The sequence below is a fragment of the Rhinolophus ferrumequinum genome, chromosome X (assembly GCF_004115265.2).
Source record: "Rhinolophus ferrumequinum isolate MPI-CBG mRhiFer1 chromosome X, mRhiFer1_v1.p, whole genome shotgun sequence".
NCBI lineage: Eukaryota > Metazoa > Chordata > Mammalia > Chiroptera > Rhinolophidae > Rhinolophus > Rhinolophus ferrumequinum.
Window position 1 is genome coordinate 85,866,659 of NC_046284.1, and position 70,762 is coordinate 85,937,420.

The 70,762-nt window shown below is 47.0% G+C and overlaps 2 protein-coding genes across 4 annotated transcripts; both read right to left on the minus strand.

Moving 5' to 3' along the window:
• Positions 1-21,166: 21,166 nt before the first annotated feature.
• Positions 21,167-35,518, minus strand: SUV39H1 (SUV39H1 histone lysine methyltransferase). Of its 3 annotated transcripts, XR_004423968.1 has the most exons (7): positions 35,292-35,518; positions 32,571-32,716; positions 30,303-30,965; positions 23,571-23,717; positions 23,360-23,489; positions 22,922-23,036; positions 22,484-22,620 (listed from the first exon to the last, which is right to left on the minus strand). XR_004423968.1 is itself a non-coding variant. In XM_033115935.1 (6 exons), the coding sequence occupies exons 1-6, from the start codon at positions 35,398-35,400 to the stop codon at positions 22,487-22,489; spliced, it is 1,329 nt and encodes a 442-aa protein (XP_032971826.1). In that variant the 5' UTR covers positions 35,401-35,506; the 3' UTR covers positions 21,167-22,486. The 3 variants fall into 3 exon arrangements, 2 of the variants coding, with proteins under 2 accessions (XP_032971826.1, XP_032971835.1); XM_033115935.1 differs by lacking the exon at positions 22,922-23,036 and having other exon boundaries at positions 21,167-22,620; positions 35,292-35,506; XM_033115944.1 differs by lacking the exons at positions 22,922-23,036; positions 35,292-35,518 and adding an exon at positions 34,764-34,990 and having other exon boundaries at positions 21,167-22,620.
• A 3,672-nt stretch (positions 35,519-39,190) lies between these two features.
• WAS (WASP actin nucleation promoting factor) lies at positions 39,191-46,272 on the minus strand. Its single transcript, XM_033096098.1, has 12 exons — positions 45,935-46,272; positions 45,431-45,571; positions 44,359-44,445; positions 44,154-44,256; positions 44,001-44,042; positions 43,854-43,907; positions 42,975-43,149; positions 41,939-41,981; positions 41,585-41,738; positions 40,963-41,378; positions 40,592-40,706; positions 39,191-39,503 (listed from the first exon to the last, which is right to left on the minus strand). The coding sequence occupies exons 1-12, from the start codon at positions 46,064-46,066 to the stop codon at positions 39,448-39,450; spliced, it is 1,518 nt and encodes a 505-aa protein (XP_032951989.1). The 5' UTR covers positions 46,067-46,272; the 3' UTR covers positions 39,191-39,447.
• Positions 46,273-70,762: the final 24,490 nt, after the last annotated feature.

A 70,762-nucleotide genomic window follows, 5' to 3' on the forward strand; every position in this document is an offset into this window, starting at 1 on the left:
TAGTTACAAGACTGAGCTCTTCTATTTATTTCTGGGTATATTTCCAGAGTCTGAGCTCTCTAAGGTACTTTTATGCCTGTGTAGGCCATGGTGTGACATCTTTAAGGTGTTTCAGGGTCTGTGTCCTGACCTATGAGGTGTCTGAGCTGTTTGGGGTCTCTGTCCAGGTGTCAGTCCCAGAGCTGTTTCAGACTGTGTTCCAGGGTGTGAAGTAACTAAGCTCTGAATTCCGAATTCTATGAGGTGATATCCTTGAACTGTTTGGGATGTAAAATCTCTTTTCCTTTCAGAAATGTCAGTCCCAGGGTGTGGTGTTTCTGTCTTATTTAAAGGATTACTTTCTTGATTGGGATGATCTCTGCCTTATTTCCGGTGTTTCCAGAATTATTTATGAGGATGTGTCACAAGATATGACATCGCTATTTTCTTGGCGGTCTGTATCCCAGAGTATGAGCTCTTTGAAATGTTTTAGAGGTCTGTGTCTAGCGTATAAAGTCTGTGAGGTGTTGACTACTGTGTCTGGAGATCTGCGAGTGGTTTGAGATTCTTGGTCTTAGTGTGCAAGTTGTCTAAGCTCCTGTGGATCCTGAGTTTCATGATGTGAAGTCTTTGAGTAATTTGGGTTTTGTTTCTAGGCATGAAGTTTCTGATCTTTTTGCTGGTCTCAGTTTGAGAGTGATTATGTCTGATCTAGGACGGTCTGTTTCCCGCGAGGTCACGGAGCTGTATCAGCATCTCTTTTCCAAGGTGTGAGGTGTCTGTGTTTTTGAGTGTCTGTGTTCTGGAATATGAAGTCTCATATGCTATTTGGGGTTTCTTTCTAGGTTCTGAAATCTTTGATCTATTTATTTATTTAATCTGTGTGCCAAATTGTAAGGTCTCTGAAATGTGTCTAGGTCTGGGTCCAAGGTTCCAAATAGTCCAAGGTGTGAGGTCTTTATGTTGTTGTGAAGTCTGTGTCCCAGGTTTTGCGGTGTTTGAGATGTTTAGGGGCCTTTGTTACAGGGTATTAAGTCTCCACACTATTTGGAAACTTTCTTCCAGGGTGTAGGGTCTCCGAGTGTTTGAATGTCTATGTTCCTGAGTACAAAATCTTATAAGCTATTTAGAGATGTTTCCCAAATCTAAGGTCACTGTACTATTTTTGGTTCTGTGTCTTGTCCCAGGCTGTAGGTTCCTGGGATACTTATGCACAGGGTGTCACCTTTCTGAGCTGTTTGGGGTCAATATCCCAGGGAGTGGAGTCACCGAAGTGATTATGATTTGGGTCCCAAACTTTGTGTCACAGCTCTGTGAGTTGTTTGGGTGTGAGGTCTCAGAAACACTTTGCAGAGCTGGTGCTCACCTCATGTCTTTGTGCGTTTTTTCCTACTTGCTCCTCCCGCCCCATTAACAGCGTGTCTTTTCCACGGTCCTTCCAGCCGGTACATGTGTGTCGCCTTCATTCTGTCTGTGTCTAGCTTCTGTTTTGTGGTCGACAACAATAGTGCAAGGTCTTTGTCCAGATTTTTTATCTGGTGGTGGTGAAGTCTTCACCTGGTGGTGAAGTTTCTGAGCTGTTTTGGGGTCTGTGTCTATGGTATTAGATATGAGGTCTGACAATTAAGTTCGGGAACTCATCCTAGGAGAGAGCAATGAACATACCTCATTGCTGAATATCACTATGGTCACCTTCGAAGTGCTCCCCTTGGGAAGCTATGCACTGACGCCAGTGCCTAGTCCACCCTTCAAAGCAATTTAGGAACTCTTTTGCTGGAATGGCCGTCAGAGCTGTCTTCGTATTACCCTTGATGTCCTGAATGTCATCACAATGTCTTCCTTTCAATATTTCCTTTATCTTAGGGTAAAGAAAGAAGTCACTGGGGGCCAGATCAGGTGAGTAGGGAGGGTTTCCAATACAGTTACTTGTTTACTGGATACAAACTCCCTCATAGATAGTGCCGTGTGAGCTGGTGCATTGTCGTGATGCAAGAGCCATGAATTGTTGGTGAAAAGTTCAGGTCGTCTAACTTTTTCACGCAGCCTTTTCAGCACTTCCAAATATTAGGTTGGTGTAAAAGTAATTGTGGTTTAAAAGGTTAAAAATAATTGCAAAACCTGCAGTTATTTTTGCACCAACCTAACAGTAAACTTGATTAACTGTTTGTCTAGTTCGTACAAATTCATAACGAATAACCCTTTGATAACAAAAAAGGTTAGCAACATCATTGCAACAAGTTCGTGAACTTAATTGTCTGACCGCGTATGTAAGCTGTTTGGCGTTTGTGTATCAGTGTAGAATCCCTGAGGGTTTTTTGGTGTCCCAGGTTGTGAGATCTCTGAGATATTTGTAGGAATCTGTGACCAGAGGGTGAGATCTGTGAAATAACAGATTATCTATGTCTCATTATGTGAATTCTCTAAGCTTTATGCCAGCCTTTGACCAAAGTGTGAGGTCTCTAGGCTGTTTTGTGGTCCGTGTCCACATTGTGAGGTCTCCAAACTCTTTGTGCTCTGTGTTCAAGCATGTGACATTCCTGAGCCATCTGGGGTATATTTCCTGTGATGAGGTCTCATTCTGTTTCAGTGCCAGCCAGTACTCCATGGTATAACTTGAATCACCTTTTTTCATTTACCCTTTTCCTCCTAGGTGTTTGCTCCCCCCATTCTTGTCCACACAGACCTGTGCATGTGCATTTCCTTAGAACACATTTTTAGAAGTGGAATCACCAGGTCAAAGGAGGCATTTATTTAACAAACCCCTTTTTAAGCAGCTGTTGTGCGCAGGGCAGTTTTAGGGGCTATGGAGACATGGGGAAACTAGAAATCCAAATACACCCAGGTGGTACTGACATTCTAGTGGGGAGGGGTTCCTATTTTTTATTTTGATAGATGCTAATTAGGGGAATGAATACCTGTTAATGGACCAGGGCACTGCAGCAAGGGGTTGGACACCTTGACCTGGTTCTTGACGACCATCAGAGTATGGGGCTGGGATGGTACACTGGGGGACATGTAGAGGGGAGTCGGGGATGGAACGTGGCGGGGGGGGGGGGAGGAAGACATGAAAGAGTCCATTCAGTCGTGTTGAGGTGAACCGAAGATTGAATGATTCCTGGAACAGTGACATGAAACAGCCCTTCCTAGGTCGCACACACAAGGAGAGCGTGAGGGGTGGGGAAGAAGAGTTAATGGCCTTGCTCTCCAGGACATACCTTAGGGCGATGCAGAGATGGAACAGTCCACTCCGGGAGCTACCACGGGGGTGGGGGGGCGGGATCGTATATTTTGGAAGAAACCACTTTATGTGTGGGGACACAAAAAGTCTCATCCCGCGCGTGGATCGGTCCCCACCCCAGACGGAGGAGAGAATGGTGCTGCCTCGACCAACCCCACCCTTGGCTAAAAGCCGTCAACGTCATGATCCCGCCCGGTTGGTTGGCTCTGTTCACTGGCATCAACAGCGGAGTGGGTGGGGCGGAGGGCCGTGGAGCGTTGATTGGCTTCGGGATGGGTAGGGCGGGATTAAATCCTACACCGAGCTCTGATCGGTCGCCGCGAGATTGCCTGCCCAACCTCTTCCAGGGTAGCGAGAGTTTCCGTAATTACTTACAGGCGACCAGCCGGGTCCTCCAGCTCAGCGTTGCCATTGGCTGCTGGTTCGGCGCAGGCGCTATGGCTGCTGGGCTGGCGTTCGAGGTTGCAGAGGCAGGGCTTTGGCTACTGGAGACCACAGGTTCGAATCCTGTCTAGGAACTTCAGTTTGCACGCCTGTAAAAGAAGCTGGCATTATTAGCTGGCACAGAATGTGTCGGGTAATCTTTTCTATTATCTTCTACCTATTCTTTCTCTTTTTAAAGCAATGCTTATTGCATCCCATTATATTAATTTCATGACCCACTCACCGTTCACAACAGCACTGAGAAAAATTCTCCAGAGTTCCTGACAGCTGTATTTCAGGCAGCCTGCAGGTCTGAGTCCTGCAGAGATGGTTCAAGGTGATCTGATCTCATGATCCTTCTCCAAGCCATACCCACCTTCCCCTGGAGAGGATGACCTGGAGGTGTCCTGCCCACTCTGGACCAGGCCGGACTAGGGGTGTGTGGAGGTGTGTGTGTGGAGGAGTAAGGTGATGAGGTGGGCGGTAAATAACTAAAGAGAGATGCATGCTTTCATGCTTTGGGATTGGAGAGGGGTGGGTGGCAATGAAAAGGAGACTTTGGCCGGGGGAGTGGGGAGGGCAAGACTTAACTCAAAGGAGTAAACTTTCTAATGATGGGATTTTAAGCATCAGGCAGGGGAGGTGTTTGGCTGAGTGTATAGGTAAGTGGGAAGAAAGTGGTTCTCAAGTCAGTTAACTCCTAAGGTGGTTATTACACACTGGGTGCAGTTTGGAGGACTGTGTCCAGGATGTGAAATCTCAGAGTTGTTTCGGAATCTCAGTTCAGGGTATAACATCTCAGCTGTTTGGGGCCAGGGGTCTTTGTCCCTGGATGTGCAGGCTTTTTTTCTTTTTTTCTTTCTTTCATAAAGTTGAATTTCATTTTTGTTTTATTGGCATTTCTCTGACTACTAGAGTGGCTTAATACTGTTTTCTGAGCTTGTTGGCAAGATGTATTTAAGTTTTATAAATTCCCTTTTATGTCTTTTGATATTTTTTCCTTTTAAAAAATTTAAAATCATTTTAGACTTAGAGAAAAATTGCAAAAATTGTGCAGAGTTCTTGTACACCCTTTGTCCCGTTTCCCCTAGTGTAAAGAATTCACATACCCATAGTACAATTTGAAAACCAGGAAATGAATGATACTATTGTTCCTGAGCTGTCGTTTACCTGTTTGGTGTCTGTGTCCAAGGCTGTGGGGCCAGAACTCTTGTGGGTTCCATGTCACATACTGCAATGTCTCTGAGCATTGGTGTATGTTCCAGGATGCTCGGTCTTCCATCTTTTTGGTGGTCACTGTCACAGATTATGATGCCTTTGACCTATTAGGGGATCTCTTCAGGGCATGTCTTCTCTGAGCTGTTTGAGTTTCTATGTTCGGGGTATGAGGTCTCTGAGCACTTTGGGGGTCTATGTCCAAAGCTGTGTGTACTCTAAGTTTTTGTAGGTCTCTATCAGAGATTCTGAGGTCAGTAAGTACTTTTGGGTTCTGTGCCTAGGGCCGGGTTTCTCAGCCTCAGCACCACTGACATTTTGGGCCACAAAATTCTTTGTTCTGCAAGGCATTGTAGGTTGTTGTGTTATTTTGTTAGGGCTACATATCACAAACTAGGCAGCTCAAACAGTAGACATTTATTTTCTCACCATTCTGAAGGCTAGAAGTCCGAGGTCAAGGTGTCAGCAGGGTTGGTTCCTTCTGAGGGCTGAGGAGAATCTGTTTCATGCCTCTCTCTTAGCTTCTGGTGGTTTGCTGGCATCTGACGTTTCTTGCCTTCTGCTGCATCACCCCAATATCTGCCTTCATCTTCACTAGGCATTTTCCCTGTGTGTGTGTGGGTGTGTGTGTGTGTGTGTGTGTATCCAAATTTCCCCTTTTTATAAAGACATCATTCAGAGTGGATTAGGGGCCCACCCTACTCCAGTGTGATCTCATCTTATATCTTCAATGACCCTATTTCCAAATGAGGTCACATTCGGAGGGGTTAGGACTTCAACATATGAATTTTTGGGGGACACGCATTCAACCCATAATGTTTAGCATGAAAAAGAAAGGAAAGGAGGGCGAGAGGGAGGGAGCAGCCCCCAACATCCAGGAGCTGTCGTGGCACTCATAACTAGGCCATGTTATTCTCCTGTTAGACATAAACAATCTCACAGAACAGTAACCCCAGATGAGGTTACTCTGAGACCATGATAAAATGAGACAAAGCAAACCTACTTTATAATGTTGTCTAAGCACAGACAAAAACAAGGTCACCGTTCCACTCACAAGATACCAAATATCCACCTCTGTTGATTAAAATGAGTGACTGCTGCTTCTTTAGCAGTTATAGCTTTATCTTCACCGTCGTCTGCCGTCCCTGTAGGTAAGATTTATTGAGGCATCCAGTCATAATATTGCCCTCACTTTCTGATAGCATATAATCTAGAGTGAGCCCCCACTTCCTTAGACCCTCCCCCAAACCACTCAACTGAAGCCTAGGGCCTATAATCACTTCTAATACCCTCTCACTAAGACATGGCACGGTTCCCCACGGTGCGTGCGCTTCCTCACTGCAATGAATCATAAACCCACTTGTTCAACTACAGGTATGTTCTTGGGGGGTCTTTGGCTAAAGGGCACTGATAAGCAGCCTCTTTGATCTCTACTCACTAAATGCCAATAGCACCTTCCACCCCCCCACCAGCTGTGACAACCAAAGTTGTCCCTAGATATTGCCAGATGTCCCCTGGGGGCTAGGGTATGAGGCTGTTTGAGTCGTTTGGGGGTCTTTGAAGTTTGTGTTCTCTGAGAGGTGTTTGGGTCTGTGTCTCAGGATGGGAAGTCTCTGGTCTGCGTCCGGGTCTCTGTCCCAATGTTTGAAAGCTCTGAGCTCTTTGGATGCTGTATCAGGAATGAGTGACCTCATCATGTACCCATATCCCGACGTGAGGTGTGTGTGGCACCTGCCCCCGCCCTGGCCATATGCCGGTTCAGGAAGGCAGTGAGAAGTGCAAGTCACGTGACTGGATGTGACCCCCCTCCACACTGGTCACAGCAACCCTGGCTTCCGCGTCTAGACCATGAAGTATAGGGGGCCGCTTCCTTCAGAACCTCTTCTTGCCTTTTGTTCTGGAAATCACTGTCTCCTTGACTCTGTACTCTGTTCGCGGACATGGTATTGTCGAGAGGCACTTGTTAGGTCTTCTGACACCAGCCCTGGAGTGGAAACCCTGTATCGGGCTGTGGACGTTGGGAGTCCATCTCCTCTCGGGCTTCGTTCATACTCCGTGTGGTTCATACCTAGTGCACATGGGTTTTACAGCCTGATAGACCCTCTTTGAGAGCCCGGAACCCCCAAGTCCTGGTTGGATGGTAGGAGAGTCTAGCTTTTTGGATCATCTTTCGAAGCCTTTACTTGACCTGCTGAGGTTTTACGAGACTGCTCTGCGACAGGACACCATGCCATCCACACAGCTCCATGCCCCGAATTTCAGTCCCGTCCCCCTAATCACACATTCCTTCTGAAAACAGAATTCAGGGCTGGGGGAGGGGATGTGATCCAGATAAATGCCATCTCGGGCCAGGGGCCCGTGCGGGTCCGAGGCTGTCTCAGCTGAAATGTTGGAGTAACGTGGACATGTTGTTTCACAGAAATGTGTGTTGGGTTCAAGAGAGAGTGAACACTCTCCAGAATTGTGTCTCCATTTCTAGTAAACTTGCAATTTGACGTCAGCTGTTCTCTTGAGAACATATATAACAGGCTGTGCACCGTCAGGCAAGGGTGCACAGTGAGCAAAAACCTTTTTCCTCTTAGGAAAACTGTAAATCTGGTTTGAAGAGAGACAGGTTTGGACATTTATGCAAGAGGCAGGATCTGAGCTCTGGAGAGAGGCTTTGGGGGAGGTTGCAGGGTCTCAGTGGGTCAAAGAAGCCATAAGAGAAATTAAAAAATTGTTTGAACTAAATAAAAATGCAAACGAATCTTACCAAATCTGTGGGATACAGCAAAACAGTGCTTACTTAGAGGGAGATTTAAAAGGCATTTTGGCTTCCACCTTGCTCTTTCTTGGATCACTTGCTCTAGTGGAAGCCAGCGACCATGTTGTGAGGACACTCAACCAGCCCCATGGAGAGATCCATATCCCGCACGAGGGAGGCACCCCAGCCAAAAGCCAGCACTAACTCGCCAGCCACGGGACGGATCCAACAGGGAAGAGGGCCCAAGTCAGAACCACACAGCTAAGCGTCTCCTGAATTCCTGACTCCCCAGTACTGTGTAAGATAATGAATGTGCACTGTTGTTTTCAGCTGCTACCTTTTGGGGTAATCTGTGGTGGTCCTGAGGTCTTTGAGAGTCTCTGTCCAGGGTTCGAGATTTCTGAGCATTTTGTGACCTGTATTCATATTGGGGTGTTTTAGGTACTCTGTTTCACATTTTTCGATCTCTTTGAGTTCTCTCTCCAGGTTTTCATATCTTTGAACTATTTGGGGTTCTATACCCCTAAGTGTGGGGATGCTGGGCTGTTTTCTGTTTATATCCAGAATGTGATCATAACTGTTTGGGATCCTTCATCCCAGGGTCTGATGTCTCTAAGACGCTTTGTCCTTGTGGCCCGTCTTTGGAGTCGGGGAGCTCTCTGGCAGTCGGTGTCCTGGGGGTGAGGGCATTGAGGTATTTGGGAGTCTGTGTCTCAAGTTTCACAGCCATGAGCTCTTTGGAGGGCCCTGTCCAAGTTTGGTTTGTTCTTTGAGGTGTATGGATTTGTAAGTCCCAGGAAGAGATATCACCAAGATGACTGGAGTCTGCGTCCAGGGTGTTAGATGTCAGAGCAGTTTGGGCCACTGAGTCCCTGGATGTGACGTCTCTATGGCGTTTGAGAGTCTGTGTCAGATATTGATGTTATTGATTTTGAGGGCAGGGGGAATCTGTGTCCCAGGGTGTGAGCCCTCTGAACTGTTTCTGGGTGTATATCCCAGGATGGAAGTTTCCTGAGCGGTTTGGGGGTGTATGTCCCAAATGTATGGGGTCCCTGGCATGCTTGTGGCTGTCTGTTGTAGTATATGAGGTCTCTGTTCATGGGTGAATGCACAGGTAGGAGGTATCTGAGCTCTTTGAGTATGTCTGAGATTGTGAGGTCTCTGATCTGTTTGAGTGCTTGTTTCCCAGGATGAGAGATTTCTGATTTGGTTGTAGGTGTAGATTTCAGGATGTGAGTTCCCTGATCCAGGTGGATGTGTGTGTCCAGGGTGTGAGGTTTCCTCTCTGTTTGTGAATATGTGTCCCAAGGTATGAGGTCTCTGATCTGTTTGTCATTATATGCCCCAGGATGTGAGGTCTCTCTCTCCCTGGGTGCACGTCAAGGGTATGAGGTTTCTGATCTGTTTCTGATTTTGTGTCCCTGGATGTTAGATCTCTGATCTCTGGGTGTATGTGCCAATGTGTGAGCTCTCTGACCTGTTTGCGGGTATGCGTCCCAAGGTGTGAGGTCTCTGAGCTCTTTGTGGATATATTTCCGTGGTTGTTATACTTCTGAGCTTTTTTGCTGGTGTTTTCTGGGAGTGTGAGTACTCTGATCGGTTTGTTGTGCGTGTGTTACAGGAGATGAGGACTGTTTGGTCTGAGGGTATCTGTTCCAGAGTATGAAGTCTCTGCTGTGTTTGTGGGTGTATGTCTCTGGGTGTGAAATGTTGAAAACGTTTGTGAGTGGAGTTCGTCGGACGTACAAGTAAGTTCCCTGAACTCTTTGTGCGTGTATATCCCCGAATGTGAGCTCTCAGATCTCTCTATCCCTGTATACGTCCCAGGATGTGTGGTCTCTCTCCGTGTGTGTCAAGGGGATAAGCTCTTTGATACTTTTGTGCTGGTACGTCTCAGGGGCTGAGGTCTCTGATCTGTTGTTGTTTTTTCTGGGGGGGGGAGGCAAAGGGGGAATTTTGCATAATGTGAGTCCTCACGTTTCTTTCTGGTGATATGACCTAGGGTGTAGGTCTCTGGTCTGTTTGGGTGTGTATATCCCATGGTGTGAAGTCTCTGAGCTCTTTGTTGGTGTGAATCCCAAGGTGTGAGGTCCCTGGTCTGTTGGGTGGTACATTTCCTAGGATGTGACTTCTCTGCTCCATTTGTTGCTGTACACTAGTACGTGAGTCTGTCTTCATTGATATATGTGTCAAGGTCTGTTTGTGGGTATATTTCCCGGGGTAGGAGGTCTCTGATCTGTTTCTGGATGTGTGTCCCAGAGTAAGAAGTCCCTGATATGTCTCTGTATGTAAGTTGTCTGATCTTTTCCTAGCTGTAGCAAAAGTTTGAGTTCTTTCATCTCTTTGTGGTTGTAATTCCTGGGTGTGATGTCTGTGTTGTGTTTGTGGCCGTATGTCCTAGAATTTCAGGTACGTGGATTATTTCTGCAAGCATGTCCCAGGTTGTGAGGCCTCTGGTCTGCTTGTGGGTGTATTCACCATAGTGGGAGACCTCTGGTATGTTTGCGGGTATATATCCTGGAGTGTGAGGTCACTGATCTGTTTGGTACATAGGCCCCGGGATTTGAAGGCTGTGATCTGCTTGTGACTGGAATGATCAGTGTGTGATGAGAATGTAAGTTCTCTGATAGGTTTGTGATTGCATGAACCTGGCTGTGAGGTCTCTTGTTTGTTTGTGGGTGTGTGTCTCAGTGGGTGAGGACCACGAGGTCTTTTTGGGTGTGTGTCGCATGGTGTGAGGTCTCTGATTTGTTTGGGGGTTTATTTACCGGCATGTGAGGTTTATGACTTTTTTGTCATTGTATGTCCCAGGACGTGAGGTCTGTGACTGTTTGAGTGTATGAGGTCTCTTACATGGGTGCACATAAAACATCTGGGCATGAGGCCTCTGATCAGTTTATGGATTTATTTCCTAGAGTTTGACATCGGCATTGCCAATCTGTTGCAAGTATGGTGTCCCATGACGTGTTTCTCTGATCTTTTCGAGGGCGTCTCATCTAGTCCTCAGTGTATTTCCAAACATGGGAGGCCTCTCCACTGGGGGAGGGTGTATGTCCGATGAGGCAAGGCCTCTTATTTATTTGCAGGTGTATTTCTAGGATCTGCACTCTCTCCTCTCTGTGGAATGGTATGTCCCAATTTGAGAGGACACTGCTTCATTTCTGAGTGTGTTTCCTGGTATGTGAGGTCTCTGAGTTCGCGGCGGCGTCTACTGCAGGATTTGAGTTCTCTGGTCTATGTTGCAGGTATGTCTCAGGTTGGGAGGTTGCGAATCTGTTCATGGGTGTATATCACAAAATGGGAGTCTCTGATCTGTTTGTGTGTTTTTGTCAAGGGTGTAAGGTGTGATCTGGTTGTGTGTATATGTCCCAGGATGGAAAGACCCCAGCTGTTTGCTGATGTTTGTCCCAAGTTGTGTGAGCTGTTTATGGGTGTATGTCCCAGGATGTAGAGTCTCTGATCTGTTTGGGTGTTTGTCCAGGGAGTGAGATTTCTAATCTGTTTTGGGTAAGGACTCTGATGTCATCGTGAGTCAAATTCCCATGATTTAAGGTCTCTGATCATTTGTAGGGGTATGTCCCAGAATGTGTGTTTCTCTGCTTTTTATGGATCTTTGTCCCAGGTTGTGAGTTCTCTCATCTGTCAGGAGGGTTAATTTTCCAAGATTTGAGGTTTCTGATCTGTTTGTGTGTGTGTGTGTGTGTGTGTGTGTGTATATATATATATATATATATATATATATATATATATATATATGTTGCAGAGTTTGAAGTCTGTGGTCTTTTTGTGAGTTATGTGGTCTTTTTGCGCAGGTTGTGAGGTCTCTAATCTGTTTGTGGGTGCATATCCCAGAATTTCAGCTCCCTGATCTGTTTGATGGTATATGTCACATGGTGTGAGGGCTCTGAACTATCTGACATTTGAAGTTTCTGATCTGTTGGTGGCTACATGTCCAGGTTGTGAGGTCTGTAATCTCCTTATTAGTATATGTCCCAGAATGTCAATTCCCTGATCTGTTTGTAGGTAGTGTCTGATGGTGTGAACTGTCTGGTGTGTTCACTGCTCAGTGAATCAGAGTGTGAAGTATCTGACTGTGTGAGGGTGTCTGCCCAGGATGTGAGTTCTCTCATCTTTTTGCTTTCAGCAACCCTAGGAGTTGTTTGGTCTCTGGCTCTTGGTGGATGTACATCCCAGGATGTGAGTTCTCTGAGCTGTTAGGGCGTGCATGTTCCAGGCTGTCAGTTCTCTGAGGTTTGGGGATGTATTTCCAAGCATATGAGATTTCTGGTTTGTTTCTGATATATATGTGTGTCAATGCCTATATATCTAATATCTATGTCTCTCTCTCTCTCTCTTTCTCTCTCTCTTTATTTATTTATTTGTTTACTTATTTATTTGATCTGAAGATGTGTATGTCCAGGCTGTGACTGGACTCTTAGTGGGTCGTTTCTCCTGGTTTGAAACCGCTTTGGGAGTTTGAAACCTGTTTGGGAGTGTGTCCCAGACTACAAACACTCTGATGTTTTCATGAGTGTCTGTTGCAAGCTCTCAGGCCATTGATCGGTTTCCGGCTCTTTTTCCTATCTTTTGAGGCCTCTTTACTTGCTTGTGGATGTATCTATACTGCAGGATTTGAGATCTCTGATTTGTTTGTAGGTATTCACCTATCTCAGGTTGTGAGGTCTCTGATTTTTGTGGATCAAGCTGTCAGGATTGTGTACTTATTCTGGGTGTATTTCCTGCATATAAGGTCTCTAAGCTGTGTGTAGTCTCATGGTACAAGGTTTGAGGGCTGGGGTCTCTATTTGGTTGTACTTCTCACATTAGGCCTTTGATGTGTGTGTGAGTGCTTGATCTCTTTGTGTGGGTTTATCAAGGGTGTGAGATCTCGTGATTTTGCCGTTACATGTCCAGGTTTGTGAGGTATCTGTGGGCTTAGGTTGAAGAATGTGTTTCTTTCTGCAGTGTGTGTGTGTGTGTGTGTGTGTGTGTGTGTGTGTGTGTGTCCCAGATGGTGAGTTCTCTTACGTGTTTGTGAGGTTAATTCCAAGTGATTGAGGACTCTGAGCATTTTTTGGTGTCTATGTCCCAAAATGTGTCTCTCTGTTCTTTTTGGATGTACGTTACTGGGTGGGAAGTGTGTCATCTGTATGAAAGTGTATGACTCAGAATGTGAGCTCTGTGAGCTGTTTGTGCACGTATGTCTCTGGTGGCTGAATAACAGCACCCCAAAAATGTCCACTTCCTAATTCCTGGAACATATGATTATGTTAATTTACGTGGAAAAAGGGACTTTGCAGATATGATTAAGCTAAGCGGCCTGAGATGAGGAGATTCTCCTAGATTATCTGGGTGGGCTCAGTGTCGTCGCTAGTGTCCTTATATTAGGGAGGCATGAAGGCAGCAATCAGAGAACATGATGGAGTGACAGAAGCAGAGTCAGAAAAGGTGATGTGGTGACATCAGCAGAGATCAGAGAAAGATAGGGGTAGAGATGGATAGAGAGTGAGAGTGAGAGAGATTTGAAGATGGAGGAAGGGGCCACGGGCTCAGGAATGAAGGTTCCTAGAGGAACTGGATTCTCCCCTAGGAACTCCGAAAGGAAATCAGCTCTGCTGGCACTTTGACTTCTACCCTAGAAGACACCTTGTCAATCTTCTGACCTGAGGAAATATAAGATAATAAATTTGTGTTGTTTTGTGACAGTGAGATTGTGGTGATTTGTTACAGCAGCAAGTCCAGACCTGCCCTGAGGAGAAAAAAGTCCTGCACCTTCAAGAAATGGAATACTTGTGGTCTTCTTTTCTAAGAAAAAAAAAGGAGAAGAAGGAAGGAAGGCAGGGAAGAAAGGTGGGAGGGAGGGAGGGAGGAAAGTAATTGCTGTGATGCCTCTACCTGGCTGTCGGTGTGCATCCCCGGATGTGAGGTCCACGTTTGTTTGTGGGTGTGTCCAGTGCTGGGAGGCGTACGTCTGTGTGCAGATGTATGAACCAGGGCATGAAGTCTCTGATCTCTGTGATGGTGTGTGTCCCAGAATGGGTGGGTCCAGCTGTTTGGGGGTGTATATCCTAGGAGAAGAGGTCTCTGATCTGATTTTGTGTACAGGTCCCAGGATATGAGTTCTCTGAACTGCTGAGGTGTATGTGTTTAGAGTGTAAGGATTCTGAGTTCTTTGTGGGTATATTTCCCTTTGCTTGAAAACTCTGATCTATTTCTGGGTTTATATCCCAGGATGTGACATCCTGACCTGTTCGTTTGTCTCTGTCTGGTGGTGTGAAGCCACTGGTATGTGTGCTGGTGAAGGAAGCAGGGAGTGAAGCAGGAGGGTGTGAGTCCCATGATGAGAATTCCCCCATCTGCTTGTGGGTATTTATGTGATAATGGGAAGAGTCTGATCTTTTCACTGGTGAATACACAAGGGTGTGAGGTCTCTGACTTGTCTGAAGGTGTTTTCCCAGGAGGTGAGTCCTCTGATCTGTTTCTCAATGCATGTCCTAGGGTGTGAGATCGGATGTCATATGACTGTACATTCCAGAGTGGGAGGTCTCTGAGCTGCCTTTGGGTGTATGTTCCAGATTGTCAGAAGTCTGATGTCTTATGGGGATATTGGCAAGCATTTTTGATTTGTTTGCTGGGATATATGCCATGAAGTGAAATTCTTATCTGTTAAGGTGTGTGCGTGGATGTGTCTGTATCTATATCTATTTATATCTATCTACCTATATATCTATATAGCTACATATCTGTATCTATCTATCTATATAGCTATATAGCTACATATCTATTAATCTATATATCTATGAGATTTCTGAGCTCGTTCTGTGTGTGTGTTTTGGGATGTAAGGCCTCTGATCTATTTGGGGGTGCATGTCCACATTGACAGCCCTCTGATGTGTTTCTGAGTGTATTTCCATGCATATTGTTTCTGGGAGGATCTCTGTTCGTGGGTGTCTATCCCAGGATGTGAGCTGTCTGATCTCCTTGAGTCTGTGTGCCCCAAGATTTCAGGTGTCTGTCTGTATCTGGTGTATTTACCAGCATGTGAGAGCTGTAATTTGTTTGTCTGTCTGTGGTGCAGGATTGGACATCCCTGGTGTGGCTTGGGTTGTATTTCTCAGATCAGGTCTTTGATCTGTTTGTGTGTATCTGTCACATATGTGAGTGTGTCATCTCCTTGGGTGTGTTTGTAAAGGGTATGAGGTGGAGGTCTGTTCCATTTGTGATTATGTGTCCCAGTTTGTGAGGTCTCTGATCTGTTTGTGTGTGTATGTCAGAGAATGTGGGTGTTTTCCTGCTCTTTGTGTGAGTATGTCTCAGAGTCAGAGGTCTGTTTGGGGGGTCCTAGAAGGTGGGTCCCTGTTCTCTTAGTGGATGTATGTTCCAAAGAGTGAGTGCTCTTATGTCTTTGTGGGTTTGATTCCCAGAGTGCGAGGACTCTAGCATTCTTGAGTGAATGCCCCAGAATGTGTGGCTGTCTCATCTCTTGCATGTATGTCCCAGGGTGGAAGGTCTCTGATCTCTTTGGAGGTGCATGACTCCAGATGTGAAGTCTTTGAGCACTTCATGGGTGGATGTCCCAGGATGTGAGGTTTCTTTTTGTTTGTGCACGTATGTTCTATTTATTTAAATAATGGATCACCAAATATGCCCTCATCCATTCCTGGGACTTGTTAATATGTTGTCTTCCCTGGAAAAAGGGACTTTGCAGACACATAGTAGGTAAACATCCTGAGATGGGGCGGTTATCCTGGGAGGGCCCATGGTCATCACAGGGGTCGTTAGAGGAGGGAGGCAGAGCCTTCAGGATCAGAAAAGACTAAGCGACCATGACAGGGAGGACCATGTGACAATGGAAGTGGAGTCACAAAAGATGATGTGGTGGCAGAAACAGAGGTTAGAGAGAGATCTGAAGCTAAAATGCTGAATCCTCTGATCTCTTTGTTGGCTGTGCCGCAGATGTCATGTCTGCCATCTGATGTATTTGCTGGGTGTGTTTTTCAGCACGTGGAGTGTCTGACTGATTGTGGATATGTGTTGCAGGATTTGAAGTCTCTGATCTGTTTATTTATTTTCTATGTTCCAGGATGCGAGGTCTCTGAACTGTTTGTCCATGTATGTTGCTGGATGGACGTCTCTATCATCTGTGGGGTCACATGACCAGGCTGCAAGGTCTCTAATCTTTTTGTCACAAGCCCTCTGATCTGTTCGGGAGCGTATTCTCCTATATGTAAAGACTGCTCTGTTTCCCTGTGAGATGTGCAGGTTTTTGAGGTGTCTGATCTGTCAGTGGACATCCAATGATGTGAAGTCTTTGAGGAGTTTGTTGGTATAGCCCAATATGTGTGATTTTTCTGAGCTGTTTGTGGGTGTGTGTTCTAGAATGTGGCTTTCTCATTTGCCTGTGTATTTTGACAGTGGGAGTTCTCTGATCTGCTTATGGCTGTCTTCCCAGGATTTCATCTGATATGTTTCTGGGTGGGTGTCTCAGGATCTGTTATCTGTAATCTCTTTGTGGGTGCAGTCCCCGACGTGAGGTCTGATTTGTCATTGTATGTTCCAGGACGCAAGGTTTGTGAATGGTTTGTAGGTCTGTTTTGCAGGATTTTATGTCTGTGATCTATTTGAGGGTGTGTGTTCTAGGATGTGAGGTTTCCGATCTGTTTCAGTGCCTATTTCCCAGCATGTGAGGTCTGTAAACATTTTGTCACTGTATGTCCCAGGATGTGATATCTCTGATCTCTTCATGTGTATTGTCAAGTGTTTAAGGTCTCTGATTTGTTTCTTGCTGTTTATTCCAGCATGTGAAATCCCCAACTGTTTTTGGATATATGTCCCAGGGTATGTGGTCTTTGATCTGTTTGTGGGTATATATCCCAGGGTTTGAGGTCTCTAATCACTTTGTAGATGTACTTCCTAAGATTTTGAAGTGTATTTCCTAGAATGTATATCTCTCTGGTCTTTTTTTTTATTTATGTCGCAGGGTGGGCAGTATCTGATCCCTTTGCAGGTATACATACGTCCCATGGAGTATGCTCTCTGCTGTTTTGCGGGTGTCTTAGGATATGAGGTCTGTGTTGTGATTGTGGGTGTATCGTGCTAAGACCTGAGTACTTTGACCTCTTTTGGGGTTTATATCGTGGGATGAGAGGTCTTTCATCTAGTTCTGTGTGTATTTCCAGCTTGCAATCTCTACTGTCTGTGGGTGTATATCCAAGGGTGTGAAGTCTCTCATCGATTTGATGGTCCGTGTCCCAAGATGTCAGATTTGTTTGTGGGTGTACATCAGGATGTGTGATCCCTTGTAGTTGTATGTCTCAGGCTGTGATGGTCTGTTTTTTTTGTATGTTTGTCAACAGTGTACGGTCTCGGATGTGTCTGTGGCTCTGTGTCCCAGTTGGCCAGGTTTTGACTTGTCTTTCTTTGTCCCAGCATGTGAGGTGTCTGAGGTGTTTGGGGTTTATGTCCCACGATTTGAGTCTCTGGTCTCTTTGTGGGTATAGATTTCAATATGTAAGGTCCCTGATCTATTCTTTGGTTTATTTCCCGGGATGTGAGTGCTCTGATCTGTTCGTAGGTGTATGTCTCAGCATGTGAGGTATCTGATATTTTTATATGCAGAGGTCACAGGGATTGAGATCTGTGATCTGTTTGTGGATATACGAGGTCTGACAAGTTCATGAACCTGTTGCAACGATGTTGCTAACCTCTTATGACATCAGAGGAATTATCCCTTATGAATTTGTACCAACCAGACAAACAGTGAACCAAGTTTACTATTTGGAAGTGCTGAAAAGGCTGCGTGAGAAAGTTAGACGACCTGAACTTTTCACCAACAATTCATGCCTTTTGCGTCACGACAATGCACCAGCTCACACGGCCCTGTCTGTGAGGGAGTTTTTAGCCAGTAAACAAATAACTGTATTGGAACACCCTCCCTGCTCACCTGATCTGGCCCCCAGTGACTTCTTTCTTTACCCGAAGATAAAGGAAATATTGGAAGGAGAACATTTTGATGACATTCAGGACATGAAGGGTAATACGACGACAGCTCTGATGGCCATTCCAGAAAGAGAGTTCCAAAATTGCTTTGAAGGGTGGATTAGGCGCTGGTGTCAGTGCACAGCTTCCCAAGGGGAGGACTTAGAAGGTGACCGTAGTGATATTCAGCAATGTGGTATGTAGCACTTTTTCTAGGATGAGTTCGCGAACTTAATTGTCAGACCTCGTATGTCCCGAGGTGCTATTTCTCTGAAATATCTGTGGGTGTATATCTCAGCTTGTGTGGTTTTTTATATTTCTGTGCATATGTTGCAGGATGTGAGGTCTATTCTTTTGGGGCGTGTATTTCCTAGAATTTGAATTCTCTGAGCTGTTTGTGTCTATGTCCCTGGCTGTGAGGTCCCCAATCTGTTTGTCGGTGTATGTCCAGGATGTAAGGTCCCTGATTTGTTTGGGTGTGAATGTCCCACAATTTGAGGTCTCTGAATTATTTGATATTATGCATCCAGCATATTAATTCTCTGAAGCATATTTTGGGATCTATACCCTAAGTCTTGGAAGAATTTCTGAATCTTGGAATCAAGGGTTCTGAGCTTTTTCTGGTCTACATTCCAAGGGTGAGTTCACTGAGCTGTTTGGGTGACTGTCCTAGAATACGTGGTCCCTGAGCTCTTGGTTTGAGAGTTCCTTGACCTATTTGGGATATAGTTTCAGGTATGAAGTCTCTTCCTCTTGGGAGGTCTCAGTCCCACGGTGTGAACTACCTGACTCATTAGGGATTTTGTTCCAGGGTCATGGTCTGTGAGCTCTCAATGGTGTGTGTGTGCGCGTGTGCACACCAGTTAGTGAGTTTTCTGAGCTGTCTGGAGGTCTTTATTCAGTGTGTGAAATCTCTCAGTGCTGTGGTGGTCTCTGTGCGGGGTATGCAGGGTATGGTGTATCTGAACTATTTAGAAGTCTCTCAGGTGTGAGGACCGATGTGTTTGAATGTCTGTGCTCAAGGTGTCACCACCCTGAACAGTTTTGAGCCCATGTCCTAGGGAATGAGTTTTCTATGATGTTGTGGCTTTTGTCCTTGGGTGTGAATTTTCAGAGCAGTTTCAGGATCTGTTTCCCAAGTTCGACATCTTTCTGTTGTTTCAGACCTCTGAAGTGCATCCAAGTGAGCTCTCTGGTGTCTGCATCCCTTAGTGTCGAGGTCCCTAACTGTGAGGGTCTGTTTCCAGGGTTCGAGGTCTCTCAGTCATTTGGGGTTCTGTTACCAGTTTATGATGTCTCTTGGCTACTTGGGGGGGGGGTCTCGCTAACTTGGAGCATTTCGGTATTGTATGTCTGATGTGTGAGGTCTCTGGAAAACTTGTGTCTGCTTTCCAGGTCGTGAGGTTAACAAACTCTCTGAGGGTGTCTGTCCCCTAACGCGAGGCACGTGAGCTACGTGGGTATATGTAGCCAGATGTGCTGTCTCTGAGCTGTTTTTGTGTCTGTCTCCCAGGTGAAAAGTTCTCTGAGCTGTTTGAGAGCCTATGTGTGTGACGTGAGGCTCTTAGCTGTGTGGGTCTTCGTTTCGGTTATCAGGTGTCTCTGCTGTTTGTGAAGCCTTGACACCGAATGTGAGGTTTCCAGGCTGTTTGGTGATCTGTGTCCCTGAGTGTCAGATGTCTGGAATCTTTCTGGGTATGAGTACAAAGGGTGAGTTCCATGAACGGTTTTGAGGTCTGAGTCCCGGGTGTGATATTTCTGAATCATTTGGAGGTCTGTGTTTAGAGTGTGAAGATGCTGAGTCGTTTGGGGACGTGAGCCTCTGCTGTGAAGTTTCTAAGCTGTTTGGATTCTGCGTCCAGGATGTGTGATCTCAGAGATATTTGGGGTCTGTATCACAGGGTATGAAGTCTCTAAACTATGTATAGGGCTGGTGTCCAGATTTTCAGGTCTCTGAGCACTTCGATGAATCAATGAGTGAGGCCTCTGAGCTGTTTGGGGATAAATCTCAATGTCTGAATGCTGTAAGCTATCTGTGTTCAGCACGTGAGAGCGTGAGGTCTCTGAGCTGCTTTGGGGCCTGTGTTCATGTGGGACTTGGGGGCTCTTGCATGTCATGTGCAGGGGGAGGTCTGAGCTGTCTGGTGGTCTGAAAAGAGGGGTGATGTCTCTGACTTATTTGTCTAGCTTTCTCCCAGTGAGTTCTCTGAGAAATTGGTGGGTCTCTATCCCTGGCTGTGAAGTCTCTGAGCATTGGGGCGGTGGGGGCGGGGTGTGTGTGTCTGTAATCATAATTTCAGGTGTGTGTTATAAAACGCAGGATTTCTGAAGCGTTGGGGTGTCCTACTCTGAACCATTTCAGGGTCTGTGTCAAAGTGTGAGGTCTCTGAGCTGTACATAGATGTTTCTCATGGTCGGAATTCTCTGAACAGGGTCTGTTTCTGGGCCATGAGATCTCGAAGCTCCTTGGGGTCTGTGGCCAAGACTTGAGGCTCTGAGTTTGTGGCACCACGTTCTAGGGAGTGAGACCTCTGGGATGTTTAGTGCTCGAGTTTCCAGGGTGTCTCTGAGCAATTTGGGGGGGGTGTCCAGGATGCAAGAGTTCAGAATCACAGGGATCTATCTGTGTTTGGGCTGTCTGTCTGGGGTGTGATGTCTCAGCTGTTTGGAGATCTGTCCCAGGATGCGAGCAGTCTGGGAATAGAGGATCAGGCTGTGAAGGCTCCACATAACTGGGGTCGCAGTTTCCCTGGTTGTGAAGCTTTTGAGATGTTTGTTCATTTCTATCCCAGGAAGTTCTCTGATGTGTTTGGGGTCTGTCTGAATCCCAGTGTAGGAGGCGGCACTTAGGTCTTGGAGCTCTTTCGGAGTCTGGGACCCCTAGTTTCAGTGCAGCCTGGGAGTTACTCAGGGCCTGTATCCAGGTAAGAGACCTCTGAGCTGTACAATATGTACCCCAGATGGACCTGGGTACCCAAGGTATATGATCTAGGAGTGGTTTGGAAGCCTCCGTCCTAGGTGACCCAGGTGTAGAGGTCTCTGAGCTGTTTAGGATTCTGTCACCTGGGTCAGGTCTTTGAAATCTTTGGCCATCTGCGTCACTGCATGTGAGGTCCCTGAGCAAAAACAAAGGGCCGAGGCAGGCTCGCATTCAGGTTGAGGGATGATGAAAACTGGTTATATTTGAAACATCATCTCCTTGTTTTCCACTTTCTACCCTGGCACGTACTAGGGGCTCAATAAATATTTGCAGAAAATATAAATATAAAAAAAGCAGACTTCTCTTTGAATGGAGTAGGCAGGCTTTGGGTTCAAAGCCTTTAAGAGTGGGCAGGGTCCAGCTAGAATTGTATATTTCTGTATTTCCACTCTATTTACTTCTCAGGTTACTTTTGTTTGTTTATAGCAAATGATGATGGTTTATCCATTTGGATAGCAATGGGTTTCGTTTGCTTTTTGGTGAATGATGCTGCAAGTGGTACACTGTGTGTGGGGGTGTTCTAATCAAATGGCTACAGTTTGAGGACCACGTCCCTGGGCACCCCAGCTCCCAGCCTCTCATTCCCCCAACCCCCCTCTACGCGAGGTCTCAATGCCCACACTTTGGTTTGTTCAGTCCACAATTCATTTTATTGGTACCCACCCCAGGATGGGTAGGGCCACAGAATTACAAGAGGAGACTCAGATTCAGTCCATGCCTGAAAGTGAAATCTGGGGATAGGGGGTACAGACACACAGACAGCCACACATCTGGCATCTGGTAGCAGGGCACAGTCTCACATAGGGGTACTGTGGGCACAGGTAGTCAGGGAAGGCTTCCTAGAGAAGACCTCACAGGGGAAGCAAGGAGCGAGGCGGCCATGAGAGCCTTCGCCTTCTGTACATCTGTGGGCAGGGAACTTTTGAGGCCAGTGAACCCAAAGTGAATCCCAAGGCCTGGGGGCCTGGAGCTGGCAGGCGGCAGGGCTTCCGTCATGGGTAAGCCCGCCCCACCCCCCATCCTTGCCCTGCACTTGGCCTTCTGCCACACAGGCCCTTTTCTGGGACCCACCGCCAGAGTTTTCGAGGCTTCCCTGAGACAGTCCACGCAGACAGGCGCTCCGCCCAGCCCGCGCCTGGCGCCTCACCGCTCCCCGTCGCTACAGCTTTGTCCTAAGTGCTATCTACAGCATGGCTGGTCGTGCTTCCCGCTCCAAACAGTCCCAGCAGCCCGCACCCAGGCCAGGGTTCCCAGGACCCTCTGAGGTGCCCTAGGCACCTTCTGTGCACCCCAAAGGCAGAGCTCAATCCCAGTCCACCTTAAGGGCTGGGATCTGGAGTGCCTTCCTTTCATTGGTCAGTGGCCCGTGGGCACCCACACCCCTTCCAATGGGTGTCTACTTGTCAGATGCACAGCGGGCATGTGAACGTGAGCAGAAAGCAGCCTCAGTCCCTAGCCCCGGGGAGCCCTTTGCTTTCCTTAGCACAAAGTTTCTGTGGCAGGGGAACCAAGAGGGCTGGGCAGCCTGGGCTCTGACGTCAGTCTGCCCTCGGGTGGCTTCTCCACTCTCGGGACAGCAGGGAGCGGGCCCACAACAGACCGACCCAGAAAGCTCCAGGCAGAATAAGCAGGTGCAAAACCAAGTATTTTTCTATTCTGGGGCTGGGTTGGGCTTGCCCCTTGTACCTCCTTCACGGGCCAGGGATCCCACCTGCAGAAAGTCCCGGTGCTGACAAATGACAGGGAGAGAGGATTCCCGGAGTGCGTCCTCACTACAGTCCCCTGGCCCGGGGCAGGTGGGGGTGGGTGGAGGCAGGCAGGAGGCCCTGGCAGTTGTTCTTCAACAGAAGGGGCGCAGTGGGTAGTAGGTGGGTGGAATGGGTGGCTTTAGGCCCCCACCGTCAGTCTGGCCTCAGACTTCGAAGGGCTAGAAGAGGTATTTGCGGCAGGATTCAGTCCCACACTTGCATTCAATACGGACCCGCTTCTTGGGGGAGCCAGGGAGCCCGGCCAGGCCAAAGTTGGAGTCCATGCGGGTGCTCTCCATGTCCACGGGGTCCACTGTGGAGTCACAGCCAGGGAGGGTGGGAGGGGGGAGGGGACTTGTTAGAAGGCCTAGGTGCAGTGTCCCGCTGCCCCTTTACCATGAGACCCAGGGAGCTTGGGGGCTGGGGGCAGGTCTGGGATCTGGGTCGGGAGGGGGTCGTGGAGTTGGTGGCTAGGGGCTAGGGCCAGGGTTCAGTACCAGAGGGTGTTCGAGTGTTAGGAAGATGGCCAGGGGTTGGGGATTGTGGGGGAAGCAGGGGGCTCAGGGAGAACGAGGAGGGTTGTGTCAGGCAGAGGTCCAGGAATGAAGGGTCACCTGGGCATCCAGAAGGGCATCTGAACTCTCCTGCCAAAGATCCCCCCTTGAGTGTCTCAGAGGTGGCTAGTTTGTCAAGTAGGGGACTGGTTGGAGGCCACAGGGTGTCCAGAGGCTTGGAATGAGGAAGGCCAAAGAGGGTTAGGAGCGGGGAGGGTGGGGGGACTGGGGCAATTCAGACTAGACTGGAGTCAGGAGAAGTGTCTTAACTCTTGAGCCAAATATCCTCCCCCAGGAGTCTTAGGAGAAGTTGGTACGAGTGTCTCAGGTTGGGGTCCAGGGGTTGGGAATGAAGGGACCCCCCCAAGGGGCAGGCAGGGTTCCAGGAGTCAAAATGGGAACTGGGAGTCAAAAAGAGCATCTTAAAGTTCCTCGGGGAGGGGTTGTCATGTCCCATGTCACTGTGTGCCCCTGCCCCCGGTCCCTTGCCCCCCCCACCTTGCATATTGTAATCAAATGTGAGCTCCTCGCCTGCCCGGATGGTTCTTGTAGCAAAGAAAGCGATGCGGGGAAGCCGCTCATCAAGGTTGTCTATGAAGACGTTGTACACCTGGAGGTTGGGGTCACACTGGGACAAAAAGAACAGCAGGAGGGTGAGGAGGGGCCCAGCCTGCTCCTCCCGCCCCCCGCCCGCCTGCGGGGTACCCACACTGTGGTTGACAAAGTGGGAGATGTTGCCGTAATAGGCGGCATCCACGGTATACACGTCCTCCACGTAGTCCAGGTCGAAGAGGTATGTGGCGCCCTGGCGGTCGTAGATCTGACCCCGACGCTCCGCCTCCTCTGAGGTAATGATCTGGGGAGGGGGGTTGGCCAGGAAGGCTCAGGAAAGCCAGCAGGACAAGAACGAGGGAGCAGGGAGAGCCCCACACCTGCGGCCGGCTCAGCAGGGGCGGCAGGCATGGGCACAGGGGCTGTCAGCCCTTCTCGGGACCGGGCCTCAGCTGCACACCTCCCATCCCTCCTCGGGCCTCTGGATGGTCTGGAGGGCCTCCCAACAGTGGGGGGAGACTGGCACAAGCTCCAGTAGTGACACAGACACCCCCCCATCGTGAGAGACCCAGGGTGAAACAGACCCAGAGGCGAGAGGAGAGTGGGGAAGAACGAGGCTGACTGATGGAGGGCAGGGGGCCTGAGGCCCTGCAGCACCCAGCACAAGAGGGCCTGCAGGCCATGCACACCACAGTGGGCAGGACATGGAAACTGAGAGGGAAGGGCCCTGGGCCAGCAGGGAAAGGGAGAATGAAGGGGGCAGAGGCTCAGACAGGAGGCCAAAGGCAGAAAGTGAGAAACACAGACAGAAGCTTAACATAAAAGACCCAGGTCAGAGAGAAGACCGAGACCCCTTCGAGTCTCAGGTTGCAAGCAAGAGGCGAACACCAACAAGTCAGAAGGAGGATGAAAGAGGAGAGAGGAGCTGGGGTGAGAACCCCTCCGTCAGCCCTGAGTCTGCGCAGTGCCAACAACTGGTATTGAAGACAGCAGGAGGCATCACTGCTGTCCTAGTGAGCATGCGGCCGCTCCGCCATCCCAGCCCTGACCTGTCCTTGCCCCCCAAATGCTGTCGCTCCACATGTCACCCCAGCCCCTGTCCTGTCTCTCTTCTCCATAGCTCATGGACCCCCTCAGACCCCCTGGGGCCAACCACAGCCTTCTGGTAACCCCCAAGTGTAGCGAGCGTGCCTGTGTCTGGGTGAGGGTCCCAGGGTACCCCAAACTGCCCACTTCTCAGCCTAGGCTCCCTCCAGACCAGGCGTAGCTCGTCCTCCACTCCCAGGTACCTGCCTGCCCCTCAGACACGTGCACACGGCAGACTCGCAAGAAATGCTTGTATTCTGCTGCGTCCAGCAACCTGTGCTCTGTGCAGCTGTGCTCCTGCGGGCACCTCGGACACTCGCCCCTCCCTCACCCCTTTAGGCCCTCTCCCTTCACTGCACACCCACAGCCCATCACCAGCCCCCTGCCAGACACTGGGTCCACCCCACTGGCCACCTTTCTTGCTCACCCTCGTGCCAGCCAGTGGCCACGCTCTTCCTACTTTTAAATCTGTCCCCTTCCGTCTTGACCAACCTCCATCTGTGCCGATCAGAATGGCCACGCTAGAGTCCTGTCTCCTGCCTGCCTCTTAGACCGTCACCTGTAGCCTCTGCTCCCTGCCAGATACTGATCAACAACACCTTTAGAAGACCAAGATGTATCCCTCAGGTCGCTCTGCTCACTGACCCACACTCCAGCTCTTCCCTCAGGAACCTGGCTCCCTTACACCCCAAATGTTTACTCGTTCACTCATTCATTCAGTGGCTTTTGATGAGGCTTACCCTGTGTCTGGTCCCAGCACTCAAGAATGAGCGTCTGCTGGGTGGACACGGGAACCAAACTTGGCCCTGGCCCTCGGGGGTCAGTTTAGTAGGAGAGTCACAGGGACCAAGCTGAGTCCTGTCCCTCACGGGTCAGTCTGGTGACAGAGAGGGACTCAGGCACCCCCAGTGCTTAGTTTGGGAGGCAATGGAAACGAGACACCTCTAACGCAAGCTGCAGATCATAAAAGGGCTTTGACACCGGGCTGAAGAGTGGGGACTCTCCTAAGGGACAGCAGCGTTCTGAGGAGAAGGGAGGTCAAGCCAGCTTCGTTCCACCTCCCGGAGAGCGCACTCCTGCGGCTCAGCTCCAGCAGCCCCTTCTCTGTCATGTTCCCGGACCTCCCAGTCGCTACCTACCCACTGCCGCTGCTCTGAAGGCCTGGGGTCAAAGGGCAGTCCCCGCTGGGCTCAGGAGCCTACTGGGTAGAGTCTGACCCAACTGTTTCCTTTCAGCCCCTCCCCAACCCGAGGGAATGCCCCCAGCCTCCCCAGTCTGCTCTTCTGGCCTGTTCTGCGTCTCACCAGGAGGGAGTTGCACTGCACGCCCTCCTGGCACAAACCATCCCTTCTCGCTGCCCTTAGTCCCGCTCTGTAGGGCTGGGCCACCCTGAGAACGCAAGGGCAAATGCCCCCCCCCCCCCGCCCTCTAGTAGCTCTCCTCAGTGACTGGAGAACATGGGCTATGAGTTGGCAGCTTGGAAAGGGTGCTGACATGAATGGGAATCAGAAGATTCAAAGGCCTGTTGCTGCTCTGCCTCCTCCTGGATATGGGATCCTGAATGTTCTCTCCCTGTGCCTGTTTCCTCAGCTAAAAACAACAGAAAACAACAAAACTCCACCAGGTCTGGTAGGGCACTAGTTTTAGACAATTGTTTTTTTTTGTTTTTGTTTTGTTTACCACTTGACTAGTTTAATGACTCTGAGCACTTTACTACACCACTCTGGGCCTCAATTTTCTCATCTGTAGAATGGGGATGACAACGGCAACAATCCTAGCCTGATGGGCTGTTAAGATTCAGCGAGGGGGGTGGACAGGTGACTCAGTTGGTTAGAGCGCGAGCTCTGGGCAACGGGGCTGCCAGTTCGATTCCCACATGGGCCAGCGAGCTGCGCCCTCCTCAATTAGAATGAAGTCAGTGAGCTGCCACTCAGCTCCCGGGTGGCCAGATGGCTCAGTTGGTTGGAGCGCGGGCTCTCAACTACAAGGTTGCCGGTTCGATTCCTCAACTGCTGCAAGGGATGGTGGGCTGTGCCCCTGCAACTAACAACGGCAACTGCACCTGGAGCTGAGCTGCGCCCTCCACAACTGAAATTGAAAGGACAACAACTTGACTTGGAAAAGTCCTGGAAGTACACACTGTTCCCCAATAAAATCTTAAAAAAAAAAAAGAAAAAAAAGGATTCAGCGAGATCAGGGACGTGAAAGGTGTTTCTGGTTTGGTTTTAGTTCAGACACCAAGCAGTGTGAGGTGGGGTTGAGTCCTGTATCTTGTCGAAATCTAAGATGCTCCTTTATTTTATGTGCCCTTTCCCAAGACAGGAAAAACTGCTGCTCGTTAAATGATGATACGCCATCATTTAATTAAACAAACGGACACGCACCGTCACTTCGGAGTTGTTAAAATACGAAGAAAATGCATGTTTAGAATGGATAAAACAGGCTGCTGTTCTATGTTGGGTGAGGGTGGGGATGTTTTGAGGGCAGGTGCAAAGGTGCAAAGGAAAGGAAGCGCGGCTCAGGTGGCGGGGCTGTCCATGCAGAGGTGGAGGCAGCAGAGAACAGTGTCCAGGCTGCGAAACGACAGCGTGGGGAACAGGGATGGGGCGTGTGCCCTCCATGATGTAACACCAGCTATGGTTTGGGACAGCACCACGTAAGAAATATTTCTGCACTGAAACTTATGAAGATTCACACCAAGTGGGATAAAAAAGCCTATAAATGGGTCCATATCAGGCCCAGTTAGGTTTTATAGCCAGATGGGTTACAAAAACTTGTTTTCTGAATTTTGGGATGTAATGGCTAACATTTATTGAAGATTTACTGTATACTGAACACTGTTTAAGTGCTTCACACACGACAACTCATTTAGTTCTCGTAACAAGTGTATGAGACAGGTGCCACCATGTTTCCCCGAGAATAAGCCCTAGCTGGACAATCAGCTGAAATGCGTCTTTTGGAGCAAAAATTAATATAAGGCCCAGTATATTACATCGTATTACATTATATTTACTATATTATATTATGTATTATAGAACCAGTCTTATAGTAAAATAATACTGGGTCTTATATTAATTTTTGCTCCAAAAGACGCATTAGAGCTGATTGTCCGGCTAGGTCTTCTTTTCGGGGAAACACGGTATTGTCATTCCCATTCCACAGATTAGGAAACTGAGACACCAGGAAGTGAAGTGACTACTGATGAGTGGTGGAGTTGGGGTTCAACCTTGGGCAGCCAGGCCCCGGGTTCCACCTCCTGCCCACTTTGCTGTGCTGCCTGCTCATGGGGGATACAGGAAGAGGAGTTAGTTGGCTCTGGCAGGGTTTGGGGGCTTCTGTTGCCATTAGGAGGCTCCACAGGTCTAAGGGTTTTGGAGGGGGGTCTGGAAGTTGCTGAATGTGGCATCAGGCCAAGAAATAGCTCAGAGAGAATGGGGAGAGTGGGAAGAGTGAAGACAGGGAGCCAGACGGTCTCTGGAAATCCCAATGGTCACAGAATAGAGGATTAAGGACACTAGGGAAGAACAGCCAGGAAAGTTCCCAGCCCAGGGCACTCGGGTGCCTGGGGGCTGCACTCTTCCTTCTCCTCCCGTCAGGACAGTAGAATGAGGTTGGAGATTCTACCTGCCCTGGACTTCCTCTAGGACTGTCAGGCTCCTGTGGGGCCTGACACCTCCTCCTCCAGACAGTCAAGGGCTTGTGGAGTACGCACATGCGGGTCTCCAGACGCACATGCACGCCTCCAGACGCACATGCGGGTCTCCAGACGCACATGCACGCCTCCAGACGCACATGCACGCCTCCAGACGCACATGCACGCCTCGACGCACATGCACGCCTCCAGACGCACATGCGGGTCTCCAGACGCACATGCACGCCTCGACGCACATGCACGCCTCCAGACGCACATGCGGGTCTCCAGACGCACATGCACGCCTCCAGACGCACATGCGGGTCTCCAGACGCACATGCACGCCTCCAGACGCACATACACGCCTCCAGACGCACATGCACGCCTCGACGCATATGCACGCCTCCAGACGCACATGCGGGTCTCCAGACGCACATGCGGGTCTCCAGACGCACATGCACGCCTCGACGCACATGCACGCCTCCAGACGCACATGCGGGTCTCCAGACGCACATGCGGGTCTCCAGATGCACATGCACGCCTCCAGACGGGTGACACCCCTCTGGGATGTTAACACCTCCTCTCCATTGTCAGTGTCCCTCTGAGGTCAGGACACTGAGCGTGTGGACGATTCCTCCAGGCTGTTAGAGCCCTGATCTCCTTGACTGTCCAATCCCTCTGGGCTTCTTGCTCCTGACTGTCAGGGTGGTGTGGATGTGGACACTTCCTAAGCCAGACCAGCAGGTCCTCTGGAGAGTGGAGAGCTTGCTCTCCCCGACATCGCTCTGGGATGTGGACACATCTCCCTGCAGTGTCAGGTCCCCGCTGAGATGGGGCCACCTCCTCCTCCTTCCAGACTATGAGGTCCTTTGACGTATGGACATTTCCTCCACCAGACCACCAGGAGTATGTGGGATATGGACATGGCCTCATCCAGACCGCCGGCTCCTCTGCAGTGTGGACTGCTCTGCCTCTAGACTGTCTCTTCCCCAGGGGGCTCCGAACAACCCTCTGTACTTCACAGTTCGTCCGAGCGAGAGTCTCGCCTCTCTATCAGTGTCATTACTACAGCGTGGACATCCCCAGGCCAATTTCTGTCACTTCCCAACCATAGCAACCCCTAAGAGACCTGTGGAAATATGGAGCAATTTGGGGTTGTCACCATGACAGGGCATACTCATGGGTTTACGTGGTCCAGGAATGTTAAAGGTTCCCCAATACATGAGAAGGTCCTGCCTAACAAAGAACTGCCCGACCCCAAATGCCCACTGCCTCCCACCTTAGCATGTGAGGCTTGCCATTGCAGACACTTGCTAGTTATTCACTCAAACCCCGTTTGTTTTCCATCTGGGCACACGGCTACATCTCACTTCCCAGCCTCCCCTGCACGGAGGTAAGGCCAGTGACTCGGTTCCAGCCATATGGGCAGAAGTGAGGTGTGTTGTGTCCCGGCCTGGCCCATTAGAAACGTGCCCTTCTCCCCCACTCTCGGCCCACGCACCAGGCCAAGCTGAGGAGCAGAGGCAGTTCCGAGGCTCCCAGGCATGGCAAAGGTACAGGAGGGACAGCCTGGGTGGCCATGCGGCTGTGTGGAAGGACAGCGCTCAAACGCCCGTGGCGGGCTGTGACAGGAACAGACAGACTTGTCATGTGAAAGCCACTAAGGTCTGTGGTTTGTGAGGTACAGCAGCTAGACTGCCTCAGACAGCTGGCCTTTCCCCGTGTCCGCAAGTCTAAGGAGGAAGCAGCCAACCTCCGCGAGGCATGTCTGTGTCCTACCCCAGACTATTCCTTTGTGCAGATTAGTAAAAGGTGCTCCTTCCAGGCAGACACTGCTTGACAATAATCTGGATCCTTGTAAAAGGAGAAGAGGAAGTGCCTTTTCAGGTGACAAAACCCTGTGCAGGCCACACTGCCCATTAAAAGGAACGCGGCCTGGATTTCCGTTCCCACTCTCTTTGCTAGGTATCCTCATGAAGGCAACCCAGTCCAGAAGTGTTTCCACGTGCACTTAACTCCCAGCTTGGAACCCGCTGCCCTGCCAGGGTATCCCCAGGACTTGTGTTCAACACCCCCCAATACCCTTCCCCCAGGGACAGCGGGGAAGCTGCAGGCACACAGTGAGGAGAGCCGGGCACACACACGGGGGAACACACGGCCCTGTCTCCCTACCTCTCCCACGTACTCCATGACGAAGCTGTTCTTGCGGATCTTCTCCAGAGTGCGGACGCCCCAGCCACGCCCATCATCCGTGCGGAAGATGCAGAGGTCGTAGCGGATGCCCTTCTGCACCACGCGGTTGGGGCAGTCATACCCGCAGCTGCAGCGGGAGTTGCACTCGTAGATGGGCAGCCCGGCTCGCAGCCGCACCTGGCCCTGGTCATTGTAGGCAAACTTATGCAGCGATGCCCCAGGGCAGCAGCCTCCAACAGGTGCCCACAGACAGTCCTGGCACTCGCAGCCCACGGCCACCTGGTTGAGGGTGATGCCCTCCCCAACACGGTACTCGTTGATGTACACAAAGGCCCGCGGGGGGCCATCCAGGTCCACCTCATTCTCCACAGTGATACGTCCCAGGTGGTTGCGCTTGGCATTGAGCTCCTGCTCCCAGCGCCGGAGCGCCCGCCTCTGCTTGGCCTTTTGCACCAGGTAGTTGGCCAAGCTTGGGTCCAGGTGCCGGGGTGGCTTTGACCGGTGGTGCCGCCGGAGCAGCTCTCGCTCTAAGTCCTTGTGGAACTGCTTGAGAATGCGCACACACTTGAGGTTCTGCCGTGGCTCCCAGGTGCTCTCTGACTCTGGGTAGCCACGCCATTTTACCAGGTAATACTCCTGTTCCTGTTGGTGGAGGCAGGGAGGTGGGGGGCACCATAAGTGGCGAGACCCTTGGGCCATCCCAAAGCCAGTGGATGACACCCAAACCACTCCCCACCCTTGCCTGGAATGACTTCATGCAGTGGGTAAAAAGCACACAATAAAGTCGGAATCACTAGGTTCAAATCCTGCTCTCCTTACCACCTAAATGACTTTTAGTTTAATCTCCCAAACTACTCCCTGCTCTGTTTTCCCCATCATCAGCTCCTTCTTTCTAACTGTTCAGGCCTCAGGTCTTGGAGTCATTCTTGATTCCTTTTTCTCACGCCGCACTTATCTACCCTCAGCAAATCCTGTCAGCCCCACCTTCAGACTCCATCCAGAATCGGACCACTTCCAACCACTGTCATCGCTGGCCTGGTCTTTGGCAGTCGCCTCCTCACTGGTACCCCCGCTTCCACCCTTGCCCCTATAGTCTGTTCTCTACAAAGCAGCCAGAGGGACCTTTTCTTCCTGAGAGGCAGCTATAGAATAGTTTACCTACACAGATTCTAGCTAGTAACTGCACGGTAACTAGTTACAAATTCTGAACCTGCCACTCCCGAACTGTGTGGCCTTGGGCAACACAGTTATTTAACAAAAGTTATTTAACTTTGCTGGGCCTTAGTTTCCTCATCTGTAAATAAGGAAAAAAAGTTACCATTTTTCTAACATTCATTATGTAGCACATACTGTTCTAAGCAACTTACAAGTATTATTAACTAATTTAATCCTCACAATTCTATACGAGGTAGATACCACTAAGCATCCCCATTTACAGATGAGGAAAATGAAGTACAGAGAATTTAGGCAAGAATACCGGGGCTACACGGTATTGAACCCAAGCCTGCTGGCTCCAGTCTGTTCTCTTAACTATCTTGCCGTTACCCCTTCTGGCCACGATAACACTTCCCATTTCAGTGTTGCTGGGGAAATTAAATGAGTTTCTGAGAGGAAGTGCCTGGCACTCTGAAAGTGCTCAAGAACTGTTAGCTATCCTCATCTCCTCTCCTCAGCTCAGCAGCTCAATCTTTGCAGTTGGTTTGTATTCTTAGGGAGGTGGGAGGAGAGACTTATTTGGGGATTCATCCTGGCTCCTGCCTCCCTCAGAAAGCCACTTAGTTTCCCCACCAGTAAGATGAGGATGAGAAGAGAGCCTACTAATCCTATTTTTTTAAGATCAGAGGAGAAAAGGGTACTAGACTTAGCAGAGGGATCACTTCATAAAGTATATAAATGCCTAACCACTGCATTGTACACTTGAAACTAATATAAAATAATATTGAATGTCAACTATAAATAAAAATATATACATATGTATAGTCCCGGGATATAAACTACAGCATAGGCGATACAGTCAACGGTATTGTCATAGCTATGTACAGTGTCAAGATGGGTAGTGGTCTTGTCGGGGTTATCACTTTATAAGGGGTGTAAATGTCTAATCACTGTGTTGTTTGATACACCGGAAACTAAGACAGACAGAGAAAATTCCCTTCGGAAACAGATGCAGGCAGTGGGGGGTAAGGGGGCAGGAAGCCAGCTTCCTTGAGACACCCCCAGCCCCAGCCACGGTCACCCCAGACTCACGCGGATCTTCTTGTAATCGCACAGGTACTCGACTTCAAAGTCATAGAAATTCCTCTTGGAGATGCCGAGAGCAGGGCAGGAGAGCTTGGCCAAGCGGCACAGGTCCTGTAGCTGATTCCAAGAAGACTTGCAACACACACTACAGCCTAAAACAAGGGGGCCAGAAGAACAATTACTGGGCATCCTGGCGAGCCCAGGGGTCAAAGGGTACCCCAAATCCTTCCTGGCACTTCCAAAGGACTGCCTCAGAGTCAGTGAAATTTAATCCACAGGCCTTCCCAACGCTAAGACCTTTATATACTACAAAAATGTGTCACTACCTTCAACCGCAAGGCTCACTGTCCAAGGCTACTCCTGGCGGCAGACCCAAGGGAGGACCTGCTGCATGGATTGTCCTAAAGGAATTTATTCCCAGAGCTTCCAACTCCCTCTATACCGTTCCTAAACCTGCCTGAAAACCTGCCTAAGGTTCAGGACCTAATCCTCCTCCTCCACACTTTGCAAAAGAACCACCCCTCCACCCCCTCAGTAGGGTGCAGTGGCCCAAGGGCCTAGATGGGATGGCGTTAAAACTTCCAGGGCAACAAACCTACGGGAAAGACTGGTCCACAATCCCTGATCTAAAATCCCTGAGGCCAGATGTGTTTTGAAATTGTTTGTTTGTTTGTTTACAAGTGTAGTTCAGGTATTTCCCATATATTACCTAACACCCTCAGTGTGGTCAGGGGCTTCAAGCCATAATCAAGCACTTTAATAATTCTGAAGCAAGAGTCTGAATTTTCACACTAAATAGGAGAAATAAAGATGCAAGATAGCTGCGCTGAATAGTTCCACCTTACAGTCTAGTTTTTCCACTGAATGGTGCCAAACTTTAGTTTTCAATGCTTTTTGGATTTCAGAATTATGAATAAGATTGTGGAGTGGTATTAGATTACAGGAAGCCTCCTTAAGGATTAGTCGGGGTGCCTTAAACCCACACAGTATATTTTTTCACATTGCATTTTGACTTTCTCTGTCTCATCCACATTTCTGTGAAGGGTAAAGCTTGCCCAAAGGAATTCAGAAATAAGCAAAACAGTAATAGGTTAGGGACAATAATGCTTTTAATCATACCTGAAATATTTCTGGGGTTACCAAAAATTTTCAAGACAGATTTTTTTGTTTAAAGCCTTCTGATTCAAAGATTCAAGGCACATTCTTAATGTGCTTTAGAAGCCATTTTATGAGATCATTTCACAGAACACTTATTCCAATGTAGTCAGTCCTCATCCTGTTAGTATTTTCTACCTCCCATTACAAAAATCAAACATTTAAACTCATGACGAAATGCTCTAGATGTCAGTCTAAAAATGTACAAGAGCTTTGCAAAATTATTTCGTGTGCACTCCCCCCACACACTGAGGCAGGCCTAGTGGAGATTCGGCCTGTGCCCACGCTTTCCTCTCCCTGTGACGTCTCTCCCTTTCAAACCCCTTAACTTGCATTTGAAACCCCACTAAAGTGGTCCCAGCTCACATCTCCAGCTGCTGGTGCCCCACTGACCACAGGTGGACTCTCCTACCCCGCAGAGGTCCCCCTCACACTTGTGGAACCCATTATTCCCGCAGCTTTCCTCACCCAGAGGAGCCCACCCCCCAACATACTGACAAAGTCACCCCTTTTCCCCTGCACACGAGGGAGTCCAGCTCTCCCATTCGGGAAGCCCCCTGCCCATCTTCCTGGGGGAGTCCTCTCTATTGTAGACCCTTCCCCCATCAGGCTAAGAGGAAATACTCTCCCCCCCCAAGGTTCCCCTGTCCCCCCACTCTGAAAAGGAGGTCCGTCCCCTTCCGGCGTCTCGCGTGGACACCAAGCGGGTAACGGTCACCGACGGCTGATTTTCCCGCGCGCGGGCGCGGCCTCCCCTACAAGCCCCCGCGCGTGCGCGCGCCGTCCGGTCGCGATGTGAGGCGCGCGCCCCCTTCCCGAGTCCCCACTTCGTCCCGCGCCCACCGCCTTCCGAAGCACGCGCCCCCTCCCCTCAGCCCCGCCCAGCCCCGCGCGCGCCAGGCCCGCGCTCCCAGAGCCCCAGCCTTTCGGCGCCGGGCTTTCAGATCCGTGGCTTCGGACGCCAGGGCCCCGAGCCGGCGACGCGACCCCTCCAGCCCACCCGGTCCGGCCACCGGGCCCGCGCCGCTGCCACCACTGCTTCACCTTTTAAATTTTCCGCCATCTTTCCCCACGGCTAACGACATTCGGGCCTAACCGGCCTCGCGAGAAGAGAGCTCGCGCGGGCGTGGCCGAGAACGCGCAGCCTATTGGCCGTGCCGTACCGCGAGCAGCGCCCCCGCGGACCAACCGGCAAGCCGTGACCGGACCCCTCCCGCCACTCTGCTCGGTCTCGAAGGCGGGTGCTCGCCGGCGTTTTCCCAGCGTGCGTCTGGGCGGTGGCGGCGGCGGAGGTAGCTGGAGGCTCTGACTGTCCACCAGCCTGTCTGTCACGCTGTCAGCCAATCCCGTTGTCAGTCAGCCAGACGTGGGGGGGATCCTCTGTGCTGTCAGAGCCCCAATTATCACCGTCAGGCAGCCCGTCACCACATGTTAACCCCGAGCAGGCCGTGACTCTCCTCCCGGGTGAACTATGGCCCCAGACTGCTACTCAGTCTCAAATCAGCTCCCACTCAGATCACACAATGGGTCAGCCACCACAACTGTCTAGTCAGACCCCGCCCCCTTTCATACCGTCAGTCACCAGCAACAGCCATCCGTGCTCTCGGGCCAGCGGCAAGTCCTTTGAGGCCGACATACAGTGCTTACTAACAGCTACACTGCTAGTCAGCCACTCTGTCATTGCCTGAGATTGTGTCTTCTTCACACTGGCAGTCACTCAAACATCAGTCTCTCCGTCTATCCTTGCCTGGCATCTGCTCTGAATCCCCCTAGGGAAGTTATCTCACACCCGGCTCAGGCATCCCTAACCACCAGCCATGCCTGCAGGCAGGCTGCGATTAGGTCTGACCAGGCTGGCTGGCATTGTCAGCATCTCACGTAGCTCTGTCAGGCAGTCACACTATCCACTGTTAGTTGTCAATGACTGTCATTCTGCCCTCGTTCCCACTATGATCAGGCAGTGATTCCCTCAGAGAAAATAGTCACAGCAACTAAAGGTAACATTAAGCCTCCACGCCACCTGTCAGTGGGTCAGCAGTCTGTACTTTCTCAGGGAGGCATGCCCTCCATTGGACAGTCAGTATCCTCTGACCCATCCGGGCAGTTGTGATTCTAACCTCATACAGCCATCGAGTCAGGCAGCTACGCTGATCTTTCTGTTGGTCAGCCAGCCTGTGACTCGTTCAGTCTGCCCCTCATCATATTGTCCATCAGCCAGGTAGCCATTCTCACCGACTGAGTACTTGGTCTGTCAAGCGTGCTGTGATTTGGTCAGGGCGGATAGTCAGTCACCAGAGACAGGTGCCTATCAGACAGCCACAGACCTGTCCATGGGTCAGCCTGAAATCCCCTCAGGATAGCCCTCCTTTACACATTGCCAGGCAGCGTAACATCCAAACACTCCCTTGAGCGGGGTGTGATTCCTAGCAGTAGTCATCCATTCACGGCGTCCCACTACCCAGGTGGGCAACAACACCATGTGTCAGCAGTCAGCCAGCATGTCAGTCCCTCAGGAAACTTCCCGTCTTCTACACTGTTGGACCACCAGCCCCAGCCAGTCCAAGGCAGGCTGTAATTCAGTTAGATATTCAGTACCGCACAGCATAGGGAAACCACACTGTCAATTCCTCAAACTGCCCCTCTCCCTGTTGGCCCACAAGTTATGTAGTCAACCAAATGGTTATACAGTTAACCAAATGGTTATTCTGTCTGCCTGCCAGTCCAGCTGTGAGCTGCTTGGAGAAATGAAAGGTTCCATCAGCTCCTGCTTGCCATGAATGGAACAGTCAACAGCATAAGTCCCACCATGGATTCCCCTTCCCTCCTTTATTCCTCCTAGAAGAGAGTCAGATGCCGGTCATCAAATGCCCCTAGTCTTTCCAGACAGGCAGGACCCTCCCACTCTGAGGAGTCCAGGAGGCCTGCCCAACCCATGAGAATGGTTTAAAGCATGACCTCTTTCTGTCTGAATCTGGAGAGGTGATGTGGGGGTCTTTGGGGAGCATTCCCTTGGACCTCCCCCAAATAGTATAAGAATATCGCATAAATGCCTAGATTCTACTAGCCCCATGACCTGGGTTCAAATCCCAACTCTACCATTTACTAAATTGTGTGACCTTAGGTAGTTTCTTCATCTAAAAAACCTCAGATGAGTGACCTTGGAGTGGGTATCTCCTGCTAACCTGGTAAATGAATCTTTCAAAAAGACTAGCACCTTTCAGGATACCTCAAAAGAGGCCACACTGTTATTACTGTGTCCTACTCCCAACCATGTGTCTGTTTGTTTAGTGTTAATTACTGCCTAGTGTGTATATTTCCTTGCCCAGTGCTGGGGCCAATACAGGGTTTTATTCATTACATGCCACACAAATTTGACCTATTTTTGTTGTAAATCCCATATTGGAGTATAGCACACATACAGAGAGTACACAGACCATGTGTGACCAGTGGAGTGACCCCATGTCTGTGCCTTTTACCCCAGGTCTGTGCCTGCTCTGTGCCTTTTCAGCAGCAAACATACATGTGGAACCAGAATGCAGGTTAAGGAACGTCATCGCCAGCCAGGGCGCCAGAAGCATTTAATTTGTTTTTTAACATCTCTAAAATCAGGCTGCATCTCTCATGCACTGGTGTGTCATAATTTAATTGGCAGTACTTTTTGTCTTTCTTAGTGATACAGAAAATAATGGTGCATTTTATAATCAGTGGTGACTCAGGATCAGTGACACCCAGGAATAACAACAGCAGCAGCAACTAATGTTTATATATAGATGCCTACAAGGAGCTAGGCACTTAGCAGATACCATCCATTTTAATTCTGGCCACAGCTGGTGAAGTAAGTTTTTCTATCCTCATTTTAAGGACTGAGGAAACAGGCCCAGAGAGGTCAAGCAACTTGCCCACAGTCAATTCTTTTACCCCAGGTCTGTGCCTGCTCTAGCTGGTGCTCCTGGGGATTCAAAAGTTGTGTGCTGTAAAGTTTTCTAGGACAAAGCCTGCCTAAGGGGTCCTCGAACACTGATTTCTAGGGCTTTGCCAGAAGGGTGGGGTGGGGGTAAGTGATATGACAGGACCTTCCTAGACTCAATGCTCACCTTGGAGACTTGGACGGGATGGGTGGGAAGTTGAGTGAAGGGTGAGGAATAATGAAAGAATTAAAGGGAACCTGAGACTCCCTCCTCCAGCTTCCCCAGCTTTAGGGGAATTCTTATGGGGCAAAGCCACATCTCCGACCTCACCACCCCAGCTGCCCCCACCACCTGGCTTTTTCTTTTCTTCCCCTAACCCTCCAACCCGCACCTTCCATCTCGCAGGTGGAAGAAGCCTGCCCTCTCTGGATTCCTCCTCACCTTTATCTTTCTCCCCTCTCACCTCCTCCTCCTCTAAAGTTAGGCTACCTGAGATCTTCAATCCGCCAGGTTCAGAAATGGGAAGGAGTAGGCACCGCGAATCCTAGGTTTTAATGTACAGGAGTTTGTCATTACTCCCTTGGAAATAGCTTTAAACACCAGGGACAGTTTTGAGTTGCTCCTTTTTTTTCTGGAGAGCAAGTCCTGGAGGAGGAGAAGGGGAGACCCAGTGGGATCCAAGCTGGAAATCTGTTACATATTGTTACCCCCATTGTATAGATGAGGAAACTGAGGCTCAGAGGTGAGGCATCTTGCCTGGGTTCTAGAGCAGATCTATCTGATTAGTAAGTTTTTGCCTCTTCCATTGTCATTGGCTAAGACTTGGTTTGCACTGGGGACTGGGCAGAACCAAATTTTAATATTGAGAGGGGGATTCTGCCCATCAGGATCCTGGGTGAGTTGTTATGTACATGGAGAGTGGGGAAGTCTGACCACCTAGTACTCTCTTGATCTAGTATTGTGTTGATTAAATGGTTTTTTAAAAATATGTAAGTGAATGAATAAATAACTCTCACTCATTCACCACACCTGGCTCATGCCAAGCTTTTCCCCACCTCAGGGCCTTTGCACTAGCTGTTCACTGTGTCTGGAATGCCCTTCCCCCAAGTATTCCCCTAGTTGACTCCTCTCTCTTTAGGTCCAGCATAACTGTTACTCCTCCAACTGGCTTTCCCTGAGTACTGTTATCTAAATGTCATTTCTCCTCAGCATGTAGTACTTATGATCTGTAACTATCTTTGGTTTCCATCTGATTCTTTCTTTCTTTTCTGTCTCCTCCCCTAAAATGTCCATCCCCAGAATGTTGGTCCCACTAGGGCAAGAATTTTAGTCATTTTTTTTCCAATGCTTTATCCCCAGTCTCTAAAGTAGTGCCTGGGAATAAATGTTTATGGAAAGAAAGAAGGGCAGAAGGAAACAAAGGCTAAAATGACCGAGAGAACAAATGAATGAATGGATTGTATACGTGTATGGCTAAGTAAATGAAATGGGATAGATGAGTAAAAGGGACCTTGGGTGAAAAGGACCCCAAATTCCCACATGTGGAATGTATACAAACGGAGATTTAGAGAAACAGAAAGACAGCTATTTTATTTTTGTTTAAAAATCCTTGAGTGAGGAGAAATTTTGTATAAAAAGGGCCCTGGTTATTTTGTATAAAAAGGGCCACTAGGGTGAGTGTGGGGGCCAGTCAGAGGTAATAGCATTGAAAGGATTGATGGGGAAGAAATACACCTTGGGAGCCTGGAAGCCAAGAGAGGAAAGCAGCAAGCAGGGGCTGCTAGGTGAGGGCGCGCAGAACAGGTGGGGATGGTGGTGACTCAGTCATCCCATTCATCGTCCTCATCATCATCTCCGGCCTGGTCCTCCCCTTCGTCTGGAGGGAGACAGAAAGAGTGGAATTCAGGATGAGCAGGAGGGCTCGAGAGCCCTGGGGGAAGGGGTTTCCTAGGGCCCGGGAGATCAGGACTCAGGGCCCTGGGGGGCTGAGGTCTCCTGCTAGGAAATCAGATCTGGGACCCATGTGTTGGATGAGGATGGGGCCTCCTCAGAGGAGGGAGAGTTAGGGTTCCTGTTTGGGACAAGATAGGGATTATTATTGGGGTCCAGCTTCTAGTGGGAGTTGAAGTTAGTATTTATTGTAAAAAATGTGTGGTTAGTTAGGATATTATTGTCACACAAAGGGTTAATGTTAACACGTTTGTCACTTAATGGGGTGAATTTAAATATTATTAGCAAAAGTGGACTAAATTACAATATTATTGTTTTATAGCGGGCTAAGGTTAATAGTGTTGATATATAATGGGATTAATGATAATATTGTCAAAAGATGAGGTTCATTATAATACTGTCATGTAATGGATCCATGTTAACCTAGTGGACACTCTAGGGTTAATGTTAATATTATTGGCAAAGTTGGAGTTAATTATATTATCGTCACATAAAAGTTGAGGTTCAGATTATCCTCACATAATTGTTGTATGGTGACAATATTGTTGACACACTAGGGGATTCATGTAACATCATTGCAAAAAGATTGGGTTAGTTATCATTATCACATAATGAGTTACTGTTACATGGAGTTAGGGTTAATGTTACTGTCGAAGATGGGCTTCTTTATAATATTATCATCACATAATGGGCTGATGTTAACACGACTGAACAAATGGGATTAATGTCGATAATGTGGATGTACCTTGGCATTAACGTTAATATTATTGTCAAAGACAGGCGTAACTATACTATTGCTATGTAATGACAGCGTTAGGATTGTCAAAAAGGAGACTGATACAAGATTTGTGTTAGTAATACTATCATCAACAGATGGGGCCAATGTTACTATTGATGGAGAATGTTGGGGCTTTTTTTAGGCCAACACTAGCCCTGGGTAGCAGGGTCACTGCCCTGGTAGGATGGGCTCCAGAGAGGGCAGCCCACAGGTGGCAGAGGAGGGCAGGGCCTCACCTGAGGAGTGGATGGCTTTGCTTCTCTTCTGCATCACGTGCATCAGGGCCCCCACCAGCCCCTCTGAGCTCTGAGGTGGCGGCTGCAGTGCAGAGCTCTCTGAGGCGCCAGGGGTCTGCAGCAAGCAGAGAGCAGCACAGGGGCTCAGGGAGTTGTGAGAGCACTTCTCCCTGCCCCTCCCCACGTCCCCACACCTCCCAGTCTCCTTCAAGGCTCCAAGCCCACCACTTCCCACCAACCTCCAAACCCTATCACTGAACCCCCAAAACCTGGGACCCCCATCAGTCTTAGCCCCCAACCACTAATATCCTGACTTGCACAGTACACCCCAGAGTCCCAGACCCCCAGTCCTTCATCCTGCTGGACCTCACCTTGTTCAGCTGAATTCCCTGCCGGATTTGATCCAAAAGTGCCCCCCGACCCCCACCAGGGCTCAGGCCCCCCATAGTCCCCAGAGAAGGAGGGGGTGGGGGAATGGCTGGCCCATCCCCAGAGCTGGGTGGTGGCGGTGGTGGTGGCGGTGGCGGTGGTGGCGGTGGCAGTGGTGGACCCCCAGCTCCAGGGGGTGGAGGGGGCGGTGGCCCAGAACGTCCTGTAGCTGGAGGCGGTGGTGGTGGAGGGCCCCCTCGGCCCGGGTGTGGGGGTCCCCGTGGAGTTGGTGGGGGTGGAGCACCTCCCAAAGGAACAGGGGGCAATGGACCAGATCGACCCTTGTTACTCCCCACAGTAGGGGGCCGGGGGGGCTGGTTCCCTCCTCGGGATGGTGGTGGGGGTGGTGGAAGTGGCTCTGAGGGGAGAAAATGACATATTGCTGTTATTACAGTTTTGTTCCAAGCTTCAGTTTTGCTCATTTGTAAAATGGGTACCCAACTGACCAACTCCCGATTCAAGAGGTAGAAGGGTTTCCATGAGGACTGAGTGACTGCAGTGTATCTTTTAGAAATCAGCTACCTGGGTTGGAGAAGAAGGGGCTGTCCAGAAGGGGGTACTCACCCTGGCGCCTCATCTCCTGCCGTACAGCTTCCAGCCCGCCCTGGTCCTCAATGAAATCGTAGATAAGTTTGGAGGTCTCAGCATCGGTGAGCTGGGCCTCACTGATTCCTGCCCTGGAGAACAGGCTCCGCAGGTCTGGGTCCAGATTGTTCACCTGCCCGGGAGGAAAAGTCCAGGGCAGGAGTGGGCAAAGAAGGGGGGGAGGAAAGGAGCATGGATTATCATTGGGTCCATCCCAGAGAGGGATCTGAGACAGGTGTGGGAAGAGTGAGGTCTGGGAGTAGGTCTGATTGGTAGACTACGGAAGGGGAGGTGGGAGTTGAGTGGGGTCCAGGGGACTTTGCAGTTACTCACGTCAAATCCATTCTGGGGATCCCACCCCACGTGGCTGACATGTCTACGGGAGGTGAAGAGACCCCAGTGAAGCCCCAGTGCCCTTCCTTCCCTCCCTTCCTAATGAAGCCCTCCTGCCTGCTGCTGCCCAGAGGGACTCTGAGGGGCCAGAATTTATGAATAAGCCATAAGTGAATGAATGGATGGATGAATGAATGAATGAGTGCAGTAGTTAAGGAATTAGAAGGGGTCCATAATTTGTGGTGTCCATCTGTCTATCCATCCCTTTTTCCACCATCCATCCACCCATCCATTTGTCCACCGAGCCATTCACATTCACCTGTCAGCCCACTGATCTATCATACATTTGTCTCGCCACTCATCTGCCCACACACATCTGCTTACCCGTTTGTCCATCGATCTGTCCTCACACACACTTGTCCATCTACCCATCCATCTACCTATGTGTCCACCTTGCCATCCATCCACTCATTTGTCTCCATTCAACCACACACTTCTGTCCATTCATCCACATGTCTGGCCACCTGTCCATCCCCATCCACCTTGACTGTGAACCAGTCAGCCTATATATCCATCTGTCCACACACTCATCCACGCACCCATCCTTCTACTCACCCACTTCCCATTTACCTATCCACCATCCATCCAACCACCTATCCATTCATTCTCCAACCCACCCATCCAGTTCATCCATTCATCCATCTACCCACCTATCTACTCACCCACCAGCCCAGGGTAGGACTAGGGTGAGGCAAGTGAGGTGCCTAGGGTACAAAATTTAAGGAGGCACTCACCCTCAGAGTCATGAACTGTACTTGCATGACTGCCACTGACTGTCTCCGTAAATTTTGCAACCTTGGTGCCTCACTTGCCTCTCCCTAGTCTTGGCCTTTCACCTACTCACCCCTCCACTCATCTGTCTACCTGCCCACCCCTCCATCTGCCCATCCTTCCATCCACTCAGCTCTCCTCCTGCCCACCTGTTCATCTGCCCCCCTCCCAGGGATCTGTGGACCCACTGGGGAGAGGTTCTTACTTGAATCCGCTGGGTGCGCCAATATCAGCCTTGCTGATCTTTTTCTTCCCTGAGCGTTTCTTATCAGCTGGGCCAGGCCCAGGAGCTGGGAGCCCACGGTATCGTGAACTCGTAATGTCTGGGTTCTGGATGTCCACTGTCACTAGCCCCAGGGACGGTGGACCAGCTGCTGGGCCTGTGGGGAAAATAGGGTCACTAGACTATTGATCCTAGGGTCACTAGACTATTGATCCACTTACCGACCAATCAAAGCATAGGAGTAAGAGACGGGAAGTATGTTGGGGGAATCTCGGTGTGTGTTTGATGATCATGGAGGGAGTGGGTGAGGGGGTCCAAGGAGGGTTTATGGAAAAGTGGGTGGGTGGGTCCCACACACCATTCATACGTTCACTGATTCATTTATTTATTCATTCACTTATGCTTATCACTTAAGTATTGACTCATTCATTCACTGGCTCACTGACTAATTTATTAAATTATTCATTCACTCACTCACTCGTTCCTTCCTTCTTTCATTCATTCAATCATTGCTTCTTTCACTGATTGAAATTTTATTTCACTTATTCAATTATTTACTGTTCGGTTCATTCAATCACTCACTCACTCATTCGTTAATTTACTGAGTCATCTATCCATTCATCCACTTAGCCACACACCAATTCACCTATGCATTTATACACCCACCTATACATCTATATATCTATCTATATTTTCATCCTCCCATCAGTGCGTCCCCCCACTCGACCATCTACCCACCACCAATCCATCCACCCTTCTACCCACCCATTCACCCACTTATCTCTGCACCCACCAAATTACTCATTCATCCACACCCTAACCCACCCGTTCACCCAGGGACATGGAAGAATCAGCACTCACCCCCTTGGTCTCCACCTGGGTGGAGGGGCAGGGGTGGGAGCCCTCCTCTTCTTTCTGGGAAGATGGAATGGACAGAGAGCTATCACAACCCTGCCACGGGTTCCTGGGCTAGCCGGCTATTACCCCTACTTGCACTAGAGGACTCACCTTCACTGGCTGGTGCTGGTGGTGGGGGTAGCTGGCGTCTGTCTGTGGAGAGACAGGTGAACTGGGAACCAGAACCATGAGGGGGCTTTTCCAGCTCCCCACTCTTGCATTCACTTCTGCCCAACCCCCTTTCCTCCTCCAAGGCCTCCTTACCTCCACTTTGCCTCTGATTCCTTTTTTGTATCTTCTCCTGTACCAGGGCCTGGAAGGCCTGGGCCTCACCCTCGTCTGCAAAGTTCAGCCCCGCTTGGCAGTCCTGCGTACACCTTGGGGTCAACAGCCTCCCAGGCCCATCCCCCACCTTTCCCATCTCCTCCCCACAGCCCAACTGAGGCCCAGGGGTTGGGTGGTCACTTACGTCTCCAGCGAAGGTGTGGAAGAAGGGGGTGGGAGTGGAGTAGACCAGCTGTGAGTACAGCTCCTGTTCCCAGAGCAGCTGGCCTGCCTGGAGAGGTGGGGAACACACTGGCACTGAGACATGTAGGGCAGGTCTCTGTTATCTGGGCAGGGAACATGTGTCCAAATTTGGGGCCCCAGGATCTGATTTGGAGGTTTCCAATTCGGCATCAGAAGAGTTGGGGGTCTAGGGGTCAGATGTGGAGGATTGGGGTACAGTATGGGAGTTACACATTGCAGTGAGATCTTTGAATTTGGGGTTTGGGATCCTAGCTGTGGAACTTGGGGGCTTGGATTTGAGGATTTGGGGCTCCCGTCTTAGGAAACTGAGCCCATTCTAGACTCCATCCCATACCCCCACGATGGGGGCCTTCATTTGGGCAGGCAGGGCTCCAGTATTTGGAGTTGGGGTTGAGGTTTGTGGAGCGGAGTTTTATGGCTTAGGATTTTGGTATTTGATGGTCCTGGGATCTTGATGTGGTCATGCTGAGTTCATCTTTATGGGTTTAGAAGGATGAATGGGAGGTATGTGTCTGGGGAGTTCAGGTTGGGGGTTTGTGGAACAGATTCAGGAATGCTGAGGTCCAGGCTGTGGGTTTAAAAGGACAGATTTGGAGTTCGACCCAACGGCATATTCAGGTTGGGGATTTGTGGAATAGATTTATGACTTAGGAGCTGGGCAAACATCTGAGGTCCAGAAGTTTTGATGGGGGATTCCTGAGACCCAAAATGTGGCTCTAGAGCAGATTTAAGGTGCAGGTAAAACTATAGTTCTCATTTTTGGGGGGAGTTTGTGGAACAGATTAGACTTAGGAGGTATGCTAATACGTGATGAGGTATATATGGTGACATAGAGACTCTGGAGTCAATCATCGCAGACTTAGAAAGGCAAACCAGAGTCTGACATCTGGATGAAGTCTTTGGTTCTGGGGTCCAGGGGTTCACTGATCTGTCCAAGGGTTCAGGGCTATGGACCCAGATCTTGTTTGTGGGTTGAAAACTGGTTTGCTTGTCCAGTGAGGAATGGGGATCACCTGAAGGCCGTAAAGGCGGATGAAGTATGACTTCTGGGGGTTATCCTTCACGAAGCACACAGCCCCACAATGTTCCTTGGTCCAGCGCTCAGCTCCACGGGGCAGCGCCAGGTACAGCTGAACAACCGCAGTGGCCAGCGTCTGGGAAGGGAGAGCGGAGTTCAGTGCAGTTTGGTCAGGGGCAACCAGAGGGTCGGAGCCAGACCTGGTCCTTCCTTACCCACGGCTGTCATAGCCCCCAAGGAAGGGCCACAACCAGAGAGAAAGTGAACAGACATGGAGATCTCTCCGGGATTGGTGAATGGGGATAAATGGATTCTAGGAGAGGAGATGATGGAGAAGGAAAGGAGGAGAAGAGGGGAAGAAAGGGGAGGAGAGGGGAAGAATGGGGAAGATAAGGTGAGAGGAAAGGGAGGAAAGGCGGAGATGGGGAGGATGGGAAAGATGAGGAGGAAGAGGAGGAAAGGGAGAGAGACAGGGAGGGCTAGGTGATCCCCAGCTCACCCAGCATTTCCGTCCGAGCATCTCGAAGAGTCGCTGGTTCTCATGGTCACGGAGGAGGGTGGAGGGTATGTTCTGCTGAACCGCCGACGATCCACGGCCCCCAGGCTTGCCTCCTGCAGGGCCCCCACTCATGGTGCCTCCTGCCCTTGTCCTCTCCAGCTAGGCTCTGAATGCAGGGTAAGAAGAGGAACTTCCGCAGTGAGCAGGGAACAGGAAGTACAAAAAACCACAAGGGAAACAAGTCCTCCAGGGGCCCCTCGGTGGGCCTGGCCTCCTCCACCCTAGAACAAGCTTGGACCCTCTACCAGATTGGGGCCCTCCTCCACTTGACTGGTTAAACTCATCTTTTGGACCAGTTCATGTCTTCCTCCTTCTTTTTTACTCTCTGGGGCCCATCTCCCTCTGATTGGCTGACAGCAAGAGCTAGGCCACTACAGCACTTCCGCAAGGCATGCTGCAGCGGTGGGGAACAGTCATGGGGCTGGGCAGCCTCCTTCCTCCCCACAGCACCCAGTTAGCCTGGGCCTAGGGTTCAAGGCCCCTAGTGCTGAAGAATTACTGTGCTAAAACATTTCCTTTAATTACACAGTGAGCACCTGGGATCCCATCCCTCTCCTGAGACATCCAACAACGCAGCTCACTTCCCCACCCCTTACCCCTGCCTCCCTGCAGCTCCCAAATTACTTTCTACATATCACCCCTTTTTGAAGAAAGGAATTTTATAGGATATATGAATGCCTAAATATCTTACTTCATTTTCAGTGCTTTTGAACTTTTGAAGTATGTAATCTTCAGAGATTTGCTTTCTCTCCACTCAATATTTTATTTTTATCTATCCAACATTCATGTAGTACTGAATGTATGCCAGGCACTGTTCTGACCCCTTTGTAAATACTCATTTGAATCCTCTTAACAGCCTGTGCGACACACACTATTACCGTGTCCATTTGACAGAGGAAAATGAGAGAACTGAGGCAGAGTGGTTAAGTGATTTTCCCAGTAGCCCCCAGCCAGCAAGTGGGAGAGCCCAGATTGCATGCCAGGCAGGCTGGGTCCAGAGGGCACACTTTTCATCACTATGCTCCACACCTTCTGTCTGTTACTAAGATTCGTGTTTGCCTGTAGCAGTTATTCATTTTTTAGTATATGAACTGCTATATAGTATTCTATTGGGTGACTGTACAACTTTTTTTATCCGCATTCTCCTGTTAACAGATATTTAGGCTGTTTCTGGCTTTTGCTGTTGGGAGCAACACTGCTGTGTTCCCTCCTGTACACATTTCTTGGTCACGCAGGCATCCCCTCTCAGGAGGGGAGTCAGGGGGCTGGAGGGTTTGCATGTCTCTACATGTACCAGAAAATGCCAGACTGTCCCCGAGTGAATGCTAGCTTATTCCCACTCCTCCCTGGGCCTCAGTCTTCCATGGGGGGGGCGGGGGGACGCAAAGCTCTCAGGCACACATAGAGCAGTTTGGGGGAGCTGAGCCGGTCTGGGGTGTGACTGCCATTCCTGGGTACCTGAAGGTCAACAGCACATCTCAAGGTGGGACACACAGTCCTGCCTGGAAACCTGCTGGGCTCCCCATGCCCCCAAGTTCAAAGCTTCTCTCCTAAGCCTAGGTTCAAAGTCCCTTCTTGTGTAGCAATTCAAGCCAACTTCCCTCCTCTCCCCCCTCACAATTTAGTTTATGGTGCCACCAACTCATCAGGTGATTTCCTTCCTCCAGGCCTGAGGCACCTTCCAGCTTGTCCATTAGGGCAAGCCCCTGCTTTTCCTTAAAATGCCACTGCATTCATTCATTTTAACACTACTCATTGAGCTCTAAGTGCCAAGCGTATACCCAGTATCTGGCACAAACTAGACAGTAAGTAAAGGAATGAATGAGGGATTAATGTCTAACTGGTTAAGTGTTTTCTGAGCTTTTTCTAAATGCCTTTCATGTATTAACTCATTTCACATTCACAGACGACACGAAGCACTACTGTCACCCCCATTTTACTGGTAGGGAAGCTGAGGCCCACAGAAGCTTAGCTCACTTAAGATCACACAGCTTGTGACGGACGGATCAGAGGCCAGTTATGTGAGCTCCAAAACTGTGAAGTGCCACATGGGGGCCAATATAAAATTCTTCTGTTCCTTTTCTGTCTTTTGTGCTCTTCCTCCCTACTCCTTCTCTCTCTGACCCTACCTCTGTCCCTTTTAAGTCGCCATCAGGGGGCCTTAAACCTCTGCTACATTTGCTGGTTGCTGTTTAAATTAACATTTAAAAGTTTTATATTTTCTGTTCTTACTTCTAAGTGGCAGACAGGTTTAAAATTTTTCTCTAAATAAAAAAGCTAAAGTAGATTTTTATTTCAGTCCCTGAAATAAACTCAATAGAATGAGTTTCTCCATCTTAAAAGGGTGATTAATCATCTTAATACCATTTATCATGTTCAGATTATTGAATTACTCTGTTGATCTGCATTAATAATTTGGAGTTGGTTTATTTTATTGTTATGTGTCCCCATCTACTCTTGTTTTTCTGCACTGAATGACAGTATTTGGGGAGGTGATGACTTCAAAGGTTACTTGCTCTCCTGGACCTTCAAATAGATTTAAAAAGAACAATACATTAGTCCAACCTTTCTGGCTGCTCTCAGCTGGAGAGTGGGTCGAATACAATTTACTCCACCACAGCTGGGAGCCGAAGTTCTACCTTACTTCTTAGCAATCCAGTGAATGCCCAGGAACCCCCAAGAACTAGGATGTGCCCAATAACTTACGTTCACCTAATGTTCCCTCACCACCTCCCTCTGCCAATCCCCCCAGGGGTTACCAGATGGAGAGTCACTTCTTGTTTATATCCTGTGCTTCTTTTGCTTTATTTTGAGAGGATATTGCCTACAAGATCGAGCCTCAAGTCCTAAGTAGGTAAGAAGACAGAGGGGGTGTCTCTCATAACTGAATCACCACTGTGTAACTGAGTCCCTGGAGGAGACATAGGCATTGGGAGGTTGCTAAGACCAAACTGACATCAAGATGGCAGAATTCCCATTGCCACATCATCCTTCTCCTCCCCTTACCTTCCAGCCCCTCACAGTCCTCCATGTCCATGAGGGCTCCTTCCTGGGGACAATCCCACCCTAAGGAAACAGAAGTTCTCAACTCTCCAACCCAATGCTCCCTTTTAATAAGAAACCTTTGGGCAGGCCTCCTTTTACCATCCTGGAATGACATACATTCATGGGTGTTACAAGTCTTGGTGGTGTGGAGCTGTCCCCCAGTATTTCGGGCCCCTGCCCATTCAATGCTGAGGCACTCCCATTACTCTGACAACCAAAGTCTGCCTACCAGGCATTCCCAAAACACGCCCCCAGAGCAGGAAGGATCAGGACCCTTGTCTGTCTTCTTCATTGGCATATCCCCACCACCCTAGCACAGGACCCTGCATTCAGAAGCTCAACCAGCATTTGTTGAATAATCATTGTACAGTCTAGATTTCTATGCTTCAATTTACTGTCCTCTTCCCACAAGGCCCCTCTGTCATCTCTTCACCCCCATGCCTAGGGGAAGGGGAAAGAAAAACAACTCAACTCCAGAGTGTGCAGGGGCCAGCCCCTCCCACAGAGATGTTTACATTGTTTACTGATGCTAAGGGCAAATGGGTGCTTTAGGAACCGTCAGGGAAGGGGCTGATGTCACGCGGGGTGTCATGCGGGGTCTCTGGTGCTGCTCCCCACATAAGAATGCAGGACAAGGTGAGCCCAAAAAGGAACACCCACGGAGCCACAGATAGGGGAGTCATACCACTATAGTCTCGCTGGTGGCTGGGTTGGAGACACAGGAAGCAGGTGCCACACGATCCACAACCTGCCGTCCACTTCTCTGCCCTCCAACCCCACTTGCTAACTGCAATCCGCGCTTGCTAGCTCAGCCATTGCAGTTATATCAGTGGCCAATGGCTCAATGGTTACAGCTGATGGCCATCTACTACTCGAGCCAGCACCTTTCCATGTGAGGCCAAGAGCCAGGAAACTGCTCTCTGGGACTCTGTCCCCACAGCTGATTTCTAGTCCTGGTGGGGGTGGAGTGAGGACAAGGTAAGCACAGAAAAGCAGAGACACCTGTAGAAATAAGAAAGGTTCAGTGGTTAGAACCACAGATTCTGGAGCCCTATAGCCTGGATCTGGCACTTACCAACTACTTAGTCTGGTAACCTCTCAGTGCCTCAGTTCTCTCCTCCATAAAGTGAAGACAGTAATAGCAGTTAAGGTTGTTGACTAAACGAGATAACTAATGTACAGTGATCAGGACAGAGCTTAACATGCTAATTATGTATTGTTGTTTTTATGAAATAGCTAAGTTACTTGGACACATGAACTATCATCCCTTCCGCCTAGCATTCTGTGTCCTCTCCACCCTCTCCTCACCCTCCTCCATCAGACTTTCAGGTCCCACCACCATTGGCAGATGGTCAGAGACCCAGAACACATGACCACCTTCCCACCACTCTTTCTCTACTTCCCCCTGCTGCAAAGCCCATCTCAGAGACCAATTCCGTGGGCCTGGCCAGACTCCTCCAGGGCTGTGATATGTTCCTGGAGCCCTTCCTGCCAACCTCGGAGGTCTCACCCATCACGTTTCCCGCCCTACTCCCCCCACCTGCACAGGAAATCACCGTGTCAGCCAGCCCTCTCCTTCTCTTCTAGATTTGTGGCTGCTGGCCAGGGAGCCAGAGGTCCCTTCCTAGTCCCTTCACTGCCCACACCCTCAAAGTCACCACCAACTCTCCCTAGATGGGCGTTCCCTACCTCCCTGCACCCCAATATTTGACCCCAAGTGTCCATTACCCAGCCTGTGACACGGGAAGTGTCCACACATGAGCGTATGACCCTAGGGGTGTCTACTCCCCAATGTGTGTGACCTCATGAGTGCCCAAACCCCTGTGTGCACGACTCAAGGTGTGTCCACTTCCCAGTCTGCATGTCCTACGGGTTGCCTGTGAACCCAGGATGGTTAATGCAGCAGCCAGGAATGGACCACAGCGGGCGTAGGAAGGAACGCAAAATGGAACAGTCCGCCCAGGATCGTACCACTGGGGAGGGGGCGGTCATCTTGAAACATACCATTTTGTTTGTGGGGGAGGAATACGACGGCTGCCTCATCCCCTAACGGAGAGGGTTACGTCGCAATCCCGGTTGCCCCAAGACCCCCACCCCATCCTTCCGACTCCCACCCACCTCGGCGGGCCTCACTCTCTGTGGCCACGCCCTTGGCCTCTCTCACATCCGCCATCTTAACCACTTTCACAAACCTCCCCCTCCCCCCGCTGCGATTGTTGTCAACACACTGGAGCCGGCAATTGGCTCAAGGGTGGGAACAGCAGGCTGGGCCTCCGTGGGATCTGATTGGTCGATGGCCAAATTCTCGGCCTTACTATTCTTTAAGGATACCCCGCCTCCGAGAATGACATAGCCCCGCCCCCGCTCCGGTGCGCCAGACTCCCATTGGTCACGGGTTCTGGGCATGTGCACTGGATGACAGACCAGTGCGTTGGGTAGCTGAAGAGAGGCTTTGGGGATTTGGGGCGGTGGAATCAAATATCACCCCAGAGGGTCAGATTTTTCACCTGTAGAAGTGGTAGAAGGTGGTGCTTATTGTTGGGGATTAGTGAGATCACATCAGGGCTTGGCGCCCGGTGTGCTGGATGATGCAATCACAAACCCAGTAAGGTTTTCATGCCTGCACCCAGTGACTCTTGGTGTTCGTTTTTTCTCTAATTATCTCAAAACAAAAAGCGTTCTTTGAGTTTGGGTTTTAGGAAAACTGTCGGAAGGTATGTGTGGGGATAGAGCCCCAGAGAGCAGTTTCCAGGCTCGTGGGATGCTGGGTAGAACAAATCAAAGGCTCGGTTAAAGTGTGACACTTTATCATCACTGAATGTTTCTGATGGTGGCTGGTTTGCAACATGTATACTTCAGTTCAGTATCTCCATTCAGGGGCCATAATTAGTGAGGGGTGCAATTTTTTTTGGGGGGGGGATATTGCCCTAAGTATGGTCTAATCCAACATGCAATAAGCTATATAGTTTTGCTTTTTACAGAAATCCACCCAAAAGTGATACAAATAAAGAAGACGGGAACAAAAGAAAAGTTTTAGCTTATGAATAAAGGGATGAACCTATTTGAATAAAACAAAATGTTTTTTTAAAAAAACCTCCAATAAATATAGCTTGCACTGTATGTCTGTGGACCTTTAAATTATACAGATTTCATCATCGTCACCCCCAGTTTAGACCTTGATTACAGACAACTTGAAGAGAAAAAGAGGGTTGTGGTTTTTTTTGGGGGGAGGCGGGGGCTAAGTTTGGCAACTATGGGAAAACACAATGTATTTACAATCTTATGATCAATGGAGCTTTCAAAATATTGGGTGATAAATATGTACATATGCATAGTATTAACATAGCTTGTGTGAGTGCTGCACGTTGGTCAGGAAGTTTTAAAAACTTATTTATTGTTAATGATGCTCTTCTCTTAAAATTGAAGCAAAATCTTTTAAAGAATTTTTTCACTTTTTAATTTTCTTTGATTAAGAACTGAAAGACATTTTGTCAATGTTTAAAAAATATTCGGGTGCCCAGGCATGGGGGTAAGCTATAAAGTGGGGTGGGGGTGGGGGTGGGGGCAGGGCTGGGCTGAGGGGCCCTGGAGCATTTCTGGAGACAGGGATTAAAAAAAAAAAGAAAGAAAGAAAATCTTTTCAAAGTTTTTTTCCTGCTTAATTAGTAATAGTCTTATCAAAAACAGATGAACTCCTCGTGTAAAATTTGAATTACAAAGAATTACAGCAGTGCCGGGTGTTTGGCAATGAGTGGGGCCAGGTACCATACAGAATCTCTGTTTTCTCCACAACACTCTGAATATCTGCTTGTGATAGCCCTGAACACCCTACTGGTTTGGGTTTTACAAAGAGTAAAAATAGATGCCAGGCTACCGTACAATTAGTGGCCAGACAGCTTCTGAGCCTCATCCTAAAGATTTATTTTCCCAGAAGAAATAAATCATGTACCTGAAATCAAAACAAGTAAATGGAGTAAAACATCTTATAATTGGTTTATAACTAAATGCATTTGGGTTAGATTGTTTGCAAAGATGATGTTATGGGCCAAATTGTGTCCCTCCAAAATTCATGTGTTGGCTCCCTAACCCCTAATGTGACTCTATTTAGGCATGGCGCCTTTAAGGAGGTAATTAAGGTTAAATGAGGTCATAATGGTGGGGTCCTAACCAGATAGGACTGGTGTCCTTATAAGAAGAGGAAGAGACACGAGAGATGAAGGGCAGCCTCCCTATCCAGAGGCGGAATTTATTTCTTCACCCATTGAACCTGGGCTGGCCTTGTGATTTGCTTTGACCAATAGAATGCAATAGAAGTGCTGTTATGTGAGCTCCAGAGCCTTCTGCTTTGGCCCTAGTGGAGCCCTGCCCTGAGCCCTCCATGTGAGGAAGATAGTCTGGCCTGCTGCAGGATGATAGGGAGTTTGCCAGAGAACCAAGACATCCCTGCTGACAGCCAACACCAATTGCCAGACACGTGAGTAAGGCCATTGAAACTTCCAGCCCAGCCTACTTTCCTTAAATAAGCACTTCCTGTCCATGTAGCCTGCTCGTAGTGCATTGGCAACACAGCTGTCAGTGATTTTATCCCATGAATTCTTCACCCAAGTCACGACCTCTTGCAGGCTAGGCTTCACAAAGTTTCCACGCTGATTTCTCTCCATTCTATTTTCAATGTAGTCATTGATTTCCATGTGCAAATGGTCCTTGAATGGCCTGTTTATTGCAATATCAGGAGTCGGGAGATAGGCAGCAATTCATGCGGGAATCATTATTTGATCTATTCTTCTCTCTGTGAGGAAGTCCTTCATGTCTTTAGCGCGGTGAGTGCTGGCTGAATCCCAGACTAGCAGACCTCTTTGGCCACCTCACAAAACAAGTGGCAGCATTAAATCGAGCCACTTCCTTATAACTGCTTGTGTGCACCAGGCTTTCACAGTTTCAAGAACATAAATGTCTGAAACACGTTCAACCTAATCTTTCTTAGTGATAATTAGAAGTGGGGCTTTCTTTCCATCCAGATGAATTGCCAAAATACAGGTAACACGTGCACTTTTGTAACCAGTGGACGGAATGTAGATTGACGAGGCACCCCTCTGATCAATTGTCGTTTGAGATCCTTGGCCCATAAACACTGCAGTTTAATCCATAGCAATCATGCTGGAGAGTTGGTATTTAGAAAAGTCGATGCCATCAACAAAGGACTTGAATGCAAGTGCACATTTAATAACTTCAGTATCTTCCAGCTTGAACGTTGTTGTCGATCTTAGAGACAGTTCATATCGCTGAAGGAAGCCATCCAGCCAGTGTTGTGATGCTTTGAATTCTTCTAGGGATATTTCTAACTGTGGTGCCATTGCAAGGGCAAATGCTTGAATATCAGCCCTGCGTACAACCAAAGCCTTTGCTCTCCTGTCAGCAATCCATTCACAGATGATGTCTTCCAGCTCAGGAAATAATGGTTGCCGACCGGATCCACACTTGCGCTTCTTAGCATTTCCCTCGTCCCCCTGTTGACTGAGGTTATTGTACTGTGCTCACTATTTTCGGACCATTCCGAGATCCAACTTCTTCTCTTTGCAGAAAGCCGTAAGATTCTTGCCCCGGGAGTCCACCACGATTCCTTTCTTGTACTCAACAGAATAGCTCTTTCTTTCAAACAAACCACGTCTGTTTGTTATCAAGTGCGCACGTTATTCGTGTGTTGTGTCTTTAATCTGATTGGTCCTTCGGCAATAAGTCTCGAGTTCATCTGTTTACATAGGTGTTTACCTCTTGTCCAAAGGCACCTGCTTGGGTATTTACAAATACTTAATTATAACTTACATTATCATTTAAGTGTTAATGTCAATAATATTATTTATTTATATTTAATTAATATTAATATTATTATTTTATAATTCAATAGTCCGTCGTGTGTTGAAACAGATGTACTAAATGTGTCCATCTGGCTGATGATCTTAACTGGTGCTTATTTTTTGGGGTAGGGCTTATATTAAGAGCATCCTGAAAAATCATGCTTGGGCTTATTTTATGGTTAGGTCTTATTTTCGGGAAAATACCTTACATTTCAACAATATTGCGTTGCAATATTGACTCTCAACCTCCAGTCTTTAGTTTCTTCAAAGTTATTCCCTGTGGTCAAGTGGCATTTTTTCATTCTGGAAAGTGATATCACAGTAATTCTTATACATCTTCATTGAAATAGGAAACTGAAATACATTGCCACCTTGTAGAGGGAAAGCTGAACCACAGGTTGAGAAATTTCCAGACACTCAGTTAATGAGCTGAAAAGGCACCTAACAGTTACACAACCTTTACATGGCACTTCTTCAAACAAATGTGTGTCTATACTTTATTTGCGCACTCACACGCAGATCATGGAGCCATGGATTGATTGGGGGTCTCAGGGGAAAAGCCAAATATAATATTGTGGCATTATTGAAGAGATTTGGTAGGTGACACCCCTATCCTCGATATCCGATTATTTTTCTAAAATAATTCAGTGAAGTTATCACACAAGAGTTCAGGATTCGACCTTAGGCAGGAGAAGAACATTGAGGAATAATGCAACCATCTGCTTTCAGGCAACCCAGTTATGCTGAAGAACCAATCTAAAATTTATAGAACGTGTTAGATCTGTCTCATCAACATTCAGCCATTCAACAAATATTTTCTTTAATTTTTCAATTACAGTTGACATTTAATATCATTTAAATTAGTTTCAGGTGTACAGCATAGTGGTTAGACATTTATATAATTTAGGAAGTGGTCCCCCTGACTAGTCTAATACCCACCTGGCACTATACACAGTTATTACCATATTATTGACTATATTCCCTATGCTTTGCTTTACATCCCCAAGACTATTTTGTAACTACAAATTTGCACTTCTTAACCCCTTCACCTTTTCACCCAGTCCCCCACCCTCCTCCCATCAGGCAGCAATCAGTTTGCTCTCTGTATCTATGAGTCTATTTCTGTTTTGTTTGTTCATTTATACCATTCTTTAGTTTCTACGTATAAGTGAAATTATATGGTATTTGTCTTTCTCTGCCTGACTTATTTCATTTAGCATAATACCCTCTAGGTCCATCTATGTCGATGCAGTTGGTAAAATTTCATTCTTTTTTTGTGGCTGAGTAGTATTCCATTGTATATATGTACCACCTCTTCTTTATCCAGTCATCTGTTGATGGCCATTTAGGTTGCTTTCATGTCTTGGCTATTGTAAATAATGCTGCAGTGAACATAGGGGTACATATATCTTTTTGAATTAGTGTTTTGAATTTTTTCAGATAAATACCCAGAAGTGGAATTGCTGGGTCATAAGGTAGTTCTATTTTTAATTTTTGAAAAACCTCTATACTGTATTCCATAGTGTCTGCACCAATTTGCAATCCCACCAACAGTGCACTAGGGTTCCCTTTTCTCTTCATCCTCAACAGCACTTGTTTGTTGATTTATTGATGATAGCCATTTTGACAGGAGTGAGGTGATATTTCATTGTTGTTTTAATTTGCATTTCTCTGATGATTAGTGATGTGGAACATCTTTTCATGTGTCTATTGGCTATCTGTATGTCCTCTTTGGAGAAATGTCTATTCAGGTCCTCTGCCCATTTTTTAATTGGATTATTATTTTTTTGGTGTTAAGTTGTATGAGTTATTTATAAATTTTTGATATTAACCAATTATCAGATGTATTATTGGCAAATATCTTCTCCCAATCAGTAGGTTGTCTTTTCATTTTGTTGATGGTTTCCTTTGCTGTGCAAAAACTTTTTAGTTTGACCCAGTCCCATTTGTTTATTTTTTCTTTTGTTTCCCATGCCTGAGGATACACACACATACACACACACACACACACACACACACACACACACACAATAATATTACTAAGAGAAATGTCAGAGAGTTTACCACCTATGTTTTCTTCTAGGAGTTTTATAGTTTTGGGTCTTACATTTAAGTTTTTAACCCATTTTGAGGTTATTCTTCTATATGGTGTAAGAAGGTGGTCTAATTTCATTTTCTGCATGTATCTGTCCAGTTTTCACAATGCCATTTATTGAATAGAGTGCCTTTACCCCATTGTATATACTTGCCTCCTTTGTCATAGATTAATTGATCATATAAGTGTGAGTTTATTTCTGGGCTCTGTTCTGTTCCATTGACCTATGTGTCTGTTTTTATGCCAGTATCATGCTGTTTTAATTACTATAGAATTATAGTAATGGTGCCTCCAACTTTGTTTTTCTTTCTCGAGATTGCTGTAGTTATTTAGGGACTTTTTTGGTTCCATATAAAGTTTAGGACTATTTGTTCTAGTTTTGTGAAAAATGCCATTGGTATTTTGATAAGGATTGCATTGAATCTATAGATTGCTTTGGGGAGTATGAACATTTTGACGATGTTAATTCTTCCTATCCATGAGTACAGAGTACAGTATATGCTTCCATTGATTTGTATCTTCTTCAATGTCTTACAATTTTCCGAGTATAGGTCTTTTACCTCCTTGGTTAAATTTATTCCTAGGTATTTTATTTTATTTTATTTTATTTTTGGTGCAATTCAACAAATATTTTGAGTGCCAGCTCTGTCCTGTGTTCAGCCTGATGGCAAACACCCTGGGCAGAACTGCTGCCCTCTCAGAGCCTCTATGTAGAAGGGAAGATGGGCAAGTCACCAGACAATTCCTGATTACTTGCCTCTAAAGTGATGAATTTGTGATCAGTTAAGCTAATGATCCATCTCGTTTTTTCCCCCAGCTTTATTGGGATAGAATTGATGAATAAAAATTGTATACGTTTAGGGTATACAATGTGATGATTTGATATACAAATATATTGTGGAATGATTACTACAAATAAGTTAAAACATCCATCACCTCACAGAGTTGCTTTGTGTGTGTGTGATGAGAACACTTAAGAACACTTAAGATCTACTGTCTTAGTAACTTTCAAGTATACAACACAGTATTATTAACTATAGTCACCACGTTGTAGGTTAGATCTCAAGAATTTAGTTATCTGATAACTGGAAGTTTGTACCCTTTGACCAATATCTCCCATTTCCCCCACTACCCCTTCCCCACCCAGCCCCTGGCAACCACTCTCATTCTAAAGACATTGTTACATCATTGTGTCTTTTAAAATACCATTAATTGGAGTAGCCGGTTAGCTCAGCTGGTTAGAGTGTGGTGCCAATAACACCAAGGTTGCCGGTTCGATCCCCACATGGGCCACTGTGAGCTGCACCCTTCTTAAAAAATTTTTTTTAAAAATTTTAAAAATTAAAAAAATAGAATACAATTAATTATGTTTCCTAAACTTCACTAACTCAGCAAAAATGTGGGATTTCTCAATCTCAATATCCTGATTCTGTTTTGGGCACACAGTTGAGCATTTCCCTGCTTGAATAAATTTGATCTACTCACTGCCAGACAGAGAAATTTAGGACCCTAAAAAACACCAAATCTGCCCTTTTATTAGAACAGGAAGCTACTGCTGGTGACATGAGGTAATGACTAGACTGAGCAGAGCACCATCAGCCGCCCCTTCCCCAGCTTTGAGTAGAGATTTCTTTAGTGCAGCCCTGTGTCCACGAATTGGAACTTTCAGGAGCAATTTCCTTTTTGGTCTAATATATAACTTTTTATTTTTTTAAGATTTTATTGGGGAAGGGGAACAGGGCTTTATTGGGGAAGAGTGTGTACTTCCAGGATTTTTTCCAAATCAAGTTGTTGTCCTTTCAATTGTAGTCGTGGGGGTTGTGGTTCAGCTCTAGGTCCAGTTGCAAGTTATCCGTTGCAAGGGGCACAGCCCACCATCCTTTGCGGGAGTCAAACCGGCAACCTTGTGGTTGAGAAAACGCGCTCTAACCAACTGAGCCATCCGGGAACTCAGCGGCAGTTCAGCTCAAGGTGCCATGTTAAATCTTAGTTGCAGAGGGCAGAGCTCACCATCCCTTGTGGGAGTCGAGGAGTTGAACCCGCAACCTTGTGGTTGAGAGCCCACAGGCCCATGTGGGAATCGAACCCTCAGCCTTCAGTGTTAGGAGCACGGAGCTCCAACTGCTTAAGCCACCAGGCCGGCCTCTAATATATAACTTGCAAAACACAATTACTTAGTGTCTAATGGCCTGCATCTGTACTAACCACCTGCTGGATTGGTCAGCTGTCATTGATAGCAGAACTCCTGGTGCCTTCCTAGTCCACTCTTAGTCTAATCCACTCAGTTTGCAAAGCCAAAGTGAATTGGATCTCAAATTGAATCTTTGCCCCCAAATAAGAGCTCTGTCCCTGCTTTAATGCAGGGGGAATGACCTGATGAATGACTCAGGCATCTCTACTCCATTGGATGTCTATTGAACATCTACTACATGCCAGTGTTCTGCCAAATGTTTTATATACATTCTCTCCTTTAACCTCTCACAACAAATCCACAATGTAGATACTTTTGTCCCCATTTTACTACTAAGGAAACTGAAATTCAGAGAATTTAGGTGACTTGTTTGCTCAAGGACACACAGCCATCACAAATAAAGCTGAGAATGTCTTTTAAAATCAGGCCCCCAGCATCACTATCCCCTAACCTCATTCATCTATTAAACTCCTATTCATTCTTCGGATCTCAGCTGAGACCTCACTTTCCCTGGGACTTCTGCCCTGACACCCCGAATTCAGGTTCTGTGCCTCTTGTGCTCCCGCAGCCCCCTGAACGTACCCTATCACATTTGCTACAAACTCGTGTGTTCCTCAAATTGCCGGCCTTATTTCCCAATTTCACGTGTGCAGAAGATGTCCATGAAATAGCTGTTGGGACAAATGAAACGATGTTGGATATCACTAATCATGAAGAAAATGCAAATCAAAACTGCAATGAGATGTCATCTCACACCTGTTAGAATGGCTATCATCAAAAAGACAAAAAATAAGTTTTAGAGGGGATGTGGAGAAAAGGGAACACTGATTCACTCTTGATGGGAATGTAAATTGGTGCAGCCACTACGGAAAACAGTATGGAGAGTCCTCAGAATATTACAAATTGAACTACCATATGACCCAGCAATTCCACTTCTGGGTATTTATCCAAAGAATATTAAAACTCTAATTTGAAAAGATATATGCACACCTATGTTCATTGCAGCATTATTTATAATAGCCAAGATATGGAAGCAACCTAGGTGTCCATTGACAGACAAATGGATAAAGAAGATATGGTAGGGCTGGCCCGGTGGCTCAGGTGGTTAGACCTCCGTGCTCCTAACTCCGAAGGCTGCCGGTTGGATTCCCACATGGGCCAGTGGGCTCTCAACCACAAGGTTGCCGGTTCAACTCCCGCAAGGGATGGTGGGCTGCGCCCCCTGCAACTAGCAACGGCAACAGCCTGGAGCTGAGCTGCGCCCTCCACAACTAAGACTGAAAGGACAACAACTTAAAGCTGAATGGCACCCTCCACAACTAGGATTGAAAGGACAACAACTTGACTTGGGGAAAAAAAAGGAAAGAAAGAAAAAAATGTAAATTAAAAAAAAAGAAGAAGATATGGTGGGTTTATACGAGGTCTGACAATTAAGTTCATGAACTTGTTGCAATGATGTTGCTAACCTTTTTTGATATCAGAGGGATTATTCATTATGAATCTGTACCAACTGGACAAGCAGTTAACCAAGTTTACTGTTTGGAAGTGCTGAAAAGGCTGCGTGAAAAAGTTAGATGACCTGAACTTTTTGCCAACAATTCGTGGCTCTTGCCTCACGACAATGCACCAGCCCACATGGCACTGTCTGTGAGGGAGTTTTGAGCCAGTAAACAAATAACTGTATTGGAACACCCTCCCTATTCACCTGATCTGGCCCCCAATGACTTCTTTCTTTACCCGAAGATAAAGGAAATGTTGAAAGGAAGACATTTTGATGACATTCAGGACATCAATGGTAATATGACGACAGCTCTAATGGCCATTCCAGAAAAAGAGTTCCAACATTGCTTTGAAGCGTGGATTAGGCGCTGGCATCAGTGCATAGCTTCCCAAGGGGAGCACTTCGAAGGTGACTGTAGTGATATTCAGCAATGAGGTATGTAGCACTTTTTCTAGGGTGAGTTCACGAACTTAATTGTCTTACCTTGTACAATGGAATACTACTAGACCTTAAGAAAGGATAAAATATTACCATTTGTGACAACTGGATGGACCTTGAGGGTATTATGCTAAGTGAAATAAGTCTGACAGAAAAGGACAAAAATCTTATGACTTCACTCATATGTGGAATATAAAACAAACAAAAAAAGAAACAAATGAACAAAGAAAACGAAACAAAATCATAGATACAGGAAGCAGACCGGTGGTTAACAGAGGGGAAAAGGGGTGGAGGAGAGAGAGCAAAATGGGTAAAGAGGGTCAAATGCATGGTAATGGATGGAAACTTGAATTCTGGTGGTGAGCACACTATACAGATGTCGAATTATAATGTTGTATACCTGAAACTTATATAATGTTATTAACCAATGTTACCTCAATAATGAAAAAAAGACCTCAAACAAACAAAAGAAATAGCAGTTGGATGAACGAGTAAATGAATGTGTTAACTGATGCACTCCAAAGGTTTCCAGAACCCCCTATAATCTCCCATCACACACAGTGTGCCTGCTTACTTAGGGGTCTCCGCCCAGTGCTTAGCCCCCTGGGGTGCAGGGCAGGGGACAGAAATAATTGAGTTCTGCCTGGTGGCTTCACTGCTAGTTGGGGAGACAATCCAGAGAACAATTGAGGGTAATGCAGTGTGCCCTGGGCTGGACGGTGAGGTGGAGGGAGGGCAACTGAGGGAGGGAAAATCTACTGATGTCATCGGAGATGAGGCAAATAAAGTCTGGTTTGTGAAAAGTACTTTCTCAATTCAAATGTGCATGAGAAAAATCACCTGAATATAAATTATGAACTGGAGAATCGAACCTGACACCTTTAGAGTCAGATGCTGATGAATAGGATAAACACACATTTTACTTGTGAGTGAGTTATTATTTACAAGTGGGTATTAATACAAGTGACTTAGTTTTCGTCAGTATTTCCAGCGCGTTTTGCTCACCGCTTGTACTCTTCTCCCTGCTCTCACTTTCTCAAGCCTGGGTCCTCCATGCAACCTGCCCTCCTCGGTCACACATTCCCTTCCCTCCAGACTCCCAGCTCAGGTCCTTGCTCAGCCAGTTCCCTGTTTGGACAGTACAAGGCTGAACTCCTAAGAAGGCTGGAAGCAGTTTGAGGACAGTAATAGTGAGTGACTCATTTCTATGCTCCCTCCACAGTGCTCGGGGCAGATCAGACCAAAAGATGGAAAAAGGTATATAAGTGTGGGGTAGATAATGTATTGCTTCCTTATAAATGTGTACAGCAATCTGTTTGTCCCAGAGCCTACTTCAGAGTTTCCTGATTTAATAATTTCAGATTTCACTGCTGCAAGCAGCTGTAGTTTAGCTCAGCCACATTCACTTCAGCTTGAGGCCAAATAGCACAGCTCTCTTCACCCGCTGTGCAGTCTGAGGGCAGGTGGATAAGCTAGAGGAAAGGTTAGAGGGAGTAGAATTAGAACTTTTAAAAAATTGAATTAAATTGATGGGGGTGACATTGATTAATACATTATATAATTTCAAGTGTACAATTCTATAATACATCATTAGAACTTTGATGAAAGGTTTCTGTGTTTCAGGATATTGGAAATGCATGGAGTTTAATTCTTTGTGTTCTTTTTGTAATCCTGAAAGGAAAAGGACTATCCTATTTTTCATTTTACTTTTCCTTCTGTAATGTATCTTTTGTTCTTTGCTAATAAGGATAGATAATATCATGTCTTTAATTAGGGAAAATAAAAGCAAATTTGGCACATTGCTCCAACATCGCAACTAGAGAACTAGAGTATAAGGAGAAAAATCCCCTTTGGATCAGTTGTTATGAAATTCTTAGTATACATAGATATAGGAAAAGATTGATACATATTTATTGTCTGTAGTTGTTCAAAAATGCAGGAAAGTCAGATAAAAGAGGAGTTGAAGGTATGGATTTGTGATTTGTTGGTTTGCATAAAAGGCGTGCTCAAGATCTAGTTGTTTGCTGTCTTAAGGAATTAGGTGGCCTTGGAAGGGGCAGTCTCTCCAGGATTGGCAAGGCTCCCAAATGTCAAAGCATAAAATACATAAGCCATAAAATACAGAAAAAATAGAGAAAAAGAAAACATGATTAATATATAATTCCATCATAGAAGAGTAAAGTGATTTGTGCAGAGACCTCTAGATGTGTCAACTCAGCTTACCTCATTCTCACTTTCCCACAGCAAGTTAGCATGGCAGAGTTCTCTCTGTCTCCCTAATTGCTGATAGATCCAATTCTCCATGAGTGTTGTGGCCTTCTGTTCAAAATGGATGGAAAATGCTTTGCAAAAACCAAAGTAGCTTTGATGCCGTTTCCAAAACAGAACTGGTGCTGCTCAGTGGAGAATGATCTCAATCAGCATGCCCCTCAATTTAGAGATTTCCACCATTGCTTTTCACTCACATGTCTGAAACTCTACAAACTATAGCTTTTGTTCTAATCAAATAACTTAAATATTGAAATTATGACTAAATAATTTTATAATAAACAAATGTTTCAGGGCCCGCTTTAAACCTCTTATATTTATGTTAATTGATTTAATCTTCACAGCAACCCTATGTGGTAAACACTATTATAATCCCCATTTTAAAGATGAGGAGGAGGTTGCCAGATGCGAGGGGGGTTGGGAATGAATGAGAAAGGGGAAGGGATTAAGAAATACAAATTGGTTGTTACAAAGGAGTCATGGGGATGCAGGGTATAGCATAAGGAATATAGTCAATAACATTGTAATAACTATGTATAGTGTCAGATGGGTGCTAGACTTACTGGGGTGCTAGATGGCAAGGGGTTTAGGGGCAGGGTGAAAAAGGTGAAGGGATTAAGAAATACAAATTGGTAGTTATAAAATAGTCATGGGGACATAAAGTAAAGCATAGGGAATATAGTCAATAATACAATAATAACTACCGTGTTTCCCTGAAAATAAGACCTAGCCGGAGCAAAAATTAATATAAGATCCGGTCTTATTTTATTATAAGACCGGGTCTTTATAATATAATATAACATAACATAATATAATATAATACTCAGTCTTATATAAATTTTTGCTCCAAAAGACGCATTAGAGCTAATTGTCCGGCTAGGTCTTATTTTCAGGGAAACACGGTATGTATAGTGCCAGGTGGGTACTAGACTAGTCACTAGTCAGGGGGATCACTTCTTAAATTATATAAATGTCTAACCACTATGTGTACACCTGAAATTAATGTAAGATAATATTGAATGTCTAAATAAATAAATTGGAAAAAATAAAGATGAGGAAAGTGTGGCACGGAGACGTTAAATAATTTGCACAGCTAGTAAGTGGCAGAGCTAGTATTCAAACCCAAGCTCACTGACTCTGGAACCCCACTCTTCACCCCCACATATTACTGTTGCAGGAATTTTGTTTCAACTGAAAAGAAAGGTTTAGAAGTTGCTAATCTCCTTTTCTTTTTGAAAAGATGATCAAAATAATGAAAAGACAAACCACAGATTGGGAGAAAATATTTGCAAAAGACATATCTGACAAAGGGCTGTTATCTAAAATTTCAAAAAATACTTGAAAACTCAACAATAAGAAAACAAGTTAATTAAACTTATGGTAATAATTTTGCAGTGTATCAAATATATCAAATTAGTATGTTGTACACCTAAAACTAATAGTCATATGTCAATTACATCTCAGTTTAAAATATAGTAATAAAATGTTTTAAAGAGAAAATGAACATCTGATTAAAAAATGGGCCTAAACAGACATCTCACCAAAGAAGATAGGCAGATGGAAAATAAACATATGAAAAGACTCTCTACATCATATGTCATCAGGAAAATGCAAATTAAAAAACAGTAAGATACCACCTATTAGAATGGCCAGAATCCAGAACACTGGCAGCACAAATGCTGGCAAGGTGTTGGCAGTGGGTGAGGCTGTGGGCGTGGGCCAGGGAGTAGATGGGAACCCTGCACAATTTCTGCTCAATTTTGCTGTGTACCTAAAACTGCTCTAAAAAGTGTAATTTTAAAAATATTCAAAACAACATTTCTATAGTCATTGTAGGCATATTGGCATTTGGAGATTACAAACGAGGTTATAATTATAAATAAGGTTATGGTGATGATTAATCGAAACTATGTAATTTGTAGCAAACTTGTCTCAAAAATATCTCTGAACTGTACATTTGTGAGCTGAATGACTATGCAGTAAAAAACACTGTCCACCACTCTTTCCAACTTTAGAGTAGTTAATGGTAAAAAAGGAACCACCGCTCTTCTGTCTTCTTCATTCATTTCGGACAGAGAAGAGCAATTCTTAAATTGTCTTTGATGGTATTTGTGTGACACCATTAATTCTTGTCATTCAGCATTTTTTTCTCTTTCAGTTCTCTGCATGGGAAAAGAGGTGGAACAAAGAGAACCCCAGGCCTGACCCTGTGAGTCTTCTCGGCCTTGTGTTAAATCACTGGCTTTCTAATTGGGCCACCGGTGGGGAGGAGCCCCCCTGTTTCCCCTTCCTTCCAGCTCCCCCTGCCCCCTGCTGCTCCCCTGCCTCCCCTTTCCCCCTGGCCCCTTGCTCCCCGCTGCTTCACCTGCCTCCCCCTGCCCCCCTGCTCCCCGCTGCTTCACCTGCCTCCCCCTGCCCCCCTGCTCCCTGCTGCTTCACCTGCCTCCCCCTGCCCCCCAGCTCCTCGCTTCTCCTCTTGCCCCCCGCTGCTCCCCTTGCCCCCCGCTGTTCCCCTTCTTCCCCTTGGCAACGGTGAGCTAAGAAGAGACTCCTACTGCCACCTTCTGGGTGAATAACCAAAGTCAATGTTTGATTGCAGTCAAAGGGGAAAACATTGGGATCTTGCTGAAAATTCATCCTTTTAATGAATTCCTTTACTAAGCAGTTGACATGTGTTTGAATTCTTCACAGTAGAAATTCATACCTTTTAGGCCTTAATCAGCCACTGAGTTCTACCACCTTTGCTTGGCGGCAGTTCTCCAGTGATTCCAAAGGGATTAGAAATTGATTTTCCAAAACAAAAAAAAATATATTAAATACCTTGTTGCATGTAGCAATTTGCCAGGCAATGTGTAAGGGCAATGAAAAAGACGAAAAAGACGAAAAAGACGTGGCCTCTTTTCTCCAGAAATTTATCACTGAAGAAGGGCACAGTGGTATAAGAGGAAGAGCAGAGTCAGGGTGACCCAATACAGGCATACAAAGCTAGTTCCCTTGAACACACTCTGACCAGAGACACATACATTTTGGAAACAGGGTTAAGAAAGGGTAGCATGCAAAGAATGAGGCCGCCAAAGAACAAAATTTTGATGCAGGCAGTTGCGATTAAGTCCCATGTAGTTAATTAAACAAGGCCCCCTTAGCCACGAGTTCAAATTTTCCTACATTTTTTTTTTGTCATCATCATCAGTTTCTTATACTGTTACATTATATATTATTTACTTCTTGGCAGCAAATATCACGTCTCCAAAATTCTTGTACTTTTCTGTTTCTACGTATGTGTTTGTGGGACCGCAGGAGAAAGATGATAACCCTGGGCCACACAGACAATGTAACATTAAACACAGGACATTTACTTTCTTAGACGTCCTCTCAGCTTCTGCTACCCCCAGGACACTCCAGTGTGTTGGGTACCTGGCTCCCATTTCTTCTTCCCTTCATTCCTCCAAGATTGCTTCTAGTCATTTCCTTGAGATAACAGTCTAAATTTACTTTTTGCGTCGGGATATCCAACAGTCCCAGCATCATTTGTTGGAAACACTGTCTTTTCCCCCATTGAATAATCTTAGTACCTTTGTCGAAATCAATTGACCATAAATGTAGGGGCTATTTCTAGACTTTCAATTCTATTCCCTCGATGTATATGCCTATCTTCATGCCAATACCACACTGTCTTGATTATTGTTGATTTATAGTAAGTTGTTTTTTTCTTTTTCTTTTATTAGTTTCAGGTGTCCAAAACAATGTAATAGACATTTCACCCCTCACAAAGTCGTAAGCCCCTCCCCCAATCTACTGCCCCTCTGACATCGTCTATATCTATTACAATTTCATTGAGTCTATTCTCTATGCTGTACTCCATATCCCGTGATTATATATATATATATTAAGTTACAGTTGACATACAATATTATTCAGCTTCAGCTTCAAGTGTACAGTACAGTGGTCAGGCATCTACACCATCCATGAAATGGTCTCCCTAATGAGACATGTGCCAAGACTTGGAAACACCTGAAATGCCCATTGGTAGACGACTGGATTAAGAAACTGTGGTAGGGGCGGATGGGTGGCTCAGTTGGTTAGAGCACGGGCTCTCAACCACAAGGTTACTGGTTTGACTCCCGCAAGGGATGATGGGCTGCGCCCCCGGCAACTAACAATGGTAACTGGACCTGGAGCTGAGCTGCGCCCTCCACAACTAAGATTGAAAGCACAACAACTTAATTTGGATGGAGCTGATGAGTCCTGGGAAAAACACACTACTGTTCCCCAATAAAAAGTCCTAGAAATACACATGTTCCCCAATAAAGTCCTGTGTGCCCTTTCCCAATAAAATCTTTAAAAAAAAAAAAACCCACAAAAACTGTGGTACATTTATGCAATGAAGTATTACTTGGCTATAAAGAAGAATGAAATCCTATCATTTGCAATGATATGGATGGACCTAGAGAACATAACACTAAGTGAAATAAGTCAGTCGGAGAAAGACAAATACCATAAGACCTCATTTACATGTGGAATCTAAAGAACTGAATAAATGAGCAAAGTAAACAGAAATAGTCTCAGAAATATAGAGGAAAAACTGATGGTTGCTAGATGGGACGGGGGTGGGGATGAGGGAGAAGGGGAAGGAGATTAGAAAGCACACATTGGCAACTGCAATATTGCCACGGGGATAGAAAAGACAGCTTGGGGAATATAGTAAATTTTGAATTTGTGTAGTCCTCCCACTTTGTTCTTTTTCGGAATTGTTTTGGCTATTCTAGGTTCTTTGCACTTCCATATGATTTTAGGTTTAGCTTGTCAATTTCTACAACAAAGCCTTCTGGGATTTTCTTAGGGATTTCACTGGATCTATAGGTCCATTTTAGGAGAATTGCCATCTTAACAATATTGAGTCTCATGAATTTGAGTTTTTTCTCCATGTATTATGTCTTTTAAAATTTCTCAGCAATGTTTTAAGTTTTTTGTGCCCAAATCTTGAATTTCTCTTGTTAAATTTATCCCTAAAGATTTTATGCTTTTGGATACAATTGTCAGTGCAATTGTTTCCTTAACTTTACTTTTGGATTATTCATTGCTAGCACACGGAACTACAATTGATTTTGTATGTTGATCCTGAAACCTTGCTTAAGTCACTTATAAGTTGTAGTACTTTAGTACTTTTTTTCAACACATTCTTTAGGATGGGATTTTCTACATATAAGATCATGTTGTCTATGAATAAAGCCAGTTTTACCTCTTCCTTTCCAGGATGCATGCCTTGAATCCTCCACCCCCTGGTTTTTTTTTTGTTGTTTGTTTGTTTGCTTGTTTTTCTGATTGTCCTGGCTAGCACCTCCACTACAATGTCGAATAGATGAATAGAAATGGCAAGAGCAGACATCCTTGCCTTGTTCCTGAAACTAATGAAACTAACTTTTCCTTCACATCAAATAAGAAGCTCTATGCAAAAATATTTTTTGATGATGCTTGAATGATAGCAAGAGGTTACTTAAAAATATTTTTTTCAGGGGGTGGCTGGTTAGCTCAGTTGGTTAGAGCATAGTGCTGGTAGCACCAAGGTTGCCGGTTTGATCCCTGCATGGGCCACTGTGAGCTGTGCCCTCCTTAAAATTTATATATATTTTTATATATATATAAATTTATATAAATTTATAAAATTTATATATATATAAGCTTTTTCAATTTTTATGTTGGTATTATATAAATGATTTAAAGAATTGTGTATTAGCTGGCTTTTGCCACATACCAAACAGCCTAGTGACTTACAATAAACATTACATTATTTCTCATGATTCTGTAGGCCAGCTGGGAGGCTCTGGTGTGGGCCTGCTCAGCTGTGGCTTGAGGGTACAGGATGGCCTTGTTCACATATCTGGCAGTTGGCAGGCTGGTAGCTCTAAGAGGGGCCACTGCTGTCTTGCCTCTGGCAGGCTAGCTTAGGCTTAGGTTTCCCAAGAGCAGTGTATGTAAGCTCGACTCAAGCCTCTGCTTGAATCACATTTACTACTGTCCTGTGGGCCAAAGAAAGTCCTAAGGCCAGCTTAGATTCAGGGGTGTAGAAATAGACTCAACCTCTCAATGGGAAGAGCTGTAAAGTCACCTGGAACAGGGGCACGGATACAGGGAATAATGGAGAATTAGGACCATTTCCACATTCTCCCGCAAATAGGTTTGATTTCCAACCATTAAAAACTTGGAGGCCTCTGGGCATTACATTGATTATGAATTTTATGTTTGTCAACACAATGTGCAGAAATAAAGCCTATAATTTGACTAAACCTTCCTTGATTATGCTTTGCACAAATTTATTTTTCTTCAAATCATTTGACCTTCAGTATGATGCCGAATTGGAGAATAGAAAAGAAACTGCTTGGTGCTCTCTCTCACCTCCTTCCAAAGTCACATTCAGATCAGAGGAAACCATGCACTACTCAGAAACTTCTTGGGAAAAGAAAGACCTTCACATCAAAGGCAAACCGTTAGGCAGGCTGAGGCATCCAGATGGGGCTGAAGATTCCTGTAACTTCACCCTAAGGCTCATAGGGATGTTGGTCTGAATTCTCACAGGACACTGTATTCAGTTCCATTGTTAACAGGAAATACTCCTACTTAGCCAGGAGCAATGAAATGAAAGAAATTCCCATTGTGGCTCAGTGAATATTACATAAATCATTTTAAGAATTGTGTGTTAGCTTGTCCATAGGTTTTTTGGGAGCTGGGCTTGATGGAGGAAACTTGGGTTGGAAGGATCAAAAAAGCAAATTGCGGCCTGATCCACCCAGCACATCTGTTTTGTCCTCCCATCAGCAGCACCTCTAGTCTGACCTGGGCCTGTATGAACCCTCTGCACAAGCAAAATGATTGACCTGGCTGGGCTTCATCCAGCATGTAACAAAACATATTAAGAGAATAAAGAACAAGAAAACCACATGATCATGTCAATGGATGTTGAAAAGGCATTTGACAAAATCCACACCCTTTTGTGATAAAAACAGTCAACAAACTAGGAATAGAAGTGAATTTCCTCAACCTGATAAGGGCATTTACAAAAAAGCAAAAACAAAAAACAAACAAACAAACAAACAAACCCCAAAACTATAGTTAACATCAATTTAGCTAACAGCTAAAATAACTTCAAAAAGGAGAAATAATGTTAGAGGAATCACACGACTCAATTTTAAGAATTACAGTAAATCTACAGTACTCAAGACGGTGTGGTATTGGCAAAGGAACAGACACATAGATCAATGGAGCAGAATAGAGAGTTCAGAAATAGATTTACACAAATACCAACATTTGATTTTTTACAAAGTTGCAAAAAAAATTCACTGGAGGCAGGATAGTCTTCAACAAATGGTGTTGGAACAAT

Coding starts and splice junctions, on each gene's coding strand:
- SUV39H1 (XM_033115935.1), bottom strand. CDS start 35,400: ATGACAGAGTGGCTGACTAGCAGTGTAGCTGTTAGTAAGCACTGTATG. Junction 32,717..35,291: donor GCTGTTGCTGGTGACTGACG/GTATGAAAGGGG, acceptor CCCTTGTTTTAG/GCTGTAGTGTGTGTTGCAAG. Junction 23,490..23,570: donor CCCACTTTGTCAACCACAGT/GTGGGTACCCCG, acceptor TTTTTGTCCCAG/TGTGACCCCAACCTCCAGGT.
- WAS (XM_033096098.1), bottom strand. CDS start 46,066: ATGAGTGGGGGCCCTGCAGGAGGCAAGCCTGGGGGCCGTGGATCGTCG. Junction 43,908..44,000: donor ACCAGCACCAGCCAGTGAAG/GTGAGTCCTCTA, acceptor CCATCTTCCCAG/AAAGAAGAGGAGGGCTCCCA. Junction 41,982..42,974: donor GGCGCACCCAGCGGATTCAA/GTAAGAACCTCT, acceptor CACCTCCCGTAG/ACATGTCAGCCACGTGGGGT.